The 72,089-nt window shown below is 26.0% G+C and overlaps 2 protein-coding genes across 7 annotated transcripts; one reads left to right on the top strand and one right to left on the bottom strand.

Annotated features, from left to right (window-relative positions):
* Positions 1–16,527: 16,527 nt before the first annotated feature.
* On the top strand, positions 16,528–39,023 carry LOC135929689 (hydroxysteroid dehydrogenase-like protein 2). 5 transcript variants are annotated; one of them, XM_065466386.1, is made up of 12 exons: positions 18,317–18,396; positions 18,444–18,865; positions 18,917–19,090; positions 19,145–19,348; positions 19,416–19,530; positions 19,582–19,688; positions 24,449–24,550; positions 25,494–25,697; positions 30,481–30,539; positions 35,528–35,676; positions 35,721–35,856; positions 38,238–39,022. In XM_065466386.1, the coding sequence occupies exons 4-9, from the start codon at positions 19,258–19,260 to the stop codon at positions 30,525–30,527; spliced, it is 666 nt and encodes a 221-aa protein (XP_065322458.1). In that variant the 5' UTR covers positions 18,317–18,396; positions 18,444–18,865; positions 18,917–19,090; positions 19,145–19,257; the 3' UTR covers positions 30,528–30,539; positions 35,528–35,676; positions 35,721–35,856; positions 38,238–39,022. The 5 variants fall into 5 exon arrangements, with proteins under 5 accessions (XP_065322457.1, XP_065322458.1, XP_065322461.1 ...); XM_065466387.1 differs by having other exon boundaries at positions 18,388–18,432; positions 18,819–18,865; XM_065466389.1 differs by having other exon boundaries at positions 18,336–18,865; positions 19,250–19,348.
* A 1,663-nt stretch (positions 39,024–40,686) lies between these two features.
* LOC135929503 (cullin-1-like) lies at positions 40,687–62,117 on the bottom strand. Of its 2 annotated transcripts, XM_065466111.1 has the most exons (19): positions 61,987–62,117; positions 61,735–61,942; positions 61,429–61,647; positions 61,278–61,368; positions 57,239–57,681; positions 56,841–57,003; positions 55,900–55,989; positions 55,040–55,170; positions 54,707–54,814; positions 53,887–53,990; positions 53,447–53,495; positions 52,182–52,313; positions 49,680–49,800; positions 49,520–49,596; positions 49,262–49,393; positions 48,278–48,370; positions 44,337–44,473; positions 43,778–43,997; positions 40,687–41,211 (listed from the first exon to the last, which is right to left on the bottom strand). In XM_065466111.1, the coding sequence occupies exons 1-19, from the start codon at positions 62,100–62,102 to the stop codon at positions 41,131–41,133; spliced, it is 2,715 nt and encodes a 904-aa protein (XP_065322183.1). In that variant the 5' UTR covers positions 62,103–62,117; the 3' UTR covers positions 40,687–41,130. The 2 variants fall into 2 exon arrangements, with proteins under 2 accessions (XP_065322183.1, XP_065322184.1); XM_065466112.1 differs by lacking the exon at positions 55,900–55,989 and having other exon boundaries at positions 40,689–41,211.
* Between the last annotated feature and the right edge of the window lie 9,972 nt (positions 62,118–72,089).

The following is a 72,089-nucleotide window of genomic DNA, read 5'->3' as shown; positions in this document are numbered from 1 at the left end:
AGGGGGGAGTCAGGGGCTCAAACCCCCTGAAAAATTTGAGAGTCCCGCAAAATTTTGGATTTTTTAAAATACATTTATAAAAAAAAGAAGGCAGTTTTAGATAATCTTAGCTGAAAAAAAAGGTAATTTTGAAAATAATTTTAACTTTTTTTTGAGCGCAACTATCATTATATCGTAATACATATAAAATTTTGATCAGAATTTCTATTTTATATAAAAAGTATAATAATGAACTTTGGATTTTACCATTTAAAACTTCAACTCTCTCAATCTTAAATATTGTTATCATCATTTTAAAAAATAAAAAGTTTTCAAAAAGCTTTATTTGGTGTAATAAATTTTGTAACCTCACTGGAAAATGTAATTAAAATTTCTAATAAAAATTTTATGATTATTTCATAATTCCTTTATATTAATTTCAGTCATATTCGCATTCACCAGCATGTAAGACATAATGGCCTTAAAGGAGTTGAACTATCATTTTCATCTTTCATTTTAAAAAATAAAAATTAAAGGAGTTGAACTATCATTTTCATCTTTCATTTTAAAAAATAAAAAGTTTTCAAATGGTGTAATAAATTTTGTAACCTCACTGGGAAATGTATTTAAAATTTATAATAAAAATTTTATGATTATTTCATAATTCTTTTATATTAATTTCAGTCATATTCTCATTCCAGCATGTAAGACATAATGGCCTTAAAGGTTAGTTGAACTATCATTTTCATCTTGAATAGAACGAAATATCTCTTGGATGATCTTGAAGAAAATATGATATATCTTTTATTAATTCTATAAAATCACGAAATTTTGCAATAATATTAAATAAATCTTGTACCATAATATTTATGTGTGATCAGCACAATGTACATAGATTTCTCTAGATTCCTCATGTGAAGATTCGTCGGTAAACTATAAATTTTTACACTAACGTGAGAGGCTTCATCATAATATTAATCTCAGAATTTTTTGATGTCTAGAGTATATTTATGTAATTTGATTAATTATTATTTTATAAGGGTGCACCTCAGCCCCTATATAAATTTGTCATTGGTGGGAGAGCTCCACTGCCCCCATTAGCGCCTATGCTATTGACTAGTTATCTTTAAACACCATGTTTGCACAATGCTTAGTAGCAGAAAAGAAATTACCCATTGTCTTTCTTTCTTTCATTCTTTCTATTTCAATAATTATCTGTGAGTTTATTTTTGGAATGAAATGCCTGGTTATTTGTGTAAAATGTGTATTAGGACTCTCTTCTGATAATGATCTTTTTCATATTTTTAGACATAATTGAACTGAAATTTAGAGATGAAGAGGTGATAATTAATATTTTACTTAGATTGCGATCTAGTATTAATGACGTTAGACAAGCGCGTAGCCAGCGCAGAAGAGGAAATTATCTCTCATTAGCAAAATTTTTTAAAAAATAAATAAGATTTTCAAGAATTGTGATTTGCAAAATATACTATTTAATAGGTTATATTCTAAAATTTTAGCAAATTATAAAATTAATTTAAATATTATCTTCTCTCTACTAAAATTTTAAGTATATTTTCCTACATTTTTTAAATATTAATCATTGATAGATACAAGATAATTTTATCAACCAAAATTTTCTACTTAATTTATCTCTACTAATAACTATGATTAGGCAACACTTCTAGAATGTATAAAATGTTCAAATATCCAAAGAGACAAAATTTGGTAATATTTTTGAGACTTCTTGTATTACAAGAAGAAAAAAACTGCAAAGGCATTGGCTTACGCAGCGGGGGGGGGGGCAGGGGGACAAATCCCCCCCCCCCCACCCAAGCCAAAAAATGCGGATGCCGGATTATATTTTTCAAATTACATTTGTTAATATTTATTCCTATCTCATATATATATATATTTAATTACATTTATTTATCACATTCATCTACTAAGTTATTTTATCAATTAATTTCGATTTCAAGTATTCCTTGGCGTAATTTACCTATTATTTTCAAATTTTAGTGGCATAATATTTATCTAAATTTCTAGTCAAATAATTATCTCTGAAACTCCTTGTCCAACAGGGAGAAAGAAATTGCAAGCTTGTCCAACGAGATCGAGTCTCCACCATCAAGCAGTAACAGCTATTATGGAGTTAGAAGAGCCGATTATTAATGCTATTACTGAAATATCACAATGGCTTGAAAGAAATATTTCCACAGAAGCAAGAAAATTATTGGATTCAATACTTATTCCAAATTTTTTTTCACATTGACTTGATTAAGACGATGAGAATAACGGAGAGCATTTTATTAGAACTCAAGAAAATTAGAGCTAATGTTGATGAAGAATTTCATATTTTATATGTTATTGTTGAGTCAAAAGCAGAGCTATACGTGTTTAATATTTGTCCCCCTCGACTTGCAGCAAGCAAGCTAATCGTCAAAACATTAATATAGGTTCAGTAGAAGAGTATTATAAAACAAATGTCCCCTCTCCCAACCTTTTTCATATGGTGATAGAAAAAAATATAAATATTTGTTAGATTTTTATCATGAAGATGTTAAAATATCTTATGATGCCTTATTAGCTGAATAACTATGATTAAAAGATTAACTATGGTTGATACAGTCCCAAAAAATGCTATAAATGCTTTGCATTATTTTGAACACATTTTAGATTATACTCCCAGTGTATTAAAATAATTATATATTAGCAGCTCTTTAGTAAACTAATGTGAGAACATTCTCTTTTTTAAGAAGAATAACAGAGCTTTGCAAAGGTTCCATTTGCAGGACACGGCTTTTTTTAAAAATTTTTCCGGCCCGGGTTTTTTTTTTAAAAAATTTTCAGGCCTGGCCCGGTTAGGCCTGGCCCGAATTTTTTTAAAATAAATTATATTTATTTTTGATTTTTATAGCTAATAATGGCGATTTCAAATATTTGGTTTTAAAATATACAGCTCGGCCCGGATATTTTTTCTAAAAAAATTTTCAGGCCCAGCCCGGGTATATTTAAAAAAATTAAAATACGGTCCGGCTCGGGGGCCGGGCCTGCTAGTCTGTGAAAAACATACCTATGAAATACCACATCTGAAAGTAGATTGAATGATTTGGATCTTTTGAATATTCAAAGGCATTTAACGCCAAGCAAGGATAGATAATTGAAAAATTAGCTCAAAACATACAAAATACAATTATTTCTAAGAAACTTTTTGTGTATTAATCTATATTTCCAACATTTAAATTTTTTATACTTTATATATTTTAAAAATTCAAATTTCAATTTTGGGTCATTTGATTCATATCGTGGGTTATATTCACTTTATATTTTATAATTCACATTTATTTTATAGTTTTTCAATGCCGGTTTATATATATAATTTTTTTAATTCACATTAGTTTAAAATTGTGTATTAGAAAAGTTATTAGTCCTAATAAATTTACTTAGTATTTTTAATTAACAATAATATTTCTTAAAAAATTTTATTATCCCCCCACCAGACCAAATTCCTGCGTACGCGCCTGTGCAAAGGCATGCCCGACAAGATGGGGCCTTCGACATCAAGCTTCCTGCATTTTCGGATCTATAAGTCCTTGGAAAAATATTAGAAAGTCCTTAATGAGGAAGTAGATGTTTTTTTTGCATTAGAATGGAATATTATATGACCCCTTATAAAACTAGGAGATAATATCTAACATTTCAGGAGATATGTGATTGTTGAGGCTAAAACGAAATTACATGATTTTGGGATTCGCAAACCTAGATTTGCACCTAGACAAACAAATAATAATAACGTGGACTCATTGCATATCACTATAACATAATCGTTGTTATTCCACTTTTGTCTATGAACTATTTGTGATCTATCAAATGGCTCTATCCTAATTACAAATACTATTATCTATATCCTTCTGAGGATATATAAACAAATTATTGAAAAATCAGCGTAATCGCAAAGAAGATTAAATTTTAATTTATTAATGATATTTTGATTAAAATTATCACATGTTTAATTTTATATTTTACTGTGATTTCTTGTAATTCTTATATTTTTTTACAATATTATATTCGTTCTTAAATATTTTGTATTTTGCAATATTTTATTATTTGTGTTCGAAATTGTCATTTTCAATATAATTGGTTATAATAAATTTTATATTGATTGTTCTAATAAATTTTTAATGTTCCAAAAGAATTTATTTCAATATAAAAAGACCCCCTTCTCTATAAAAATTTTAAATCTGGGGTCAGATTCTATAAAAAAGTAGCTCGCGTTAATAACTTTATAGCCTTTATTGTCATTATTTATAGTTTATTTAGTTGCTGGAGATTGGAAGATATGAATACAACTAATATCTTGATGTTCTATTTAAATTAAATCTGTTTTTAAGACTTCAAACAAAAATAATCAGTTGCCTATAGCAAGAAAATTAATAAAGCGAACATTTAATCTCTTACAATCGGTTAATGATATGCCCGAGAGGTTCCAAATCTTTTTTATAATTGCTAATTAACGTTTATTTAATATTTTAAAATGAGATGTATTCAAAAATGTCCCTAATATTTGAAGGAATTTCAAAATTGTGATAATGCACTTTAGTGTCTAATGTGTACACGCAGTTTTCATTTTATGAACATCATTATTGATTTAGATACAAGTCTTATGTTAAAACTAATGCTAGTCTAACGTTCTTATAAATGCACTATTGTAGTCTGCCATTTAATGACATTTAAACGAAAAGTAAAAGGCATTTAAACGAAATTTTAAATGAAATGTAAAAGGCATTTAAACGAAATGCCATCCATTACGTCCAAAAATTAATCAAGGAAACATTCGGTTCTTATTTAAAAAAATTAAGATTCGCTATGGTGAATATTATTATAGTCATTATTTTCTAGAATCTTTTGTTTATAATTAGTTTTGTATTATTATATTAATTATTTAAAATAAATAACGACCTGTGTCCATTATAATTTACTAATCCGATTTGTGTATAATATTATGATATACTACATTTTAAGTTTGAAAACATATTTCAAATAATATTTTAATAAGGTAATATGCTATATAATTATGAAATGCAGTGTTTAAATAATTTTTGCAAAAAGATATTGTCTCCATTCCTTGCCAATTTTAACCTGCTCTAGTCATAAATATCTAGATAAAGGCACTGATCATTATTCTAACAATAATACCTAAACCTAAGAATTATTCATTAATTAAAATGCATTAAAAAAAAATTTCATACATTGTAACCCACCATTGAAAGGCATTTAACCGCTATGAAAAAGACACTTAAACGATATGCAAAAAAATGAAATTATATGAAATAACTGTATTAAATTCATTTTACTCAAATAATCTTCTCTGTAGACATTTAAATATGGTTAACGATCTTAACATTTAACCATATTCTATTAACTAGACTAGAGATAGATAATATATTAAGTCGTGCTATAATTCAAAATTTTAAGAAAAAAATTAGCTTATATACTTAAGGGCTGTAATAAACGGACCAAGCTCCCCGGTAATTTATATGGTAAGCCATCTTTTTATCAAAATTCTTGCCACGCCTGTGAAAATTTGTTTAATTAGTCTACGTTTTAATTTAGTGCTTATATCTGTTCGGCAGGCTGTATTAAAAAATTTTATTAGCAAAATAAGAAAATTAAATGAAAAATATAGAAACATTAAAAGTAATTATGATTTAAAAAATGCTATGCTTTTTGACTTGAATTAAAAAATTTTATTTATTAAAATATATAATATATATTTCAATATAGTAATATAAGCTACCATTGTATTTATTATACAAGAATAAAATTTAATTTATAAAAAATTAACTTTTTAGCCCACCCATTTATTACAGGCGCGTGCCCAGGAATTTGAGGGGGAGGGGGGGGGGGGGAGGGTGGATAATTTTTATTGAAATTATTTTTTTTTGGAGAATCATATTTATTTATTAAATCATAATATGGAATTCATTATAACCAATCCTAAAAGAGTAACAATATTTAGGATACATAAAAACATATTGAAAAAAACATATAGTGTTTAAAAAAATTTATAGCTGAATTTAAATAAAGGTAGGTAGATGACAATAAATATTGGATTAAAATAATAAAATGTTAAATAAAATATGGTTTCTAAGTGAAAATTTAATCTTCTTTGTATTGAGCCAATTTTTGAATAATTTGTTCTTTGCTTGGGATTAAATCACGATGAATATTAAGTAAGGCTGAAACCTATTTTCTGATGTGGTACTCCTAAGATAGGTTTTTATTCTCCTTAATAACAAAAGGATTCTTTCATTTGTGCTTTTATTTATTGGAAATGTTGCCAAAATATATAGTAGTTTTAATATATTTTAAACTATGCAATGCTTCCATTGCATTTCTCGGATTATTATCTTGTAAAATGAATCTCTCGTACCAATATATAAATTCAGAAATTAATTGGCCTTTAGTTACTAAATTTTTTTTATATTGAAATAATTTTTTTTGGAGCATTAAAAATTTATTAGAACTAATCATCATATAAAATTTTTTAGAACCAAACAAATTTGAAAGTATGATTTTCGAACACAAATAATAAAATATTAGGATATATATTAAGAGCTAATATAATAACGGTTAAAAAATATTATAGCTATATAAACTGGTATGTAAATCACAATAAAATATAAAATTAAACATATTATAATGATTTAAAAAGTTAATCAAAATATCGCCCATAAATGAAAATTTAATCTTTGCGATTGCGCCAATTTTTATAATGATTTATGTTGAAGATATCGTTGAGTAAAGCTAGTCTATTCAATCAATTATAAGATGTAAGATTTTGATGTAGGTTTTTATTCTATGTAATAAAGAAGGTCTCATTGCCAAAAATATACAATAATTTTAATAATTTGGAAAGCCTATAAAATATATTTTAAGGTATGAAATGCTTCCATATACAATCATTTTAATAATTTGGAAAGCCTATATAATATATTTTAAGGTATGAAATGCTTCCACTGTATTTCTTGGAGAATTATCTACAAAAATGAATCTGTCGTAGTTCTGAAAATTGGTCTAATTTAGCTGCATATTTAATATTTAAACATCAAGATATGAATAATCCTCAACTGAGTCCACGTTAATATTGGAACGATTTGTTTGTCTTGCTTGGTAATTTTGAAGTTTAAAATAAATTTTAAATATTATCTTAAAATCAAAATGCCTTATCCGTTGGCAGAGCATATTAATTATGCTAGAAAGTATCTGTGGGGTCAACAAGACCCCTGCTAAACAAAATTGGAAAACAATTTTTAAAACTTTCATTACCGAGATCTAGTTGACGAATTATTCTCATATACTAAATTCATTCAAAGAGTCTGTGGGATTTATTTCCCAACAATTAATTTTATTTATTATTTCGCAGGGAAAATAAAACAAACATATAAATGAATGAATCTAATAGCTCAGATTTGGGGCCATCTTCCGAAGAATCATTTCCAAAATCATTTGTTGGCGATTAAATGCAAAACTTTGAAATATTTTACTTCCTCATCAATTAGGTTTTAGTATTCTTGCAGGGTGTGAGGCTGCTTCACACATCACACGCCATCTGCTCCACCAATCAAAAAAAAAATTTTTTTAATTAGATTTTAACAATGCATTCAACACCCTTAAGAAAGCATTTCATATCTTTCTGTAACACATTCCCAGAATATTCAATGTATATATCAGCTTGCTATGGTCACGTGTCTTTTTTGAAATTTCATGAAAGGACTATAGAATCCTGTCAAGGAATACAAAAATAGGGCCCCTTGGGCCTAGCTATCTTCTGTGAGGCTATTCGCACTATCACAATCAACATCAACAACAAATGCAATGTCTTAAACATATGGTATTTAGATAATTGTACAGTTGCAGTGCATACGATAAATTAATTAAAATTCCATCGCTCCCGGGCTTTCCCTCAATCTTAAAAAATGCGAATTTTATAGGCTCAACAATTTTTACCCCATTCCTGATAACTTTTCTATTATCGAGAAATAAATTTTACTCATTTAGGCTCACCTATTGGAAACAAAGTAGCAATATCTAAATTTCCTGAAGACTTCCTGTTTAAATTTGACTGACTTCAGAAAATCTTAGGATCTTTACCATCTCATCATTCATTCTTTCTTCTAAAGAATTTCCTTTATATTCCAAAATGCATACCTTTTGTTCTGCTCCTCTTTTCTAATTCCCAGACATGCTACTAGATTTGGAACTTAAAATTAAAATATCTCTTGAATCAATACTCAAAATCTAACTAACATCCAGTTGCTGGATGCAAACAGCTCTTCCAAGCAAATTTGGGGGTATAGGCTTTCGATCCCCTGCCTCACTAAGTTTTGCAGGGTTTCTCTCATCATACACCAAAATTCAAATAATTACTAAAATATTTAACCACTACATATCCCCATCTGGGGTTTGGCACTAGACCTATGGAATTCGAATGCTCCAAATGTTCCCTTTCCTTTATTCTCCAGGCAACAAGATTGGGACTTACCTTTAATTCAGCATTCCTTTGAATTCCTTTACTCGAACGCTGCTTTGAAGGACATTTCCTCGATCTTTAACCCAGATATCCCCACCCCAATAAATCAAAATATTAATTCCTACCCCCAATAAATCAAAGTAGTAATCCTCCATCATCTATTCAACATTTCAACACAGAATATGAATGGCTTGAGGCTATCCCTAGCTCTAACCTTGGTTTGCTTCTTTCCAACGAAGAACTTCGGATAGGAATAGGTCTTCGTTTAGGCTGCGATATCGTCACACCCTCATCTTGCAAACAGTGCCCGCTCCCTATCGACAGTCTAGGTCATCACCCTCTTCACTGCCATTTTTCTAAAGGCCGCCTCCACACCAGAAAGCAATTAATTTAATTATTGCTAGAATTCTCCGTTCAGCTAATATTCCATCAACTTTGAACCTGTAGGTCATAATCTCGGGGACAGTATCAGGCCTGACGGAATGACTCTTATCCCATGGAGCAGAGGAATCCCGCTAGCCTGTGAATATACATGTGTTGATCGCTTTGCACCATCTTTTGGCTCTAATTCCTTAGTTAGAGCGGAAATAAGAAAGATCAATAAATACATTACCATTCCCAAAATTAATCTAACCACGATTGTTTCTGATACAATCGGTGCTATAGGACATAGAGCATTGGATTTTTTAAAGGCACTCAGCCAAAAGATGCGCTTAATATCTGGTGACCCTCATGAATGTTTTTACATACGCCAACAAATTTCAATGGATTTGTAGGTCGCCTAGTATATCAATCCATGGTGCCATAACCTAGTTGCATCTCCTCATGTTCCTTCTTTTTTTCTTTTTTTAAAATAAATTACAGTATTTAAAATATTTTTATATAGCTTATTTTATTGTAAATGTATACGTTTTTAAATCGAAATTTGATTCAAATTATAAATTTGTATATTTGAAACATTTTAATAAAAAATGTTAAATAAAAATTTTTTATATTTCTTACTTTATATTTTGCAGAGACCTGCAGGCCCGGCCCTAAGCCCGACCCGGGTACCAGGGCAGGGTCGTATTTTAAAATATACCCGGGCCGGGCATGAAAATTTTTTTTTAAAAAACCCGGGTCGGGCCGGGCCATATTTTTTAAAAAAATTTATACAACATGAATTATTATATTCGTCAATTAGATATGGTTATAATGATTTTATATAGTTATGATTAATATAATGTTTGGTGAAAGTTAACACTAGCTAATACTCTTAGTATCTATTACATAATATTATTATAGTTTTCCTGCCATGGTTAAATACATTATTATATAATATATGCTAAATTTTTTATTAATTAAAATATCAGTTTATTTTTTTTTATAAATACAATTAATATAGTATATTCTCAAAATATTATTTACACAAATTTTTTATAGTATCAATTTGTAATATACTAATATAGTGTTGTTAAACGGCTCGTTTTGAGCCGTTAAAAAACGGCTAACTCAGTATTTTATCCAGAAAAATATTATGCAAGCCTGAAAATTTTGCTCATAGAAGAAGCAAAGGTCTTGACATATAGTATCGAAATTTCGAGGCTTAGTCAATATTTTTCTGGCGAAAATATTGAGTTAGCCATTTTTAAAAATCGGCTCAGAAGGAGGCGTTTAACAACATTAGCTTGCTTGCTTATTAAATGATAATACTCGCCGAAAAATATGATAAAATACCAAATAGGTGAATTTTTTGTATATACCAGGTCGAATATAATTTTAAAAAATTCCGAGCCTGGCTTAAAATAATTTTTTTTTAAAAAATCCGGGCTGGGCCCCCAAAATTTTTTTTTAAATATCCGGGCCGGGCCTAAAACTTTTAAACCCATGCCTGGCCGGGCCGTAAAAAATTTTTGAAAAAAAATCCGGGCCGGGCCGTGCAAATGGTATCTCTGCAGGTCTCTGATATTTTGTTTGCTTTGCAAATTTATATATAAATTTGTTTTAATGAAAATCTAAAAAATATTACATACCGATGTTATGTGGATTGACCGGTGAAATACGATTCGGTAAATTGACCCATATTTGTCCGGTCGAATTCAAATAAATGTTTCTTATGCCAAAATTAACTTTATTTTATATACATATAATATTATAATAAATCTATGTAATATTAAATTTCATAATATTTTTTTAATTCATTTCATAGTATGCTTTGCCCTCCGTGGCAAAGTTCTATTCCGATTCATATTCAATATCATTATTTTATTTAATATTTTAAATCAATCTTAAGTTATGATATACTCTTACCAATTTTTCTGTTGTAGAAGTCCTCATTCGATTTCTGTTTTTCGTATGAATATTGCCACAAACCTACCAATTTCTTTGTGAAGAAGAAGTCGAACTAGGAAATGTTAAAAATATTTGCTACTTCTCTTAATGGGCAAGGTGGGCAAAGTGCATTTCGCCAACTTGAGTCCGAAATCTGATTGTTTCTTAGAAGTTACCATTTTCCACATATTTTGGCTATTATACATGCCGCTTTTACTTCTGATATTTATTATATCACTTAAAATATTTTGATTATCACCACCTTGTAAAATACCTACTTGTTATTAAATCACATGCTTCATCAAATTCAGCACTTGTAAGATGCTCCCCTTGATATTGGGGGTCCAAAAAATAAGCAGCATTGTGAGCACATGTATTTAGATAATTTTTTCTCTTTTCAAACATAACTTTAATTTTTGTTTCTTGAGATGGAGAAAATATAGAATCATGGCATGATTGTATTATGTGTTTTTCTAAATTAAGCATCTCGGCCAAAGTTCATTTATTCCCTTGCACTTTCAACAATGAGGTAGCTAAAGGTTGGAGTATAGCTAAAATTTTTAGATTTTTCGTTCAAAATATTTCTTCATTTAATATATAATTGGTAATATCTATAGGAGAAATATAACATACAACTTTCAACAACTGATGCTTTCAGGGCTTTCTTACATATTTGTATTTACTCCATACATTTTATTGACTATGCTAATCTTGGTTGGCTAATTGTACTTAATGTAGATGACCATGTTGATTCTTATTACGGGAAAATATTGCAGCTGGTATGTGTTTATTCTTGAAAAATTAAATTAAATTATTGATATGGTAACTGAAGACGTTCAATCGTTCAAAATCGTGAAAGAATAACTGCAATGTATGCGCTGCAGAACCATAACAGTGTATAAGATTATAGATTCAGATTTTAAAATTCTCAAGGCTGCTTTCATGTAAGCGGCATTATCAATAACTAAAGAATATACTATTACCGAATACAATTCATGAAATACATTTTTAAATTCCTGGGCAATATAATCTACAGTATGGCGATTTTCCTCAGTATTTAAAAATTTGTAGAATACTGGAGCAAGCGTAACCACTATAAAATTAATGATTCTCTCGTTGCTGATGTTGCTCCAGCCATCTGATACAATTGATAAGTGAGGAGCTTTATCTATTATATATGCAACTCTCGCCTCCATATCTCCTGACGCTTTATCTAGAAAATATCCAGCCAGTTGCCTGCGCCTGGGTAAAGTGTAAATAGGACCTATTTTTTTAAAGAATTCTTGGGTGTAGGAATTTTCAGTGATGTAGAAAGGTAAATTGCTAGCATATACAGCCTTTGCAAACAATTGATCGAGCTCACTTTTTTCTTTGGGATTCATTCCATCTATTAAACCGGTTATACAAGAATGAGATTTACATTTAATCGCCTTGCTTGTTGATTGATCAGAGATAATGGAATCATTTTTTGAGTCACAAGACACAATATTGTCAATTTAATAATCATTCTCACTAATATCACCCAATTCTTTAGAGCTAGAAGTATTACAAATTTATGTAATTTTTTGTAGAAGTTGATATTTTGGAATTTGAAAATTTCTTTCCTTAATTATGACATGGAACATAGCACAGCTGCTTATAAATGCTTGATCATTCTATCAACGTGGGTAATATAGGACATCTTACAAAACCTGCACACCACTTTATTTGATTTACCATCGTGTACTTCTTGAAAATGTTTCCAAACTATGCTTTGGTTTGACCATAATTCCTAATATATTAAAATTTAACTATAAAAGATTTTGATTATTGTAAAGTTGATTATTTTTACGACCAATTATTTCAATAATTTGGCTTAATATTATATAAAATATAATATATAATTAGCAGAATTGAATAAATTATTTTGTAAATTTGACCAGAAAAGCTAAAAAGAAAATTAATTTATAAATTCAAATGTAGCAAGTGGAAGTAAAATAAATGAGAATTAATATAATTTGTATCCCGCTAAATATTAAATAAAATTTAAATTTATTAAAAAATAAACCATGACTTATCTAAATTATTATATTTAATTATTTTAATAATAAAAAAAATTCTTTTGATTTCTATTCCTTCATAATACAAAAAGATTGATAAACATGCTTTAATGCATATTAGTTAATTATATCAAAATATTTATTCGCCAATAATATTTTAGAGTATTTGACCGGTTAAATACTCCTCCTGTCAAATGACCGACATGCCAACCCTGGTTATGCGTGATCCTGAGTAAAAAAGCAATTCCTTAGCCTATTTCGGAAGTGAAAAATACATAAATTTATTTAGAAGTGAGATAGAAAATGATTTAAGAACTAAGCTATATTAACAATCTTAGAATTAGTGCCCAAATAAATTATAAAAACTTTAATACAATGAATTATAAAATGTCGATTCCATATATGGGCAGGAAGCATTCAAAGTATCCTGGAGCGCGTCTTCTCCAAATCATGGTGTCCACGAGAAACGGCTCGTTTTTTAACAAGGATTTATATAATATGTCTAAAATATGAAGTCTATAAAAAATTAAATATATCCAGACCTATGCGGCAACAGTTTTATCGGGGTTTATTATTTAAGTCAATTACTTTACGCCGCTATGAAAATCGGCATAGCCTAATATTTTTTCATTTTTTAAACTAAATTAATCAATAGAATCAATTTTCCTTTTTCTGAGGTCATTAATATCTTCCAAGATGGGCTTGAAACATATTTTTAAATTTTGTATATATTTTTCTCGTTTCTTTTTATTTTCACATGATATGTCATGTTAGTCTAATAAATGTCTCATTAAGTTAGATGTATTGATATTTTTAGAAAAAAATAATTTAAAAATCACAAATGTTTAAATGATAGTAAAAAATAAATTTACTCTTAAAAATCTAAATTTTGTTTCCCTCTTAAAACCTAAATTAGAAAGGACTTATCACTAATTGTCTAATTATTAGTTTCCACCTTATTATTTATTTTAAATGTTTCCATACGAAAGAGGACTTTGCTAGCAGGAATATAACATATTTTGTATCAGGGTATATATCCAGCACCCCTTATATATTATTATTATGTTATTTTATTTATGTTAAATAATAAAGTTAATTGGATAAAGGGAAATAATTATATTTATCTTTTACATTAAATAATAAATTTGAAATGATTTCATTAGCATCTGGGGACCCAGCAGTTTGAAGAAAATATTATATCTATTATTCTATGAAAATATTTATTTTGCGATTAAATGATCATGGAAATAATATTTATTGCTGATATGAATCTAGAAATCTGAAATGAAATAAATGGAAGAATTATTTTTTAAGCGCAGTCTTAATCAATAAGTTAATGACTAAGTGTTTTTAAAAAATTTTTTAATTATTAAAAAAATTTATAATCTTTTTTTTAATTAGTTGCTATAAAAAAACATTTGATTTGTACAAATTGAATTGTTTAACAGGAAAACATATTTAAAAGATTGAGTTATTAACATATTAAAATAGCTGTTATTGATTAAAAATTTACAAACAGCAGGTATATTTCTGAAATATATTGGTTTTAAGGCATCATTTATATTTCAGATTTCTAGATATCAAAAATATTTTTAGTGCCTTATTTTAAGTATATATTTGTATAAAATATTACATTAATCTTGATATAATAGCTGAAGTTCTATATAAATAAAATTACTTTGGAGCTGCATTTTTTTTGTCAAATAAATTTAATTATATATTATTTAATAATAATCCCTTTTCGTATAGAAATAAACAATTTTCTAGACATCGATAATATAAGAAGAGAAAAAAATTATTTTAAATCGAGATATTTAGGTTTTATACATAGTTTTTAATATAAAAGTAATAATTTATATTAAAGCTATATTATTCACAGAGTTAAACCCTACCGCAAGTGCTTGTATCTATGATACAAGAACTTATATTTGTCTAAATAAATTCAATCACTTTTTCATTCATTTGGTTTTCTTTCTTATCTTTATATTTTGGAAATCATTATTTATTTTGATATGCCAACTTTATTATTTTTGCAAATTATATAATTTGATATTCGATTCCTTTTACATATTAATATCAATCATTATTATATTAATATGAATCATTATTATATTAATATTATAATGTTTATGTTAATTTGAGAGTGTAATTTAGATTTTGTATAAATATCGATAATTTAAATTTCTCAACATTCATCAATTATCATTGTTAAATCATTATTCTATTTTATAAAGTGGCAATAAAATATATTTATTTATCATTGTCTCACATTTGGTATTATCATTTAACAGTGATGAAGCGTCAAGTTTAATATTAGGAAGGCAATCAAAATTTTTTTTATTTAGTCAAACCATAAAAAATTAAAATGTATAAATAAGTAGAATTCGTCTTTGTTTTTGAGTTAAATGATCCATCAAATACTAAATTATAAAAGTTATTGCTAGATTTTAAATTTTTTAGTAAGTTTTTTTTCAATTGAAATCAAAAATAAAATTTTTTACATTAAACTTATAATTTATTCATTAAAATTTAGGGGAATATCTATAAAATTATTTTATAAAATTCTAAATAAATTATTTTGTGCATCAATAGTATGGTTAATTAATGGGGGTCATGGCTAAGCAAGTGTTTATAAATTTCTTTGCATGATAAAAATATCCTTCAAAATGAACTGATATCTATAGATATAAATGGAAAAGAATAATATATATATCTTTATTTAATTTTAAGCTTCTGGAATATTTACTAAACCAACTTTCACCAATACCTTTTAATATTATATATTTATTTATTATATTATTCTTAATATTTTTATAATTATATTTATTTAAATTTTATGCTCATACATATGAGATAAAATTTGCACTTAAATATTTTTATTTTTTAGATAAAAAATCGTTAAATAAAAATATATCAAAATGTATCTTAAAAAGTATCTATACACAGATACAGATACCTATGAAATAGTATATAGATATAGATACTTTTTACACAACTCTGATAATCTTAATAAATTTTCAATAATATAATTACAATTATTAAACATTGATATTGCTTTTAAAAAAGAAAAAAAAAATTTATTTAAAAAAAGTAAGGAAAAAATATAATATAAAAGATTTTTTTCCAAGTAATAAATAAAATATTGTTTTATTTAATTTATTGATAATTATATGTCGAAATAATTATTTTTACATATAGAAACGAAATATTCTAATAAATATAAGTAAAAATAAGAGTAAAATTCCAAAAAAATATATTTATATAAAATATTGAATGATAAAATAAAATTATAAAATTGAGTTACTCTGTTGTAAATTATATTTCTTACCTTTAAAAATTAGAATGATCAAGAAAATGAGAAAAATAATAAAAACGAGAGTTTAAAATAATAAGAATATGACAAATCCTCAGACAAAACTTAAAGTTCAAAATTGGAACAATTAAGGTAGGTCATTTTTTTTAAAGAAAATATCAAGCTATGAATGCTTAATTATTTAAATTATACATTCCACCCTTTGAGAATGCGTAGCAAAGTTTTATTGATAACCCTTAGGTACATTTTCCTTAAAGAATCTATATCTAATTTTATTTATATAGGTTGCCTACATCTGATTATTTTATTCTGTAACATATAATTTATTGTTGCAATCGTTGATGCTAATTAATGCGAAAAGTGTTTTTATTTGCATCTATCTTAAAATCATATGGTTTTGACTGCAATTGTTACTGGGGCAAATAAGGGAATTGGTAAAGCGATATGTATTAAATTAGCCAAAAATGGTTATAATATATCGGTGATTGGTAGAACAATTGATAGAAAACAAAACAATGATAACTCTATATATGCTATAAGTGAAACAAGTGAGTTTAAAACCTTTTTATTTATTAAAATTTGGAAATATTCGATTTTAAAAACTTTTAATCTATAAATTTTCTAAATTAGCCACTTTTTAAGATCCTTATTTACTTGAATAATATAATATACACTAAGAAATGTCTTTATTTATTTCATTTTGATTTAATTCTGAAATAGTCTTTACACCCATTCTAATTTTTAGACTTAAAATATTTACATACCTTATCCTTTATAACATTCAGAATCTCTCAATTTTATCCCTTGAGAGGAATTTTAAATTTAAAAACTCTAATTTATCTAGAAATGTATTCCAGCATATGTAAAATACCTATATCCTATAAATTTCTCACAATTTTAGCCATATATTGCTGTTTAAAAAAAAGAAATTATATGTTAAAATTCATACAAATTGAGAATAGTTCAAAATTTAAAATTTATGGTATGGGTGCTCTATACTCATTTCCAAACAAATGAGAATTTTCAAATTAAAAATTGTCCTTTATGATTTAAAATTATGATATTCTGAAATTCATTTGACTTCATATGACATATATGTTATTTTTAATAGTACATGTATTTTTAATTCCTTTTTAAATAACAAATAAATTATTGTTATTTTATATTAAAAGCTTATAAATATATTATTTATATATTAGCTTACTTAAAAACTTTATTATTGATATTTAAAATGTTTTATTTTAGATATAAGGTAGTTTATAAATATAATGATGACATAAATAACAGGCCCAATTCTACTTCACCCATTGGGGGGGGGGCAGATAAAAATTTTGGAGGGACAGTTTTAAAAAAATGAATATTTAAGTTATTTGAACACAAAATTGAAATATACAATTTTATTTGAAAAATACCACAAAAAAAATATACAAAGATCAAATATGTTTATAGAATTAGGAAGGTAAGAATTGACTTTGGATGATTTTAATATTATATAATAATATTGATATAGTTTAATTGTGCTTGTACAATATGTTAGGGATTTTATTATAAAATAATGTTGATATTGTTTAATGTGCTTGTACAATATGTTAGGTATTCAATTAAATATATGTAATTTAAAATATTTATTACTTATTATAATTGGTATTATGTCAATGTTTGAGCCTAGTGAAAACAACAGAAATAAACCATTAACAATATAATTTTGGTTGAGATATATTTTTAAATACCTTGAAAACATTTCTAAAATTAATAGTTTTGGTTATGGTTTTTCCATGTCTTAATAAAACCTTCTTATATTACAATTGAATGTTTACCTGATTTAATAATTCTCTTTAATGGTGAAAAAATTGACTCACAACTTGATATGGATGATCTAAACTGATACAGAATATGTGAAAAACATTTGGAAATGCATATTTATATGGGTATAGAAATTTGACAAAATCTCATATAACACAATCTTTATCATTTTCTAAACTTTTAACAAATAATTTTCATTTACTAACCACTCTTCAGTAATATTGGTTGCCAATAAAGGTTTTAATTTTTTATGTCTAGAAAATTAAAATGGCTATCTTAATTTAAATTTTATTTAAATTTGCTAATTTATATACAAAAAAAAATCGAAAAATCTTATAGCCTTATGATCCTCTTCTTCTATGGATTCTGCAATTATAATGTTTCTCAAAGCGCCTGTATACAAGAACTTAATCCAGTTGGTAAACCCCGTTTTGGTATAGATTTAATTCACCATTGTAAGTTATAGATCTTGGAATGCAAAGAACTGCATCAGCTTCAGATAATTATTCAACTTATACTTTTTATAAAACTTTAAAGAAAATCTTCCATTATTAGTAATATAGTCATTTTGAGTGATTTTGGTAATGTTGTCAACAAGCCCTATTTGGATCGATTTAATTAGCAGTTGTAGCTAGTATTTCCAATACTCCTCTTTATTAATAGGGTGAAAATATTGTATATCACTAATGAGGTCTTTATTTTTAAGAAATCTCTCATTAAAACTTGAATATTTGGTCAATTATAAACCAAATTCCTTCATTTCTATAAATATCCATTAAATTATTAGGTCTTTCATCTATCTCTACATCTACATTTATTATAATATATATTCTTTTCATAGGACTAATTATATGACATGTAATTCTCATACCATGACAATATTTTCAGGTAAAATTTGCGTTTAATTTTAATACCATATCTTTTTCTTTTATTTCATAGTCAATCTGGAATCAACCATCTTCCAATAATAAAAATATCAATATTAATTGGCTCAATTAAAAAAATTTTAAAAATAGATGTTTTAAAGATTTAAATTTTAATAAATTATCAATAAATTATTGAGTCTCAGAAGTAGTTTTAGCTTCAAATGATTCTGTCTAGGATATATATATAGTAAGACACATATTGTAATGCTAACATATTTTTCTTCATATATCTATGTGGCAGATTTTTCCAGAGTATTACAGAAATCATATCAGATAAATTAATGATATATCGATAACAAATTATTATAATAATTTAATACATGTCTAAATTATATTTGTCATAAAGTTGAAAAAATGGGTTGTCAAAGCATTGCTTGCCATACAGACGTGACTAAATTAGATCAGATGGAACTAGCTGTTGAAAAAACCTTGAAAAAATTTGGAAGTAAGTTTTTAAACAATTTTTTCATATTTAATTCTGCAATATATTTTAATGTTAAATTTTTAAAAAGCTATTGATGTATTGATCAATAATGCCGGTTTTATAAAGTTTCAAAAAGCTATTGATTTCTCCATCGATGATTTAAACAAAATGCACAGCATAAACACTAGGGCAGTTGCTATTATGTACAGACATTTTTCAAAATTATATACTATAAACAATTATTCGTTTTAAAGGAGTAAATTTTGCATACCATATCTTAGAAAGAGTGAAAATGGAGGTCATATCGTTAATATTAGTCCACCTATAAATTTGGACCCTTCCAATTTTCCTAATAAAATAGGTTATTTGTTTATTGAAATATAAATACTTTATATCATATATTTTTTATTGTAAATATTAGCCATTTACCTTTTAGATTATATCCGGAGTTTGGAACTGGAACCCTTGGTACCAGGACAAATTTAGGAACCAGAAACTATAACCCTCTTTTAAACCGGAATTCGAATCTATTTTAAATTTACGGGAACGTGTTTCGATTTGATGAATTTCACTATAAATCAACAAGAGTAACACGATTTTAGGCCTGACCCTTTCAATTTTTAAAATAACTTTTAGAAAAGTCTAAAATTTGCATTCAAATATAATCAGGGACGATGATATGAAAGCTCAAAGTACAATATCATATTTTTGAATTTTAAAATGCAGATACATCTGAAAATTTTTGAGTTTGATACGTTCAAATATATTTTAGTAACTTAATAATAACCCTTTATCTTATAAAAATTTAATTCATGAAAAAAATATTAAGGACAAATACCAAAAACCGGAAATGAGTATAAAATATAATGAAATCGGTACTTTTTTTCCTTTTGTTTTTTTTATATATGTCGATCTAAGATACAGGTACGTATATATAAAAAGTTAAGATGGAGATTCTCCAAGTTTTAAAGTTATGAACATTTAAACAGACAGAAATGGTCCAATTTCACTATCTAGAGCATTTTTCCAAATTTTAAATTAAAAAATTCAAAGCCCTCAAATTTGGCATGATTTTTTATCACGCTGCTTTGAAAGATAATTATTAAATTTAACTTATTTTCATCATAAAATGAAAAATTATAATGATAAATAATAATTGTTAAATTTTATAGATATACAAAATATATAATTAATTGATAAATTATAATTGTTCCATTTTAACAATTATAGTAATTATTTTTTTATGATTAAGATACCTATCTGTAAAGATATTTTTATACACTAATCGTTCTACCAGGGGCTTGACAGCAGAGTGTCTTTAAATTCCTCGATTTTTAAGAACGAACTTAAGATTTTAGCCAAAATATATTATGCGAGCCTGGAGATTCTACTCATAAATGGCAGAAAGGTTTGGACTATTATCGAAATCTCGAGGCTTACTAAATATTTTTGCTAAAATCTTAATGATAAGACGTTTAACAACAGTAGTGTTATATTTTATGAATAAACTTATTTTACTGAAATCCATACACTAATTTTTTAAAAAATTACAAAATTTGATGAGTATCAAAATTTTTATCTTCTAAGGGGTGCAAAAAAAATCTGATATTAAATTATTTGATTATTTTTCACAGGTTAACTGTTCATAATCAATTGGAAACCTTAATAGACTATTTAAAATTTACCATGTTATCGTTATCTGCGTAAAATAAAATTTTGCATGATTTATTTTTGTAAAGAAATAAACTCCGACATAATGTTTAATGAATTTAGTTCAAATATTATTATTTTAATAAAAACGTAAAATAAATTTATATCAAAATATATCTAAAAATAGCTGCCGATATATTTAAAATAGTATCTATAATATACGGATACCACATTTATATATCTGGATAATTTAACAACTTAAAATTAATTTTTAAATATATTCCCCTTCTCTTATCTATTATAATATCATACATTGAATTTAAATTTTCAGCCATTTTATATTGATTTTCGGATTTTAACTTTCGGTATTTTCCCTTAATTTTTTTCGTCAATTAAATTTTTATATAATATTAAAGAGCTATATTTAAAAATTTAATAGATTTTTCACTTTGAGCGCTCATATCTCGGCCTCTGGATTAAATTTTTCCTTAATTATGGTAGGTACTATTAGAGGTTCATCTAAGTGGGCGGGTTATAAAAATTTAAAAAACGGGCAGGCTGGCAGGTTAAATTAATTTTTAACTATGGGTGGTAAAGAAATTTTATTGTTCTTATGAACTTTTTAGGATATTAAAAATTAAAATTTCCTTTTATAATATAAAACTCATTTCTTAAAATAAATAAACTTTTTGGATATTGAAAATTAAAATTCCCTTTTTGAGCATAATGAATATTTCTGTATTGTATTATTTTATTTTAGTAATGATTGTTTATCTTTATATTTGTCCTTTTCATTTTTATTTCCTTATATAATATAAAATTTTTATTTTTTATAACATAATTTTTAACAAAAAAATATTTTTTAATTAAATTTTTAATCTTTAAATTATATTATGAATAAAGTATATATCTAAAGTAGTGTTGTAACGGCTCATTTTGAGCCGATTTTTTAAAATGCTAACTCAATATTTTAGCCAGAGAAATATTACCTTAGCCTGGATACTTCGATAATATATGTCTAGACCTTTGTTCCTTCTATGAGCAAAATCTTCAGGCTTGCTTAATATCTTTCTGGATGAAATATTAAGTTAGCCGTTTTTAAAAATCAGCTAAAAACGAGCCGTTTAACATCACTAATCTAAAGAATAAAATATATTTTACAAGTTAAAAGAAAATGATTCAGATAATAAAAAACTCAAATCTTCATTGTGGAAACAATTTAAAATCATTTTCGATGAAAATGACAAAAAGCTAGATTGGATTCGCTGTAATGATTGCGAATCCACCTATAAATATAATACAAAAGTGGCGCATCCTTCATTCTCCGGCATCAATATTCATAAACAAATTATAAAGATTTGATAGGATAATAAAAAAAAGTAACCGGATATTTCAAAAAAGACAATTCTCAATTAAACAAAACGATAAAATCGGGTCTAATTGCCAATTTTGTAGAATATTGTGCTAGAGATATTAGGTATTTTAATTTATTAAATTATTCTTTAATTTTAGGCCATTTTAAGCCATTCAAGGACCTGGATTTGTAAATCTTTTACAAAGATTTATTGATTTAAGGGCCACACATGGAAAATTGGATGTCGAAAAAATTATTTCATACAACAGTTAGTAGTAGGCACTTTGCCAAAGTTATTGAGGATCTTTAAGAAATATTATTTCCCTAAAATTAGAGAAATGATAAAAAAAATTTCATTTGCTCATGTGTGCTACTGATATATGATGTCATGATTTTACTAAAACCGATTACATATCTAATCCATTTTATACAAAATTAGAAGAAAAGGATCTTTTTATTTCACAGTTTCAAAAGGAAAAAAAACGGGAGAGATAATTAAATAATTATTAAAAAAAATTTAGAACCTTTCCTCGAAAATATTTTTCCGAGCTCATCTTTGTAACGAACCAAGGAGTTGATATTAAAAATTATCTGAAAGGAAGGTTTAAAAACACTGATAGATTATTTGGAGTCATATAAAGATGCAACTACTGCTCTTGAGGGCGACTACAGACCTACACAACAGAACGTTCTTATATGGTATTAAAATTAATATTTTGGGATTTATGCACATTTTTTCTTTATTTATAAAATTGAAAAATTTGAAATCCATAATCTCCAGAAAAATTTTAACATTTTTAATACCAAGCTTCCAATAACTGAGGATGTTGTCGTAGGAAGAAATTATTAAAGTAAAAAAACATCGAAAACATGTTGGATTTGATATGTAGAAGAATATAATATCGACATGGATGAAAATTTGATTTTACCTATTTTATTCGCTTAGCTACTTATTAAATGCAATGTTTGAAATAAATAGCATCCGCGTCAAATTTAAACCACAACAAATTTGAGGATGAGATTGTTACAGAGGAGAGCACCGTACTTAATGACATAACAAAATATTTAAATCTTAAAGTAACCAGTTTGATATGTATAATTTAGCAAAATTTTAAGCTGCTTATTATAATTAATTTAAATTTTGTATTACTTTTTTAAATTTATTATTATTGGTTTCACTTTTATTTAAAGATCTCATTTGAGGAAGAGGATATACTTCAAAAGGATATCCTACTTTGTTGGAAATGACAAGAAAAAGATTTGCCTTAGCTATCAAGATTAGCAAGAAAAATATGGCAATTTCAACTTTTGCTTCTTCTGAACGAGGATTTAGCATTGGAAGGTTTTTGGAACAAAGAAGAACGTGTTTGAATCCTTAAAATGTCGATTCATTATTATTTTTGCACTATAATTAAATAATATCAATTTTATATATATTTTTTTTTCATAAATATTTTATTTGATCAAATAAATTATCCATATAATAAATAGAATATTTCTTTTTATGCTTAATATAGTAATTTCCTAAATTATAGAAATTTTTTGTAGAGGTGTAATGCTGAAACTGAATTATTTTTTTTATTAAATGTCTAAAAAAATTGTAAGAATGTCCATAATTAAATTTTAATGGCTGGCTTGGGTTAAAAAATTTTTATAAATGGGGAGGGGTGGGGTATAAAAATTTAGACTAATAGGCGGGCGGATGGCTATTTTTTTTGAAAACTTTGACGGGCGGGTTAAATTTTTTTAAAACATTGTGAACAAGCTTATGGGCTAAAAACCCACCCAATGCAGACCTCTGGACTATTATTACACAAATTTTTTAAAAACATCAGAGGTGGTTAGGCCTAATCTAAACTCTTGTTGATCTATCGTGGAATTTTTTATATAGTATATTGAAATGTTGTCTGATTCAATTTGAAGGGTTTATTTTATTGTTTACCAGAACTTGGAACCGCGTCAAATCGAAGAACCAGAAAACGAACCCACTTTTTTTTAAATGTTCAGAACCGGAACTAGAACTTTTTTAGTCAGGGTTTTAACCTTGATTATATTTAAAACAAAAAATATATTTTATGAGATTCAAATGAAAATAATATCAAAAAACATTTATTTAGCATATACTACCACTAAATATATGACATCGATGTTGGTACTAGGTTTATCCGAAGAATTGCGAAAATACAACATATCCGTTAATGCTTTGTGGCCAAAATATGGTACGGTAACAATAAATAAATCCGATACATATCTTTTCAAACGATTTCCACTCATCATTTTATACTAGAGACCTGTATTGAACCCATTTTTTCAAGTTTGGCTCAAATTTTGCCCAGCTACAACTTTTATTTTTAGAAATTCTGATTCAAAAATAAAGAATTTATAAAAAAAATTATTGGTTTCCGGGAAATTATAAGCGCTCGATTAAAATATAAATTATATAAAAAAGACGCTATAAAAGCATAACTTGATTTTTTTGCCTAAGTCCGATTAAAGGTCCAGACGGGTTTTTATCACTTCCAATCTACGGGCGGGTTGATAAATTTTAAACATTAGGCTGGTGAGTAGGCAGATTATAAAGTATTTTTATGACAAGCATTTAGGTCCGTTGTATTAATATATGACTGACTTAAACTAAAGAATAACTTGAATTTAGTCATTGAACTCTTTTAATGCTTATGGGATTGACAAATATTTCTTTAAAAAAATGACTATCCTTGAAGCTTTTAAAAATGTCTGAGATTATTAAAAATGGAATTAATTTTTTAGTCGAAATATCAAAAACGACATATATATGCCTTCGAAGTTCAAAGTAATTTTATAGCGGTGTTCCTTTTTAATAATAAACCCACCTTGCCAAAGTAAATTATTGCCCGAGCCAAATCCGGAAATGAAAATTTAAAAATCAAAATCCGGCATACCCGATTCTTCCGAAAAGAATGTTGGTCCAGATTCAATTGAATTCGGTCGAGTTGGACAGGTAGTATATGCATATACTTAATTTATAATCTTTCTAAGAGAGTTATTTTTTATGGCAAACAATTTTTGTCTCTCATAAATTTAATTTCCTATTGAATTTTTGGCCCTAGCTTATCCTATATTATAAATTTTTTTACAGTTAAATATCATCTAAAATCAAAAAATAAAACACTCACTATAAAGCCATTTTCACTGAATCAATGTTGCAAATAGCAGGCCTCAAAAGTAAATTATTATGTCGAAAACCTGAAATTATGGCTGATGCTTGTTATTCCATAATATCACACAAGACCGATCCCTTGTTTACCGGAAATTTTTGCGTAGATGAAGACATACTACGTACATTTAAAGGCCTGACTACCTTCGACGAATATGCCTATGATAAAAGTAATTTTACTATAAAAAAAATTGTTATTGTTATTTTGGAAAAATTAATTTTATAAAGTTTTAAAACATTTTTTTAATGACTTAAAAGAGAAGTTATACTATTTATGAACAGATTATTTAAAAAATTAACACAGTTCAAAATATCTTATTTTTTTAACCATGTACACCTGCAACAAATTTCTAGGAGAGGACCATTAATATTTTAATTGATGAGGTTTTAAAAAAAATCACAAATAATAAAACATTACTGCTATTTTCAATCTCATCCGAGATAATCTGTTTAATTTTGTCGGGCTGTAATATAATAATGAAAATCCTTGTTTCGAACGATAAGACTTAAGATGGATCTTTTATTATATTTCACTTTTAGTGAATATCGATTATTCGGCATATTTTGCTCCTTTAATACTAGGTCCGAAATTTTTTAATGCTGTTTCTATTTTGTTTTTTTGGGGAGGGGGGGGGGATTGAGTTTCTAGAAATACCTTCAGAAGATTTGAATTTTCAAATAGTTTGTGAATATTCATTTTGTTTTTGGTCATTCTTTGAATTTTTAATTTTATTATCAAGTAGATTAATTAATGAGATTTAAAAAAAAATAATTTTCAGGGTAAAGGAAGATAATTCCATGTTACCTGTATATATATATCGTAGTGTATGCTGAAATTTAATGTAATCCAGGATTGCTGTAGTATTTAATAGAATTCCATTTAACACTGGTGTTTATAATGGAATCTTAATGAAATAAAATATATTTTTTAAATGATACTCCATTTCATACTAGCAAATCATGATCAGAGCTGTTAAAAAATTCTTTTTAAATGGATCTAGATACAGATACATCGTTTAAAATAGACCTAGATACAGATACATCGTTTAAAATAGACCTAGATACATATCCTACTCATTGTTTGGTAATGTATCAAGATACAATTATTTTTTTTATTAATGTACCTATATACAGATACAAATTCTATTATACTTATGTATGGTGTACATAATGTTTAATTTAGGATTCTATTGTAAAATATTCAAATTTGGAAGTGAGATAAAAAATTTATTGATCTGATATCACATTTATATACAAATATTATAATAAAAAGAATTATTTTAAGGACATTTTTAGCCATACTCTTTCTACAAGGGCATTTGACGGTAGAGTGTGTTAATTTTTTATATCATGCTAATCTCAAAAAGTTGGCGGGCTCGGCTTTGGGCCATATCAACCACAATTTTCTTAATCAAAATGTCCTTGCGGATAAAGTAAAATTATGAATTGAATTAAACATTTTTTGTTCATGATGATTAGTTTCAACTAGGGGTGTACCGATACCACTTTTTGGAGGGCGATCCGATCCGATATTCCTGATATTAAATCGATATCGGCCGATTACCGATCCGATATCATATCTAATTTTGTATTTTGTAAAGATACCAATGGTTTTAATTTTTAATATACTTTTTATTAGTATAACATCTATAATTTAACTATACCATAACATATGTCATTAAAATATATTATAATGATCAATTATAGTTTATATTCAATTCAATTAAAAGTATATAAAATATTTTTATTGATAAATCACTTATTTATATAATAAGTAATAACATTAATCTATTTACATAATAAGTAATAAACAAATATATTTAAAATTAATATATCGAAGATTTCTTTTTAGAAATACCAAAATTTCCAATTTATCAGAGGTCAGTCTGCGGCTATGGGGACTGTCAATTTCACTAAAAACAGATTCTGAAGAGATTATCGCACACTTTTATAAACAGAATGCGCAAAAAACAATATGGCAGAATGTTTATTAATTAATTATTATTTAATATTAAAAAATTAAACACAAAAATGAATTTCGATTTTATTTATAAAAATAAATGGGTTTTAGATATTAACTTTTTTTAAAAATTTTATAATATTTTATATGTGTTAAACCTTATTTTTTATAGGATCGGAAAATTTTATAATATTTGCCGATAACCGATATTTTAAAATGGGTGAAATATCGGCCCGATCCGATAAAGATATCGGTACATCCCTAGTATCAACATATAGAGCTGGACCAAAATCTGCACATGCTCTTAGGATATATATCAAAAATTTATCTAATGATTCAGTGATGTATAAAATAGATTGCCTTTTGTTCTCATAAAAAAAATCTATGACAGATTTTCCAACATTTTAAATTTATAGGATCATCTTATGTTTTTCAAACACCTTTGCCATTTAGGTCCATTTAAATTCCAACACATGTGGGGATCCAGAAAAAAGATTCACTGAGACACCTTTTGTTTTGCCTCGGAATTCACAGTATTGCAGCCAACTTCAAGCATTAATTTAATCTAGATATTTAAATTTGTAATACCTAAATAATAAAACTATCCAGGTTTCTCGGCAAATTTACTCTAGCTCTGAACTACCTGGAAAATAAATCCCTCGATTTGCGCCTCACACAAAGCATAAATAAGACCAAAATTATGTTTTTTAAAGGGAAAACCCTCAACTTTCGCGTTATAAAATAGTGCTTAAGTAAATATTAAAACCTATTAAGTTCTCCTCTAGGCAACAAAATCCCGTCAGAATAATCCCTAAATCGTGTTTTAAAAAAATTTTCTTCAACATGGAAACTAGAAAGAATTTTATCCATAATTTCAGTTCACAACACTATAAAAATTTGGTAAAATTTGACATCATATTTAATTTATTTAGTTCTCAAATTTTATTTATAGCTAGTCAGTTAAAAGAAAGGACTGAATATAGTGAACGCACAAAAAAAAGTAAAGATCCCTATAATTACTATAATTAGCGAAACACACTGCCGGCCAGTCGGTCAATATCTATAAACAGATACGAATAAAATATACAGATACTTTTTATAATTTAGGTAAGATTTGATTAAAGATAAATATTAAGAAATGATGGGTAATTTAGTAGACGAAATTTTAACTTTTAAAATTAAAATTTTTTTTAAAAAATATATTTTTGGAAAAAATGATTTATTATTTAAAATAAAATTCCTTAATTCACCAGTGTAAAATGATTTTCCATTATAATCTAGTGCAATCTGGAATTACACTAATTTAATAAACTACGACATATCTGTCAGTGTTGTTAAAGTAGCGCGCTATATATCTATTTATAAATTTTATCAAAACTTGCTAAATTTTTATTTCAATCCTTTCACATGACCAATTTTGAGAGAAATTAGTTCAATAGATAAAAAATCAAAGGGTGGTGGTCTGGCCAGCTAGCAATAATAGCTATTTATGCCACTTATCCCTAATTTTTATTTTAACTCTTATCATTTTGGACTGACCCTAGTCAGATCAGAAACACCACCTACTATGAATATCTGGATGCATTTTAATATACTTAATTATCATTTTTTTAAATATAAATCCAATTGACCATTTGATAATAAATATTTTAAATATGCTGAAAATATTGGATGAGTCAAATAGTGATGAAAAGATTTTGTACTAGAAAGGATCTTCTATTTGATAAATGGTTAAGTAAGGGGCGTTTCCAAAATTTTAATATTATGTACTAAATAAATATTAAATATATTTTATCTACGATTTTTTAGGATATGGTTTCAAATGTGTTGAATGTGAAAGGAATATTTGTAATTAGTTAATAGATATATACTTTTTAAAAGTTTGAGTTAAAAATATGAATTTTTTATTAAATAATATTTTAAAAAATAGAAAGCTACTTTTTGAAAATAGTAGCTATTCTCACGCTACTTTTTGAAAATAGTAGCTATTCTCACGCTACTTTTTGAAAATAGTAGCTATTCTCACGCTACTTTTTTCAGTAGCTTTACGGTAGCGCTCTACTTTTGAAGTAACACTTAACAACACTATACACCCCCCCCTCCCCCATAAATATATGTACAGATATCAGTTACTTTTAAAAGTACTTCGCCATCGCTACAGCTATTTTACAAAAAAATTAGCATGCTGTGCTACTCTTTAAAAAAAGTAGAGAAAGCTACTTTTTACGATTTAGAGTATTTTTTAAAATATTTTTAACGTATCTATTTCCACAAATAAAAATATAGGTATAAAAATATAAAATTTAAATATATATAATTGTTTTTTTAATGCATTTAATAATAATATATCTATAGTGACCTCCCTAAATCTAGAGATACGATCAGGAAGTATAAGTTTTGACCAAATAATCCTTCACCATTAGCACTTTAGGGCATAGCAGTATTAAATTTGACATACTTTTTATATAAGATAAATCATCAAAAATATTTGAGTATTTAAATTATGTACTTCAAAAAAAGTAGGAGGCTAAACAGCGCTTTAATAACACTGGGGGTTATTGCTTCCGCTGCTAGAAAGATCTTTTCCCTCAAAATAGAATAATTTGTAAGATAAAGCAATAACGAATAATTTTTTAATAAAATTAAATAAGACTCATCCTGAGTCTTATAAATTATACAATCAAAGTCAAATACTTGCGCCGTTGTTATATGACCAAATTATTACGCGTAAAAATACTATAATAAAGATTAATATTATATACAACAAAATAAAGAAAAATAACACCAATTATAACAGGGGTAATCCTCTATTCCCCCCCCCCTTTCGGACTTCCATGAAGCTTACAATTATATTTAAAAAATGTACATTGGGATAAAGATTCTAAGTATATTATATATATTCTTTATAAAACCATGATTTATGAAATATATCATAAAATTATTTCATTTTTATCAAAAAGAACTTATCTTGATTTTTTTTATTTGCTTAATAGATAATTCTTCAAATGGAAAATTGATCAAAGTACCATACAATCAATGATTTTACCTAACAGTTTATTTGCTTTATTGCTACCATATCACTTTCGCTAAATTACTATCACACCATTTGTATTTAAATTTTGCTCAAGTTTATATGTTTATTAAAATTCAAACATAAATAAATCCTCAGTTTATTTCATATTTAAATAAAATAGTCTTAATTAGTTTAAAAAAATATATGCCATCCGGTAATTTAGTTAATGGCCTTTTATTATCTTGTTCGTAATTTTAAATAACGGTTTTTAATAGTTTTACTCTCATTTCTACGAGTTCGTTACACCTGAATAATCGTGGGTCTTTTTTATATACCGATTGTTTAAGTTTACAAAAGAAATAGAAATTGTTTGAGGAAAATTGCGATCCATTCTCCATTAATATTGATCTGGGATTTCATACCTTGCAGATAAACGTTCTAATTTTTATAAGAGTTTATATGGTTATCTCTTTTAATAGGTCTTTCAATCCATTTACATTACACATCTATTCCCACACGCCAATAAAGGTAGTCGGTTGGGCCTGAAAAATCGAAATTTATTTGCAACGCATGTGGCGGAGTGTTTTAGAGTAGTTGTTACATGTAAAATCGACAGCGTTTTATGGATATTCCAAATCAAATATAATTTTATATAGTTATTAAATATATTGTGAGGAATAGTGCAATTAATTTTTTTAAACTATTAGTTCCGGAGTATATAGAGGACATCTCCAAAACACATCACCCTGTTTATATCATGAAATATTCCGTGGTCCTCTAAACGAGATCGCAAAGGCATTTTCTATCTTAAAAGCTTCCCAAACAATAGGCCTTTCGCTCATACTAGCTGAAAACTGAAGTCTGTCACACTTATATTTTATCCAATTCAGTCATAATGTATATATAACCGAACTCTCATCTCTAACCGTCGGTACCTCAATTAGCGGTCTGGATTCTATCAATAAATATTTAATCTTCTTTTTAAAAACATCTCCATCCTCATTACCTCCTTTTTCAATTTCTTGACTCTTTAAGATCATTTGAAATTTCCATCTAGGTTAAAAATAATTCCTAATCCTTTCTATTCACGGATTTATCGCCCCCCTCCGTCACTCAACCGGACCTCATATTTGCCACCCTTTTCGCTGACCACTTGTTAGATGAAGCCCAAACCATATAAGGAAATTTAGTTGTCCCAAACCGAACGGCGTATAAAGGCTTTGTCGTATACCTAAAATCGAGTCTTCATGGCGGCAATCTCACATATCATTTATCCTAAGGATCGGTTCAAATTTTTGAAAGCAATATCCTTTAAAAATTTGAATCTGCTCCTCACAGCAGACGAGTTAAAATTTGCTATTTGATTACTGCTTAATTGCGAAATTGTTTTTTCTTACCACTGTTAAACACTGTATAAAGCAATCTTTACTGCTAGGATTACATACCAAATAAAATTATCTATTTTACCTGACTTAATCGTCGGGCGTTTCTTCTAGACTCGGACCAACCGACATCTCTAGAACCGTCGGGAAATATCCAAACACCTTCAATGATCAAAAATGCCCAACCGAAACAAAGTTGATGTATCATATAATCTTAGAAAATCATCTTACACATTCATACCCATCATCAAAAATGCCCAACCCAAACAAAATTTATGTATCATATAATCTTAGAAAATCATCTTACACATTCATACCCATCGCTTCCTCTACTCTAAGTTGCAAAACTCAATTTGATAAATTAGGTTGACGGATCCACGAAAGGACATTCCAAGGAATCCAATTTTTTTACTGCAAAGGCTTTCTACCAATTATTCCTCTAAACTACGTTCGCTTTATCTCTTACAGTGAATCTCTCATTCTTTCTCCAACATTTCTTCCTCTCCCTATCAGCAAAAATTTGTATTTTTGGCGAAAATGTCATTTGTCAATTATCTGCATGACACCCATTTTTCTTTTTCTTTATTTATTGCATCGCGGTTTAACAAAATTTTGGAATTCAGTTATTTTTAAAAAATAAACCCATCTCGTTAGGAAAACCCCATATTTATTTGAAGGCTTAGGCGAAATTATTTTTCTAGATTTTATGAACAATATCAAGAAATATTTGAATATTTCGTCCTAAGATTCAAGAATCTTTGCCAGTTATGGACTATTAACGAATTTGAATATTACTAAAATTTACTTTTTCGATTAAGTAATAATTTGAAATTATTCGTTAAACTTTTTATTATTGTATTCAAATCGAATAGTTATTCATGATTAAAATATTTTTTAATTTTGTTTATATAAGTAAATTTATATTCCTATAAAAATCGTTTATTTATTTAAACCAAAATAGTGATAAGGTAGATTTTTTATTTTAATCTATATAACTAATTTAATTTTATATTTGCCAAATTACAACTGCTTGCAAGTTCAAAAATGTATAGCTGATAATAAAATGTTGCATATCTTTTCATACTGAATTTTATTATAAGCATGTCTGGTTACTGCTCTTGAAATTATATATAATAGGCGTTAGCAAAAAGAAACCAAAATTACATTATGGAAATAAATATCAAAATGTCATTTTTTACAAGGTCAGGCAAATCTTTTATTTGTTAAAATATGATTTATTTTTTCAAATATGTCGATATAAATTCGAAACAGCTAGCACGATTAATTTTATTAGGTTTCAAGAAATAGTCTTGAAATTTTATCTGTAAACAATAAAATATATAATTTATTCATATTTAAAAAAAGATTAGGCTTTTTATTTGCAAATTTTTTGTTTACTTTTCAATAAATGAGTTTACGATGCGATTTTTTACTAAAAAAACGATAAACTATTTTGCCTTTACCAATTACAATATGTAATTGGCTTTTACACGACGGTCTGAGACGTTTGGACGGCCCCTTAAAAAGACGATTTACCTTAACTTATTTCAGAGACCTGCAGAGGTTCCATTTGCAGGGCCCGGCCCGGATTTTTTTTCAAAAATTTTTTGCGGCCTGGCCCGGCCCGGATTTTTTTTCAAAAATTTTTTGCGGCCTGGCCCGGCCCGGATTTTTTAAAAAAAATGGAATTAAAAATTATATTCGACCTGGTATATACAAAAAATTCATCTATTCCGTATTTTATCATATTTTTCGGCGAGTATTATCAATAATACACAAGCATATTAGCTAATGTTCGAAGCCTCGAAATTTCGATACTATATGTCTAGACTGTGTTAGCCTTTTTTAAAAATCGGCTCAAAACGAGCCGTTTAACACTATATTTTTTATATTCTAAACAGATATTTATTATATTAAAAATTGATACTATAAAAAATTTGTGTAAATAATATAACATATATTATTTAATAATGTATTTATTACCTATTATCCTTTGCGTATTTATTCCATGGCAGGAAAACTATAATTATATTATGTAATAGATACGATGAGTGCTAGCTACTGTTAACTTTCACCTAACATTATATTAATCATAACTATATAATCATTATAACTATATCTAATTGACGAATATAATAATTCATGTATAAAAATTTTACGGCCCGGCCCGGGTATTTTTAAAAAAAAGTTTTCAGGCCCGGCCCGGGTATTTTAAAAAAAACGGGCTGGGCCTGCAGGTTTCTGGCTTATTTACATAGTGAGAATTAAAAGCATAATTTTATTAAATTTTAATCATAAATAGTGCACATTATAAAAATGAATATAATCAAAGACTAAAATATTGCGATTTTATTTATACTCCTCCCCTTTTTATTTGCAAAACGGTATTATGTCGGTAAAATCTACTGATCAGGCAATATCATTTTACATTGAAATTAAAGAGAGATTAGCATATCGGTATTGTGAAATACAGCCTCGTAGATAAGTTTTAATTAATTTGAGCTTTGAGAAGCTGCATTCTGCGGATGCCACGGTAATTATGATTAAGATAATCTTTAATACAATTGATATATTTGGGAATGTCTTATTTAACCAATTGGTGTTAATATATAAAACCAGATGGCAAGAGTTACCAAAAATGGAAATTATTATTTTGGCCAATGAAATATCTCTGTATTGCATTTAGGATCAAAGGTCTGAAACTTGCATTTTATATAATATACATCAAATTAAACCCTTAATAGTCGATTCTAAATCTTAATTAAAAAAACAACTTGATCAAGTTTTAAAATGATTAAAAGTTTACCCCAATTAAAGATATATGTATTAAACTAAGACTATAGAGCAAACTTTTTTATTTTATAATAGATTAATCAGAATATCTAAAAAGTGACTCATAGCTATTACAGCTACTACCAAAATAGGCAGTTAATAGAAATCGGTTTAAAAAAATAAATTATTAATCTTTACTTACCAATTATCTACAGTTTCTTCGCAAGATTATTTATAAATACAAAAAAAAGAAAATTTCAATAAAAAATAAATGAAGTTTTTTTACTAAAAATTGAATTAAATATTTTGTTATAATACATATGGCTAGAAATGCCAAAACCTTTCCCAAAATTCATACTTGGATTTTTTACAAAAAAAGAAAAATGTCTTAAAATATTCCTTTGTTTTCAAGAGACATAAAATAATTGAGCAAAATTATAAAATTTAGTGGCCCCTAAAATTGTCTATTCCTGAAACCCACGCCCCCTCTCCTTTTGCACGTGGTAGGTTTTTAATGAAAGGCATCTTTTATCTTGATACTGAGTACTGACAACCCAAAAAAATAACTTCACTTTTACCACCCTAAAAATAGAAATTTTTTGCTGCTACAAGTGTTTTTTTGAACATATATATCCGATTAATTATCACATATATGGGCTAGGGTTATGTGTTATTTTAAATGAGTAATTATCATGTCATACCTAAAAAAAAATTCTCAATAGTGCTATTTACTAACCGAGGTAATGTAGAGTATACGAGCCAATATATTTTCTATCCAATTTGTTTTACACAAATGTTTGAACTTTTATATAATGCCACAGTCGAAGATTATCTATGTTTATTCATTACTTTACTCATTATTCTATTATTAAGGTTTGCATGGAAATCTACTTTTGTAGCTGTTAGAATTCCTCAATCCTATGTGCCTCACGAGATTAGTGGAGAAATCCCTTCAACTTCTTCACTAAACAGTGAAAATATATATGAATATTCATGCCACAATAAAAATGATTACTACATAAGTAAAATATTAATGAGCTTATTTAACTTACTTTTTCTTTTTTAGCTCAGAATAATAAAGATACAAATATCAATAGGAAGGATATACCAAAATATTCAATACCGCTGTTTTTAAAATTCTATGATGATTCTTCTGAAAAAGTGTATGTTGATTCAGATGAAACAGTATCTCATTTTCAAAAGTATATTTTATAAATATAACAAATATACTAGTTTAATTAAAATTATATATCTTAATGATTACAACTTTTAAATTAAATTAGATATTTTGAATCTTTTAGAGGTTTCAAGTTGAATTACCAATAATTTTTTAAATTGATATCAAGTCATTGGCATATTTAAGATTATATCAATCAGGCATTTAAACTCCTGCCCCTTTCCGGCAGTATTATTTTAAAATTTATAAATGAATCCGAACTATAGATCTGTAATAACCTAATCGTTAAAATTTTTTTACAAATTTTCCAGCCATTATGTTTTTATATTCTATATCTAATTTTTATATACAGGGAGGCAAATTTTAAATATAAAAGAAATACAAAATAAAAATGCATTTAAATATAAATAGCAGTTATTAAAAGATGTTTTTTAAATAAATTTAAATACAGATACATAGTCTATAATGGATCTATACACTGTTAGATTTGTAAAAAAAAATATCTGTATAAAGATACATTTTTTAATTATTATATACAAGATTTGCCTTTTTCAATCAGAAACTCATATTATTAAAATGTTGTTTTTATATTTTGTTCTCATTTATTTTGAACTTCATATCAAAAATAATGTCAATATCCCTATTCTTATTGTTCTTTCTAGCAAATTCTCATTAAATTGTTTTTAAAAATTCTAAATAAAATTATTTTCTTTAAATAATTTTGTGTGGCATTGTTGCATAAAAGTATATTATAAAATAATCTTAAAAAATTAATTTATAGCAAATTTATATTTATATTGTTTTAATAATTAATGGGTGTCATGGCTAAACAAGGATTTATATATTTCTTTGCATGAGATAAATATCTTCCACAATCTTGAACTAATATCTAGCTTTAAGGGGGAAATAAATATTGCAATAATTTCATCAAAATGTTAAATTATTATTGTCTGCCTTTATAGTTAGTTTCCCTTTTTCATAATTCATTTTAATAAAATTAAAGCCCTCTTTTGGGGATATATTTATTAAATTTTAAAATTGAAAAATAAAATTTGAGTTGTAATAATCTAGTAAATATATTTTTCCCTATTAATATTAAATAAAAATAGATTTATATAAAATATTTAATCTATATTTTTTTAAAAAATTGTGTAAAATATCAAAAAAAATGTTTCTGAAAAAATTGTCTTAGATAATTCTAAATTTTAATTAGATTTACATATAACATTGTTTTGTTTAATATTATATTAAATTAAACTATAACTAAAGAATTAATATAAAATATATATTCTTATAAAAATAAAATATATATATTTAGAGATCAAATCCTAATTAATAATCAAAAATTGAGTAAACCATAAATAATGAAAAAAATTCAGCCATATCAAATAAATGAAAACAAGCCAAAATTAACTTTGGTGGAAAATCAAATTTTGCAGGTATCAGCAAAGATAAATTAGATTCATAGATTATTAAATATGTAATAAATTAAAATCATCCATTTTCAACTGCAATCCTTAAAGAATATTAAATTTAAAAGTATCTAAATTAATTTGTCAGATAATAAGAGAAAAATTGTTAGAGCCCAATTTTGATTGCACAACAGCTGACTGCCAGACTGCATTTTAAAATTTTTATATCCTAATTTTTTATATTAAATAAATGATTCGTTATATAAATGTTGTATTAAGTAACTTATAATTTAACTAGTTACTTTCGAAATTTAATTGTAACTAGATAATTTTTACGTATGTATTTAGTAACACCAGTTATGTTTCAAAAGTAATTTTTAACAACAAAAATTTCGAATATATTTTCCTTATTCGATTACAATTTTCAAATTGAATAATTTTGTTATTCCTATTCGTAAAATACGAATCAGATTAATAAAATTGAATAATGAATTATTCGTTTTAGGTATACCCTACCCTTCCCTAAAAATGAGTTCAATATGTCATTATTAACCCTATATGGCCTAATGTTAAAATTATAATTAACATACCTAAAACGTAAATTTGTTGATAAAATATTTTAAACTATATTTCTAAGTGGATATTATAAAAAAAAAACTATTTTAGATTATAAAATGTATACTTCAAAGTATGATGAAAAAGACTAGCTAATAGTATCTCGAAATAAAATTCCCTGATAATTTTTAAAATAATTATCAAAGATAACCCTCCCTTCTCATCAGAAAAAAATGATGTCACCTAAACATATGCTTATGCTAGATACCAACCAAACTGTCTATAAATAAGAATCATTAACTTTATGCTTCATATTTCTTTTTATGATAGAATAATAATTTGATAACTTTATTAACCATCATTCCATGCATTTAAAATATACGAATACATACTTATTTCATTTACCTAAACTTACAATAATATTTTATATACCAAATAGCCATTATTTCTCGCATCAACTTAATCAATGTTATACCGTAAAACTCATTTTCCATGGCCAAATCTTGAACCCCTCTATTCGTTTTGCTGAAATTAATAAACTCGATTCCGAATCCGTTCTTCAGTGCCATTTGTTGCCAAAAGAAGCAAGTAACGATCTATTATCTAACGAAGAAATATCGGACATAGAAAATGGAGCGGATGAAACCGTCAAGGATATCGTGTTGCCTTATTTATCATCTCAAAAATCATCATTTTTCCATGGCTACCATCACCCAATATTTTCTTCCTTGGCGCAAAGACACAAGAATCTTGTAGCCCTTATTTACGATACGGGCAAGAAAAATGTTTGGTTTATAATAGTTCTGTGGGTGCTCATTTTGGCCTGGTTCCTTAACTTTCTCTACCTTAGATACGTTAGTTCTATTTTTACCCTTTCACTTGTTTCGGTCACAGTTATAACCCTGTTTTTACTTATCATAACGGTTTTGGAACCTTCGACTTGAAAAAACAAAAGGCATTATACGTATTACATAAATTAAATATAAATATTTTACTTAAAGGCTCAATTATTACCATAAAATAATACATTAATCTTTGTCACTAGGTTATTATTATTATTCGACATTTATTAAATAGTTTTTTAATAATTTAATATTATAAAAAATTTGTCGTCCTAGAAATCTTCCATAATATATTAATAATATTACTAAATTAATTTATTTTTAATATATAAATATATAGTACATTAATAATTTGATTATTTTCACGGATATTCATCAATTATATAATTATATCGATAATAAAATAGCATAACATAGTCTTATACAAAATGTTTTCTATCTTTTATAATTTTGTCATTTAAAATAAGAATAAGGAATGAAAGGTATGTATTTATAATTTTTTAATATTTTGGTGCTTCTCTTTACGTAAAAATAAGTCTATCCTACGACTCCCTGTATAAATGCCACAAATTGCCCACCTGCATTATGCTACATTTAAAACGGTAGGTGAGACTATGGAGCATTCGAGCCCTAAAAAACAAGCATCAATAAAATTAATACCTGATGAATTGGTTGTTTAAACATATTTTTTGTTCAAATAAAGAATAATTTTATGTAAAATAGGGTTTAATCTTTTATATAAGAAAGATTGGATAATTAAAGCCTTTATTATTTTTAATTTTTGAAAATTGCAGCATTTAAAAGTTACTTCTGAGCGTATAGACCACATATTATAAAATTTATGTGATCCGATATTAAAAAAAATTATAGCCGCATATTTAGTTATAGATATTTTGTTAAAAAAATTAACCATTGAGTACTTAACAAAACCCTAAGACTCGCAAAAACCTAAGCTAATAAGATCCCCAGTCTCCCCTACACAAAAATCTAGGATCATAGCAAAATCGCTAAAAAATATATAATGTATTATTTTAGGATAGAAACATTTTTGATTTTTCAGACTCAGATTAAGTAGATGAGGTTTAAAAAATTTTTTAACTAAATTACTTTGAATATTTAAAATATACTATTAAAAGTGCATCTGTCTAATTCCTTTTGTTGCCATCTTTAGAGATTTCAAAATTTTTACCATCGGTTTCATTTCATTTATAAAAATTTTCATCTTAATTAGCTAAATATTGACAAAGGTGGGAAACATACCTTTACAGCAGTGGTTTAAGATTTATCTTAAAAAAATTATAACTAAAAAAAAATTAGTCTGATCTTTGCTATAAGAGGAATTGTCATTACATCAAGTTGGAGTATAATTTAAAGGGATAAAGCACTAATGCAAGCGACATTCAATTTTCATATGAAAAATAACTTGTGATTGATGTTTTCAATTTTAAAAAAAAAGAATTTTAATTTAAATACAATATTTTGTCTTAAATTTTAAATAAATTAAACCTGGACTAAAAAAAATGCTGAATATCTTTAAAAAATAATTCTCTCGTCAAGGCCTCTCAATGAGTAATTTAAGAGCACTGAAATTCAATTTTTTGGCTTGAGTTCAGTCCTATTAGTTTTTAAGCCCGAGCTGAATTTATTTAGGCTGGAGCCTGGCCCAGCTTAAAATCTTAATTTAAAAAAACGAAAACTCATTTTCGGCCACAAAATGAAATATAAATACTGTTAATATCCATTTTAATTTAATCCTGCTTCCACAATTGAAAATTTCGATAAAAAAGTCCTTTATTTATAAATTATAATAATCAAGATTTAACTTTATTATAAGACCATAAATAATTTTTACCTAAAAAATGATTAGAACCTCATTGTTGATACAGAATTCTAAATCTTTATAATACATATTTTATTAAAATCTTTAAAAATATACATATATATATATATATCAAGATGATAAAAACGTTTAATGACAATTAGTAAAGTGGGTAAAAATGAAAGAAATACTTAATAAATTTTATGTAAGCGCATGTACGAATAAATAATATAATGATATCACACAAATTTCGCACTTATAGCAAAATATTTTAAGAGAAGTGCACTTAATTAAAAAAAACTTTATTTTATAATGGATGCTCTCTCTTTGCAAGTAAAAAATGATTAAGAGTTATCAAATTTAAACATTTTAATAGGTATCAATAAAAAATATTATAAATACTCGTTTGTATAAAATAGCAGGGTGCAATAATTTTATATTTCTTGGAAGTTTTTTCAATTGCATATTATGTATTATTTTAATGGAGCGGATGAAATGCACAAGGTAATTAAATTTATTATAATTATTTATATGATATAATTATATATGTCATATAAGCTTATAAAATATATAACAATTATTCATATATATAATAAACATATAGGATCTTGATGTTCTATGCATTATCCACTTTAAATCAATATTAATTTTATAAATTAGACGAACTTTGTCTAAACGACATATTGGTATGTATTATTGTCACCTTCCATTCTAGCAATGTAATCTTTTTCTATAAGGATACTTATACAATTCTAAATAATTAAAAATCAGAGTAAAAAACATTTTAATATATAATTAGGATTTTATTAAAAGTTAAAAAAGATTATAGTCTCCTATATAAAATAGATCTGATTCATTTAGAATGTTATATCCGATAATAGAGGGCTGTAAGTTGGTCGAGGTTGGACTATATTCTACCTTATTCTACTTTTAAAAAATCATCTAACAATTCTCGTACATAATTATTGAGATAAATTATATTAAAATGAGCTAGAATATTATAATCAATGTGAGAAAGTGATCGTTTTATTGAAAAAAAGAATCTCAAAATTAAGAGGCTAATTCTTATGATTTCCAGATTTGTTAGTGCGCTACTCGGTATCTTTTTTGGTAACTAATAGCGCACTACTTTTTTCCCAATAATTTATTTTTTTAGCATGCTCCTTTTAAAAATATAATGAATGTAACAATAAACATTAAAATTTAAATATAATATAATAATTAATTATGATTTTTATTATTTAATATTGAAATTTATATTTTCAATTTCTATTCTAAACCTAAATCATCCGGTGTAAATTATTTAAAATGTCATAGCAAAAAGATATCCAAATCGATGTAAGTGAGTCAGACAATTAGGATATTAATTAAATGGAAGGTTCCCTGGAAGAAAATGTTCTTGATAACAATAATACAAATTTTCCATTTCCAAAATTTGAATAATATTTTCAAATTAATGTAAAAACAAAAGGTGGCTACAATTTGTTCCAACTTTAAAAAAAATATATCCTCAAATAAATATAGCAGCTATAACCTCAAATCACCTGAACGTAATTGTCATTTTAAATTCTAGTAGTATTTTATTTTGTAATACATGTCAACAGTTTTAAAGAGATAGAAAAACATCTTAATAATTTTGGTATAGGGGAGACTATATCCACACCAATTCAATTAAAGCCAAATTGATTAATATTTTTCAGAAACTGGCTAATAAAGCTATTGTCAATTTTATATTCGATAGAGAGTCCAGTATACAAGGGAAAGGTGCTCCATTTTGCGGGTCTTATAGAGCTATTATACTCTTGGAACATGATATGAAAGTATTTGAGAGGGTGTGAGAGAAGCGGATAATGGAACAAATTAAAATTGATGAAATGCAGTTTGGTTTTACATCGGGGAAGGGCACGTCAGATGCAATTTTTGTGGTGAGAAAAATATAGAAGTATCTTGCGAAGGAAAAGAAAGTGTATTATGCGTTTGTTGATTTGGAGAAAGCATTTGACAGAGTGCCCTACTAGATGAGCCATGAGAAAATCAGGTGTGGAAGAATGGTTGGTTATGGCAGTGATGTGGGAGCACAAATTCCGGTTCCGACGGATGATGGAGATAGTGAAAGCTTTGAAGTGAAGGTAGGACTTCATCAAGGATTCGTGCTAAGTCCATCATTATTTATCTTAGTAATGGATGTGATGGCTAGAGAAATGCGTGAAGACTTCCCTGGAAGCTATTATATGCAAATGATCTTGTATTAATGGCAAACAGTGAGGAAGGTTGAGGGATAAAATTAGTAGATGGAAGATGAATGGAAGCAAAGGGCTTGAAAATGAATGCAGCAAAGACAAGGTGATGATTGGTTGAGATAATGGAAATGGAAGAATCCGACAAATGGCCTTGTGGTATATGCGGGAAAGGAGATGCTAGAAATTCAATCCAATGCACAGATGCCAGAAATAGGTGCATAATAGGTGTAGCAGGAAAAAGGGAAATCTGATGCCAGCAAGAATGTTCTATATTTGTAGAACGTGCATAAAAGGGATACATAATACTGATAACGTCGAAAATGGTGTGGTTTGGATATTAGCAATGGGTTAACCCTCGGGAAAGTGGAAGTTTTGTTATTTGGGTGATATGCTAAACGCAGATGGTGGTGTAGATTCTACTGTTGCAAAGGTCAGACGACCAAGGAAGAAGTTCAGAGAGATGTTGTCTATTCTAACAAATAAAAAAATTTCTCTGAAGTTAAAGGGGGGAATTTTACGTAAGCTATGTAAGGAGTTGTTTAGTTTATGGCGGCGAAACATGGGCAATGAAAGCGACCCACGAAGCCAATTGGAAAGAAGAGAGATGAGGATGATTAGATGGATGTGTGGGATATCGAGAGAAAAACTAGCAAGGAATTGCGAGCAAGATTGGGTATAAAGGAGTAGTAATGCGAAGAAATAGACTAAAACGGTTTGGGCAAGTGGAACGTAAGAGAAAAGATGACTGGGAAAAGAGATGCACCTTAATGTAAAAGGATCAAGACCTAGAGGAAGGCCCAAGATGACGTGGATAAATTGGGTTTAACAACTCTGATGATTTCCCAATAAAATTATATATTATATAGATATAATTTATTATATTTGGAAAAAACCATAAATAATTGAAATTGACCAAAAATCACCATATCAACTCAAGAATAAAAATTTAATCTTATTGTTTCATGATATTTTTATTTCATACTGTGCTCCTAAAAAATACAAAATGAGGAGATGAAACAAAATTATTGTGGTAAGAGACCAAGTTTAACAAAAATTTTATATATCATTTATATTTGACCTTGATAGTGGTGACACTGGGCTTGAACCGGGCTGATAGCTGATTAAAGAGTTCAGCCATCAACTGTTGATGTTTTAGGACTCGTCTCATCTTCATAATTCTAACGATAGCCGCTTGAACCACCATTTTGCGGTCCTCCTCTATGTCCTTGTGAGTGCTCTCTTGTTCGAGTTTAAGTTCCGTGCGCATGGGAAGGTTGAGGTTGACGCGTAACTTTTTGCTAAATTTAAAAAAAATACTCCTTTAATAAATGTATTTCAGTACTATTTATTTATATCAAAGTAACATTAATTAATCAAGTTTTTTCCTCTAAAATAAAAAATTAATTATTATTTTAACAATAATATTAATTTTATATTAGAAAATGATGTTTCGGAAAGTTCAACTTCCTACTTTGTAGGGCCCTAATGATTCGATATTAGCTAATAATCTTGGGCCAAAAGTTGAATTGGACCTTTCAAACGATGATATTCCACCATGATTATTTAAGGTAGATTTATTAAAATAATGGTTAATACAAAATCTATCATTTAATTCGTGTTAGTCTTCATAATTATACTATTTATATCCTTTGTATAACGAGATTTGTGTTTCGGAGTTTAATTTAGATTCGATAAAATTTTCGGTGCTTTCGATACCTTCTGCTAAGAGAAGTTTTGATTTCAAAAGAATGGCCAAAATTTGAAGCAAAATTTCCTGGATTTAATACAAAAAAAAAAGAATGAGAAATTATATATATAGTTGTGATCGGAATGTCGAACCAAAATTCTAAAACCAAATGAACTATATAAACCGGTTTAACCGGGTTCATATAGGTTATTATTTATGAATATTGATTAATATAATTTGAAAAATTATATAATTTATTTCCATCTTTTCTCTTAGTCTTTAGTATATTTATCTCTAGGCGTTATTTTTTTAAACTATTCTGGATTATATTATGTAAATGTTATAATTTACCATTATAAAAATAAAAAGTATAAATCATTTTTAGGAAAATGGCATATAAGGTGCTTTCTATTTATCTCTCTTAAAATGCACGATTGAAATAAAAGAAACTGAATACTACATTTGCCAATTTTTTCCAATAAAGGGCGAGAAAGCTAAAAAAAAATCATGCATTCCGTGTATGTCTATAACTTGATCCTAGATATTATATATTATCGTTATATAACAAAATAACAGGACTAGACAAAATTTTATAGAAAGTTGACATGTAATTGAGACATGTGATGGTGAAATGATATATAATCCACTTCCTTCCATTATTTCAAGTCAAATATTTATCCCGACCACGAAGATGACTTTCAATTTTTATTACTAATGAAAGAAAATAGCAAATGTCAAAATATGCCAAACAAAATAAAAAAATCTTATAAACGGCATTGAAAAGGAATAACATCGATATTTTTGCATATTGGGAAGGAAAAAAATTAGAGCAACCCGAAGTCTATCTATTAGCAATAATAACCATATCTGTCCCAGCTATACAGGTTAATTGAAAGAACATTTTTAAGATTTAAATATATTCCATCATCTAGGAGAAAAGATTGGACAGGACAATTTTATATACAAATGGAAATTGAAAATAAAATTTCGGATTAGCCTTAAAGGGTTTTATTTTTATTATTCCTTATATCTATCAAAGTAAGATTTAAATTATTTATTAAGCTATATATATGGGTATCTAATATAAAATATAAAAATTATTCAACCTCTATAAACTTTTATTTTAGGGTTTTTGAACCTGAACCGACCTATATAATATTTAATAATTTAATCTAAACAGAAACTAAACCACAATTAAAAAAAAATTCTGGAACCTGAATTGAATCGAACCCATATATCAAAAGGTTCGACACTGGTTGTGATCCCTTAATAAGAAAACACGATACAAGAAACGATCGTATAAGAGAAGTAAATTTGGTTCTAATCAGCATAACGGGTACTAAAATATACAAACATACAAAAAAATGCAAAAGCTACTTACAATGCTTTTTTTTGTAATGGAACTTAAAAAATTCATTAAGTGTTTATTTTTCATCTTCAACATCCATAAGACTAATAAAAAAAACAACCTCAAATAAAGTGTGGGTAATAATTAATAGAATGGGCTTTTCATTTAAATAGATAAAAAAAAATTAAAATATACCCGGGCTGGGCTTAAAAATTTTTTTATATATCCAAGCTGGGTCTGAAATATTTTTTTTAAATATACCCGGGCCGGGCCTAACCGAGCTAAAAAAAAATTAGAACCAGGGTAAGGAACTTTAAGTCGTGGATGCCTCTAGGTAGGATGACCGAAGGAGTATTTGACCTGGTCAAATACGGCAAAATACTCTAAAATGTTATTGGTGAATAAATATATTGATTTAATTAACTAATATGTATTTAAAGCATGTTTATCAATCTAATTAGGTTAAAATTTATTTTAAAACATATTTGTTATCAAAGCATCGATTTAATTATAATTTTATATTCAAATATAAGATTTTCATATTAAAATATTAGAATTTTATTTTGAAAAATAAAAATAAAAGAATTTTTTTCATTATAAATTTGATTGAATCTCAATATATAAATAAATATAATAATTTTGCTAAAGCATGGTTTGAGAAAATTACTAATTGCCAATTTATATTACATACAATTATCCAAACAAGATAGGCATCGTCAATAAAATGTAAGGAGCAAATATAAATCTGCAAGAAAGCTCTGAAAGCAGCTGTTGAAGAAGTTGAATATTTGTCCAAAAGAAGTTACCAAATAAATTAAATGAAGAAATATTATGGAAACCTTTCAATTAATGAAGGGGAAATGCAGTAATGTAGGAATATATTGTAATATACTATTTATACATTATGAATTATTATATTCGTCAATTAGATATGGTTAAAATGATTATTATTAATATAATATTGAGTGAAAGTTGGCACACCCATAGCATGTAATAAATGCCAGCATTTAAAAGCCCTTTATCAAGATATAGAAATCCGCTGGAACTCTAAATACAATATGCTCAATAGTGTTTATTCACAAAATGAAGAAATTATAAAAGTTCTTCAATGGATCGGAAAAGTATTATATTATAATTGAATCTTGTCAATATTCTTGAAAATTTCCACAGAGCTATTGTTGAGTTACAGTAGGACTCTTGCACTCTTTTTAAAGTGGTAACTTGGTATTATAAAATTCTTGAAGTTTTTTATACCAATCAAAGCGATAAAATTGATTCTAATTGATATAGCATTTTTTAATTGAAAAATTTGTTTTACATAAGTATCATTTTATCCCTCTTTTTCTTTGTCCCAAATTCATTACATTATGTATGTAATCAGGGACAGATCGCAAGAAGATGGAAAACTGAAGTTAATGAATTAACATTGACAAGTCGAATTACGGCTGTTGTTAAACAAACTCAATCGTTTTAAGAAAAATGGGGCAATGGTAATTCTGATAATATGTCAATACCCGATGTTGAATTTAATAATTACCTAAATATAAAAATAGATGAAACATTTAAGGTAGATAATTTATTAGTGGTAGGCGGCTCATCGAAGCCAATTTCCAATTTTGGCAAAATGGGTATTGGCAATTCCTGCTTAAACTGTGAGCGGAATTTTTCTACTACTGGGAGAATTCTTGAGGAAAGAAGTAATCTTCAATCTGTTCTTCATGATAATTTGTAAATTTTTTATATCTTTCTTGAGTATAGGGTTTCGTCATTCATGCTAGTTATGCAAACTGTCAAATATTTATTGCATTTGTTATATTTTATCTTGAGTCCTGAAAGTTTTTTTAATCCTACATTTTTCATTATTTTTTTTACAATATTATAATACAATTATTTTCTTTTGTTAAATTATATTATAAAATAATTTATATTATATTGTGCTAAAATATTATATTCTCAAAATACTATTTACATACATGCATTTTTTTAAATAGCGATTTATTTTTATTTTATAAATAGTAAATACAATATATTATATTCTCAAAATATTATTTACTTCCATTTTTATAATTAGCTTTACCATGCATTTTTTAAATACCAATTAAAATGATCACAAATACAATCTATTATATACTCAAAATATTATTCACAAAATTTTTTTACAGTATCAATTTGTAATATACTAAATATCTATTTTGATTAAAAAAAATAAAATGTGTAATATGTTTATTAAATGATAATACTCGCTGAAAAATAACATAAAATACCGAATAGGTAAATTTTTGTATATACCAGGTAGAATATAGTTTAAAAAGATTCCGGAACGGGGCCGTACAAATTATACCTCTGCAGGTCTCTGGAGAAAATGATTCTCAAATTATAATATAGTTTATATAAAGTTAATCAAGCTCTTTGGTTTTATATAGAATCCACCTTTAGGACGTGATAGGTCAGAATAGACCGGAGGTGATATTTTATAGATCACTAGCAATATATATAGGTGAAAAAAACAAGAAATAATTCATTTTAAGGTTAAAAAATTATACCATTTTGATTTGAGTGTTTTCTTGTATTTGACGAATAGATAATTTTTCGGAATTATTATATTGCAATATAACCGCCATTTGGTATGTGGATACCTTGAAAAAAGAATAAAAAATTAAGTGATTATTAACTGTAGCTTAAGGTATTTTCATTTTCGTGGGTAAAATATTATAAAATTCTGCAAGAAAATTTTGTAAATCAATTGGCTGGTTTAAAAAAAATCTTTAGAATTTTTGTTAGATTTAAAAAGTTTCTATTACATCCCGGATAAAAAGTTAAATAAACAATTTTATTATAATGATGAAACCTAGATGAGTCTAATTAGCTAGATCTAACATAGATGAATACCAACTCAGGTATTTTATTAATTTATAATTATAGGCATATATCGAAAAAGAGTAATAATGGCTCGCATATATAAAAAAAAATCTATTGTCTGGCATAGTCATGAATGACAAATCGGAAATGTGAGTTTAATAAGTTATCTGGGTTTTTCAAAAGGCATATCTAATTTAATATCGATCAAAAAAGCATGTTTGGACGACTCTTTCCGATTTTTATTAAATTTAGTATATAAACTAGGGTTCATGGTATGTATAACTATGCATAATTTTGACCTAACTTTTATACTTTTGGAGATAACCTATTTACTAGAATCGGTTTTTTATTTAATTAATGAATGATTAAAATTATAAATATTACAAAATTGTAGAAATAAATATAGCATCCAAAACAATATTTCAAAATCTCAAATAGAAAAAAGGTTGCTCCGATTTTAATAAAAATTTTAACAAATATTTCTATTCTATATAAATATATTTAGAAAGAATATAAATATATCCATTTGTATATTAAACGGACTGTAACCCGTTTGTTCATATTTTTTTTTTGGGGGGGGGGGGGGGGTTATATCTATCTAGCCCATACTAACGTGTTGATCAGTATTAGTGTTGTTATTATACTTATGAATAAAAATAAATTATTACCTGGAAAGTGTATTTGTTCTTGAAACAATTACTGACAATTTCACCTTTGGATAAGTGATAAAGCCAGGTCAATTTTCTACCAGTGTGTTGACTTGCGTAAAATGACGAAAATTTTTCGTAACTTTTTTCCAACTTTCAAATTAAAAAAGATTTATCAAACTAATAAGAGTTCAAGTTTCAAATTTTTAAATTTAATCTTTTATTTAAAAAAATCAGCATGAATAAATTTTGATTTTAAAATGAATATAAATAACTTACTTCGGGAGGAAGAACGTATGTAAACGAGTTTTGAAAAGGCCAAGAGCCCGAGCTTACCACTTGAATGCTAAAATCGACTGATATAAAATTTTTAATTAGAATAAATTTTTTAAAAAGTTGTCCTATGATTTATTTTATACAATATAAAAATATATATTACGCCCAAGTGTCGTCCCAGACTTTTCCATTTCTCTTTTAAACCGTTCGTTTAGACCTTTGCTTACGCCTATGTCTTGAAACATCCTCTGTAGCTTGGACGTATATTCAAAACCACAGGTTTGCTATAAAAAAATTGTAAATAATTAGGGGTGTGCCGATATTAAATATAGGATCGGTGCCGATATTTGGCGTTTCCCAAAAATATCGGATCGAGCCGATACCTGTAAAAATTTTTAAAACTTTTGAGTAATGAAACTTTGAATTATTATTACATTTAAAAAAAATAAATAAAAAAAAGATTAAAAAAAATATTTTTTCTGAGTTTCTATTTTACATTAATAATATTTTCTAAATAATTTTTTTAAAAATAATGCAAATGTTATTTATTTTTTTAAATAGATTTTAAAAGTTTTTTTTAAAAATAGAAATAACACCTAAAGTTTTATTTATTTTTAATTTTTTTAAAAAATAATACCAATTTTATTATTTATACTTTAAATAAAAGAATTATTTTAAATATGGTTTCTGAATTATGGAAATATTCTGATAAAGTTAAATAGAATTTTGCAAAATGCGTTATCTGCGGAATTCTAATTTCACGAGGAATAATGAAAAATTCATTTAATACAACATATAATCGGAAACATTTAAAGAGATTCCATCAAACGGAATTCGAAGAGCTAATATAAAAAGAAAGAGAAATATTAGAAAAAACAAATCAAATTTTTTAAAAAAGAGCCCTGAAAGTCAGCCAACAATATCAGCCATTCTTAATAAAACTAATATTTGGAAATATTCTGATCCTTTGCCTGAAAATCTAGAGGCTCTTATATTTATAAAAAATAAAAAAATCTAATATATTATAATTTTATATGTTAAATATTACAATTTTATAAACCAACATAAAATGATAAATTATTATATTTATTTTATCTATTATAATATAATTTTTTTAAATTATTGTTGAAATAAAAAAATTAAATTAAATGCCTAATTCTTTTGCATAAAAATATTGATTTCTTAATTACAGAGGGTGGTGAAAAATCAATATAAATATCGGTATCGGATCTGTTTTGAACCAATACCGGATCGGATAAGTGAAAAATATATAAATAGGCACAGCCCTATAATTAATCAATAATTAATAACCATCAGATTTATATTGAATGGTAAAAATATTGATATATCTATATCCTTCAAGGCGTCGCTAGCCTTTACAATCTCAGGGGGCTTTAACTAAAAAAAAATTTACGGGAGAAACGACTCCAAATCATAAAACAATATGGTGGTTAGAGCTTCCGCTTAGATGACATGATGGAAGCTAGATAAGTAATCGAGAAAATTATTGTGAGATATTAAATTTCAAAAAGATTATCTTCCATTTTTAATGATATATACACAGTTGACCATTATTGTTTATCTAAAATATGCAATCATATGCTCTCAACAGTTGTAGTAATAATATTAAATTATATAGCAACACAAATAATATATGCTGGTTAATTTGCAGTCATAGCGATGACACTCGCGATGTAAACTAATATCAGAATTTATTATGTTGGATAAATTGATAAAATAAAAACACTAAAAATCTTTGGAAGAAATAATTATGTAAATATATTTAAGCCTTAGGAGCTATGATTCATGTGATAAATGATAAAGAAGTTTGTTTGAAATATTTCAAAATCACAGGTTTCATTAATTTAAGTAGGTTTCCCATATTAGAAATTCGAACTAGCATATGGATAATTTTCACGATTCAGAATTATCCGATATACAATGAATTTCCATCATTGTTGATATTATAATATAATCATCATTGTTCATTTGATTCGTAACATTGACTTATCTGAATTTAAATTCATTAAATTATAAGCAATCAATTTATCTAAAAAATATTAATGGTTGATGCCTGTGCCAAAATTAGGAAAAAATTATACATGTATATAAAAAAAATTCTTAGGATGTCTTATATTTTGGAGAATGTTTTTTTTCATCAAAAAATATAGTCTCCTTAAATTGTAATATATTTTAGATAGGTATAAAATGAAAATTGAGATTAAACGGTATAAGATTTCCTAAAGTTGATGATTAAGTTTATATCAAAATAAAATTAAAACAAGAAGTTGCTATGAAAATAATATATAAAGTATCTAGATTATGTATGGAGATTATATATACAAATTTATTGATTTTAAACAAAAGAAAATTATAATGGAAAATATTTTTAAAAGAAAATAACATTAAAATATCTATTAATTAATGGTAAAAAAAATATACAGGAAGCAGCCATTTTAATAGGACTGACTTACCGCTCGATCCTTAAAATACTATACATCTATAATAAATATTTCATTATATAGAGAAGGTGATAAAAAAAAGTAAAGGGGAAAAGGGTTGTTAGGCATAGGATTTTAACCTAACCAATTGGGATAAATGGAGGAGTTATAAGATAACTCTATATTTTAAGAGAACGTTCACTAAAATATTAAAAGGTGTGAACCTTAAGTTTGGATATCATACTAGCTTCCGCATCGTCACTAGTCGATATTTGAAATATCAAACGTTTGGCAAGCATTCGTCCATAATAATTTTGAAACACGTCCTTGTCCTCTATGTATTTGAACACTATCATCTGGATTTATATTATATTTTAAGAATAGTTATACATCACTCTTTAATATTATTTCAATTTAAATATTCTTTAAAAAGATAATGATGTGAAAAATAACCAATAATTAAATGGAATAGAGATTATAACACATTTTCAAAAATATAGATCCATGAATAATAACAATTAAAAGGGGATATGTGTCATAAATGGCCATGTTTGAAAACTGGCCACCACCCTTTAACTTTTTATCTATTGGACCGATTTCTCTCAAAATTGGTCAAAATGTGTATATTTATGATATGTACCTTACCTAAGGTCATTTATTAAATAGAGTATCCAATAAAAAAATATTTTAAATAAACTGTTTTTAGTATACCACTTCCTGGAAAAATCACATTATATATTTTTTGTTTGGTAAAAAAATTACTAATTTAGATTACTTATATTTTATATATAAATATTATCCTTAAGCATTAAGCATTATTCACACCTTTAAAATTTTTATTTAATAGACATATAAAGGCGCTTAATAATAATAGAGAGGTTAGTATTGTCTGGCCATGTATTGATTGGCCACAATTCGCACATTCATTTTGAAATGAAAAGCTAGCGCAAAACACCATTTGGTGAAATTTCAAATGATGAACAAACTTAAGAATGTTTAACAAAAAGATAATTAAGATATTAAATTATAATATTATAATTAAATAGATGATGATAAATTGAGATATTAATACTAATTAAATTAGTGTATAATTAATTTTTTATATAACTAAAAAATGTAAAAATATTAGCCTAGGTCTTTAACAAGTATTTTATATTGTATTATGTCATATTTATAATAAAATTCTTAAATAATATATTATGGTCAGTTAACACATAGTATATGGCCGCCAGTCAATACATAAGAAAAACAACTTTCACATAACCCCATCTAGCTCATAAACTATTATAGACAGCTTTGATTCAAATTTTATTTTAAGGATTAATAATTAGGCTACACATTGATATAAAATTTGTTTGGTGAAACCCAAATCTTAATACCTTTTTTTCAAAAAAACAAAAACATGGCCATTCATGGCACATTTCCCCTATTTAATATTTTTGTTTAAAAAAGTAATAAAAAGAATATGAATTTAAAATTTATTTGTTACTATTTGATTTAGTATTTCTTCGAGTTCAGATTCTTCTGGATTCTTAGAGCTTTACAAATAATAGATCAAATAATTACATTACATTTAAGTGACGGTATTAAAATTTTAAAAATGCCCAAAAACCAGATAATTTTAAATAAAAAGACAAATGGGACAATACTTGGCCAGGCTAATACTAATGGAACTGATCAGTATTGGTATCAGCTAATTTTAATTTTATATGATACCCGAAAAATGATTAACCATTTTTTAAAATGTTTTTAAGCCTATATCGTGCCATGAATCGAGGGAGGGGGGTTGTTATCTCTAAACGATAAATAAACAATAAAGAATAGTATGATATAATGAAACTTTTTTCAATAAATATTATGTATAATATATTTTTATGTTGGTATGGCTAAAAAAAATCGTATTGGTGGATCTCTGTTTAGAGAATAAACCTTTTTTTGAGTTGTAAATCGCAGTATTTGGCTAATAATTCAGGACTTTTGCTAGAATTCGACATAGATGTAACGGCGTTTTTATTAATAAATGTTCCACACGCCTAAAATAATAAATTATATAATAGTGTCTCTAAATTAAGTATAAATATATTCTAAATTTTTCTTTTTATAAATATAGATATTTTATTTTAAATATTTTAATCAGATCATAAATATTATTATATCTAAAATTAATATATAAACGATAACATAAAGTTAACACTATATAAAAAAAATAAAATATTTATTACTTGTATAAAAATTGTAAAATAAGTTATAATGAAATGTACGTCAAAATTGGACCGAGTATGACAATTTTTTTTATATTTCATGCTGGGCTTAAAAAATTAAGCCAAATGAGGATCACCGATTTATAATTTTACGATTTTCACAACTATTAAGATATTTCATATATGTTAAAATACATTTGATTTTATCATTAAATTATCAAAGTTGCTAAATATTTAAATTTAATGCATAACAATAAAAAATAGAGAATAAAATAGATATTTAGAATTCTAACAAGAAGTCTGCAACAGTAGGGTACGCTCGTACTTAAATGAGTTTTATTTTTCAAACAATTGGCAAGAGAGGAGCGTGGGCAGAAAAATTCCGATTTTAAAATTTAAAGCCCCTATCTATAAATTACACACATTTCGCCATGAAACCTTGTATATTTAACCCAACCCTAACTAATAAAAACTGTAATATTTAAGCATATATTTAACATTATGAATTGATCAAGATGAATGACTAAATCAAAAATAATATCTCTTACTTTATCTAGGGCAGCGACGAACCCTGAATCATTGTTAAATGCAGAAATGACTAAAGAGTTATATTTGTTGTGCACCTCTAAAATTATGTTGACGTAAGTTTTAGAATCCTATTTTTTTATAAAATTAAAAGGTCAAAAATTATTTTCATTTTCTAATTTAAATCATTCACTTCTCAGAAATTATCCTATATTTTCTTTGTATTAAGCAATTTAAAAATTTAATCATCTTGATTTTATGCAATCACCAAAAAAATATGGATGTTTAAATATTTTAACATTTTTCTAACTTAAATATTATTATAAAACAAGTTACAATGTTAACATGTATTGTACTGTAATAGCAGTTTCACAACTGTTAGCAATAGAAGTTAGGCCCTGGTTGATTATATGTTGTTGCAAAAGAGTTTTCAATTCGTTCAAAGCATCAGGAATTCTTGATACTAGGCAATACATTCTGCCTATGTCTAAATTTAAAAAAATAGAGGATAAAATAACCATTTTTCATAATTATTTAAGAATATTTATTAAGAAATGAAAGCAATTAACTATCGATAGCTAAACCATTACCTACTTCATTTTCGTTTATTTAAAGGGACGACTACCAAGAGAATATGGCATGAACTCAATAATAGCCAGATCCCCAAGTACATAGAATTTGAACCTTCAGGTCTCAGTCCCGATAATCTAATGAGATACAATGGCATGATCCTCGCCTCAGTCAAGGCTTACCTATAGCTTGGGACTACACCTGCATAGATCGGCATTTCCTCACTCCCTTCGTAGAAAAATAGCAAAACCAACAAATACAAGCATTTAAACAACCTCAAATCCATTCCAATCGCATAACTCTCAGGTCATTCGAAAAACATTTAAATCTATAGGGCAAAAAGTTTAAAAGGATTGTATCTGCGACAAACTCAACAAATACAAGCATTTAAACAACCTCAAATCCATTCCAATCGCATAACTCTCAGGTCATTCGAAAAACATTTAAATCTATAGGGCAAAAAGTTTAAAAGGATTGTATCTGCGACAAACTCAAATTGCATTTCCATCCATAGAACATTGAACCTTATTACTTCAACTTAAATTTTGTTAAACCATTTTATAAGATAATAATGTTTTTATTTTTAACAGTTTTTTCAAATATTATTATAATAGCATATTATGTTAATTTTGTAACATTCAAGGACCTGAAGCAAATATATTTTTACGTCCCAGGTTCCGTTCCAGCTTAAAAAATATGTTCCATCCCATATTTTGGAAAGTTCCAGAACGCGTTCCTATAAATATGAAATTTTATTTCTATTTTATTATATATAACACCAATTTCTATGTAATAGTAATTAAGATAATTTGTAAAAGATTATCATTTATATATGTGCGATGGTGTTAATTTAGATTTGAGTGTCGAAAACATCTCACAACAACTTTATAAATATTAAAATTTAAAAGTATTTTTATACAATATTAATTTTATAATAAAACAGGTAAAATCATTTCAAATGCGATTAAAATATTTTATTCAATCTTAATTCTTAAAATCACATAATAGTAAATAATGTATATATTGTTATGCGAGGCAAACTTGAATTAAGAAAATAAAAAACGAATTAATAAACCATTACATTCATGTAATAAATTTAACTTTTATAATTTTTAGCTATATAATATAGTTTCAAAAATATTATTTTAATAAAATAATCACATTGTTTAAAAAAATATATATCACATAAATTGAAAAAAGAAAATATAAAGGAAGAAAATTTTAATATTTAAAATTGCATTCATATATTAAATTATAAGTTAATTAATAAAAATAACTTATATAAATCTATATTAAAATGAGATATATTAGATATGTTAAAAAAATTTTAAATAACAAATATCAAAAACGGTATAAAAAGCGGGGATGTTATATAGCTAATGAAATTTTTAACATTCTTTTTGGAAAACTGGAACTTTCCTGGGATCACCATTCCCCTTACTTTCGCATCTTTCCCCAAGCTTCATTCTTAATGTCCATGGTACACATATATTTATTTTTCTAAATTAGATATTACTTTTTAAACATTAAAATTATTTTTAACCAAAAAGATAAAAAGGATAAATTATCCATTATCAAAAATGTTACCTTCGTTTTTATTAGTATTGAGTAGATTTTGAAATTCAGAATAAAACGTATCTAGGTGTTGTTGAATAAGAACTTGTTCGCATTTTTTGAGCAATATTTCCATGGTAGAAGGATGCAAATATAAATTTACCCGCTTTTGTTCTTCCATAAGCCGCATTTCGGCCTGATTAAAGTAAAATCAATATAAGTTAAATAAAGACATGAAATGCTGACTAAGTGTTTTTAAAAAATTTTCAAGAAGAATATAGGTATTACGGTAAGTATACAAAAAGATATATATATATAGCATTAGCTTGATTTCAAAATTTTATATTTCACCACTGATTATAAAAATATATTTGTGATTATTACCTGCAGCTTAAAACTAATTGGAATTCTTTTTAAATATCTTTTAAAACTTTTTTCATATATTCGGTTATTGGGTTTTTCCCCAGGAATTCGCTGCTCTCTCTCTTGTAATATCGTTCTGTATCCTGTAGAAACACTCGTTCGAAAAAATATTTATAAACGGAAAGAAACCCTGTACAAGTGACGGATGGGTAGGATGGATGGCCGGTTCCCTTATCGAGGAAAACACCATTGATAGGGTCTTTGTCGTTTCTATCCTCGAGGTTAGCATGAATTTGAAAATCTTCTTCGTTTGAATTATGTGTGGGGTCATCGTTTAACGGAGTATTATTATTTTTATTGGTGAAAGAATTGCCGATTTTAGGGGAGACTTCTTTGTTAAGGCCATTTTTGGAAAGTTGGTTGAGAGATATATTTGAGGATGGATAATAATTTAAAATTTCGGTCGGGGTGGAGTCATCTTCTGGTGAAATTTCATTGCCCCCGATCTCGACTTTAATAAAATAGTATAATTTTTTTAAATGTTTGCAGTACATTATAGATCTGTGTTTTTTTTGAAATTACCGTGTAGTAGCTTCGTAATGAAGATCAACCTTATCAGTTCCGACCGCTCCTCAATCCGCAGATCGAGTTTATAAACAAAATGGAATCAAGTTTAACGTTCAAAAATATTCCGAATTTGGTAATATCACTTTCAAAAAATGATTTTAAAATTAGTTGGGGATTTTAAGGAAACAAAATTATTTTAAAGTTCTATAAATTATCTGAAAACTATTTTAAATAAAAAGAATCCCGAGAGATAATTCTCCAGATTAATTTAACTCCCCATTCAGAAGAAAAAAATTTTCCCAAATTTTTTTTTCGGGGAATTATCTTCCGCTTACCCAATATAAAGCCACCTCATTGAAACAGTTTATAGCTTTGTTAGTCACATTTCGAGGTCTGCAAAGCATTTTTTTGAAACCCGAGCAGGAATTAAAAAACGTTTTTGTCCGAGCCCGACCCGAGCACACATTTTTTAATTTAACCCCCGAGTTAGACTAAAATTTTACAATATGAGTTTGAATATTATAATAACCAAAAAAAATTTATGTGTATTTGTTCAACGCCACCTTAAAAAAGTTTATTTGATGGCCATAATCTCATCAAGATATATATTAAGTTGCATTTTATTTAATTTTTAAAAAATATTATAAAAAAATTAAAATACAATCGAATTTAAAAATTATAAATAATTTAACCATATTTTTATATATCTGTTACCAGCACATCGACTCCTTTTCATATGAGTTTTATTTCGAAAATAATTTATTGCGTATACCATAAGCAGTATCTATTAAATTTCTAGAAATTATCGTGGGTTATGGGAATGATGCTTTTAACATCAATATTTCCATATATTGAGCAATTATGGCAAAATATTAGCAACAATCAACAAAGCCTTCCAAATGAATAGTATCAAATGATCTCAAATCACGTCCAGAAAACATGATAAGCACCTTTGTACACTCTTTCTTTAATTTGGTATAACTTTTGAGTTTTTTGGGATCAGTACCAGAAAGGCTATCAATTGTTAATTAAGTCTTTTAACTCTCTATTGTAAATACATATTTATTTCTTTTTAGTGCGCCTAAAATAATATAATAATATCATATATTTTATGAATAAATATACTAACCTGTTGTTATAGAATTATAAACATATATATATTTGCAAAAATTGCAACTTATATAATTAAGTTTTTCTTTGTTTTCATCATATATAAATGAAAACTTTTTCCAGACCTCCGATTATTGGTATTTTTCCTTACTTCATATTCACTGCTCTTAAACTTTCACCAATTTTTTTAATTTGGCATCCACTAAAATATTATTTTTAATATGAAAATATGAAGCTATTTAATTAAATAGATATTAGTAAAATATTTTAACTTGATAGAATATGATGAAAGTAAAGTATGTAATAATATCGTAAACTATGCAATGCAATGTACTAAAATATAAACACATAAAATAGTTTGGTAATGGTTGTTATGTAAATTTTATAATAATAATTGTATATGACATGTTATTCTGATCGACATTTTAAAGATAAAATGTGATAAATAAAAAATGATATGGTTTTATAATTGACATTATGAATTATAATTATTTAGGATATTTTTATTAATATTTATTTTTCAGGTCGGAGTGCGGGTAGAACAGCTCTTAAAACCCGACCCGAGTCCAAAATTTTTTTAATGTCCGAACCCGTCTGGGCCGAGTCGGGCTATGGACAGCCCGTGCAGTTTCTAGTCAGTGTTATTTTTCAATCTGGTTAGTCTGGGTATGAGGTTATTATCCCCTCCTCTTCCAACATTTTTCCCCAGAATTAATTAGATACATCCATTACACTAAATGTTTTGCAGTTTTTCGTGATGGGACAAATGCCAGTTATAATTAGAACATACAATAATTAAATAGTCAAAATAGATAAAATTAGTTAATTTGAAAAATAATACTTAATTATTTAAAAGTATTCAATATATTCCTTCTGGAACATTTATATTTATTTCAAAATATATATATCATTTTTACAAAATTTAATAAAACATTTTTCGTTTAAAAAAATCTTAAATAATGATATTAGTTATAAATAATGCAAATTTTATTTATGAAAATATATTTAATGAAAATAATAACGTTGAATTTATAAATATCATGTTTAAAAAGTATTTCCATAAAAAAAGGACTGGGTAGATGTTAAATATTGATTGTAAACTTATAATTTGTCATAAATATTTTTATCACCATTTATTTGATGAAATAATTGTAATAATTATTTTATAATTAATTTTATAATAAATTAATGAAAGGAACTATAGTTAAAAAAGTTACACTATATTTTGTTATATTATCTGCAACAAAAATGATTTTAAAATATCTAACAACTCACATTCAGCTAGAGTTTTTAAATGGCCTTATTTAGCCAATTTTTAAAAACGGTTCTCAAGATTTTGGCCAAAAATAAATTATTAAAGCATTGATTTTGTCCACAGGTGATAGAAAGGTTTTGACTTTTATGGCTGAAAGATAATAAAATATTGGCTAATATCTTGATTTAACCTGTTTTTAATCGGCAAAATAGAAATGCATAACAAAACTAGATTCACCTATAAATTGCAAATACTTTAAATGAGATTAACTTTAGGGGAATAAAAAAATAAACTTAAATCATTCATGAAAGTTAGTTGGTTATTTTTTTAAATAAATTTTTTTTATAACATTGGTTCATAGATAGATGGTAAATAAAAATCGGATTGGTATTAGTAATATCATAAAATATTGGATAGGTAAAAAAAGTTGGGGACCAGCACAGCCTTACATAAAATGTATTTAATCAAATGTAGAAATGACTTGTCAAAATAAGTTTTATTTTTACAATACAGGATTTTTAATGGAATACATTACAATAGTAGTAATGATATTAATTGTAAATTGTTTTGATTTTTATAAAACATTTTTAAATAATTTCAGGTTTACAACATTCATCATATTTATTTGAATCTACAATTATAAATGGAGATCAGAGGTTAGCGCATTAGGATTTTTTCAAAAAGGTTTTTTTTAGCCTAGCTCATAACAATTCAAAAAAATATTTTATACAAGTTTCCCACCAAAAATTATTTATCCCAGCCCAACCCTTAATTATTTTTTGTAAAGGAAAAATAAATTTTGATAATTTATGGTTTAAAAATCTGTTGGCCTAATAAAAAAATACTTCACACAAATATTTTAACCTAACCCACATGGCGATCAGATTGTTTATATATATTTTCTTCCTTCATTATATTGTAAGATATAAAATATAGAATGTTTACTTAAATAAATAATTACACTGATAAAAAAATAATAATGAAATAGACTAAGGTGTTAAATTTATTTAATCTTTATCCTCTTACTAAATGAAAATTTAAATAACCTATAGAGATGGTAGCTGATTCTATAAAAAAAAAAATTTAAATCATAATTAATCATTTGAATGTTTTATCTCTTTAAAATATATTAACTTAAAATACCTTCTAAAATAAATTTTTTTTATTATTTTTACCATAACTTTTAAGGACACCACTAATAAGTGAAGTGTTTATAGTCTCACCATTTCTTTCCCTGTCTATAAGCTTGAGTACTGCATTGGTAACCTATAATTCAAATATGAGAAAAAATTATATTCATTTGAAACTAAATTTAGCATAAATTACTTGATTGTGCAATGGTTTGAATAAGCATTCTCTCCACATGACCAATGCTAAATAATAGACTTCATATATACCTTTTCTACCTTCATCACATTCCCTCTTTACCCAATGTCTATTTATATATGCACATATTCCATTTAGCACATCACTTGAAAAATAGTAATCTTCCCATTGCTTCACATAAAATGACAAAAAACTTTCATCCATAGCATTTTGAGTTTTCTTAATATTGTATTGTTTAAAAAATATTTAGGAATAAATTACAAAAGTTTTGCAATATAGATTCTAAATAAATGAAAAACTGTTTACTTCTAGAAGATTCAAGAGATGGGTCTTAAGAAAATCATTTAATCTTCGATAGAGTTCTAGACCAACAAATTGAGCACCAGTAGGTGTGGCTATGAGGTTTTTTTTAGTTTTTGAATTTTTGCTATATCCAGTGGAATAAGGGTGTGCAAGATTATTGATATTAGTATTCACATTATGTTGAACACTTGTACAATAATTATATACATGTCTATTATAAAATTAGATATTATTTATATATGTAAATAAGCCTACGTATATAACTCGATATAGCGCTGTTTACTCATAGTTTTCTGAGAATATATATGTTTTAAACCTTCTTTTAAATCTCCCCATATATAGTCTAAATCTGTGTGCTTTATATTTGACATCTCTCAATTTATGAAAAAAAATAACATTTTTTAACAACAATAGTAATTATAATAAATATATATCTTATATTTATATTGTATAATATATTAAAAAATGTTATATTAATTGTAAGCAGAATTATTTTTTTGTCTTTTAAAATTAATATTAAAGGACTGCAAATTATTCCACTATTAAATTTAGAACCCAAAAGTTTTTTTTATAAATAATTATAGTGTTGTGATGATTTAATGACACATATTGAAGATTAAATTAAAACCAATTCATGTATAATAAAATTATTTCTTTTGTTGTACATTTCTAAAGATTATAATTATATATGCATGAGTTTAAATTAAGTCGTTAATATGTTAAATTAAATACTCATAACAGTGTATAATGGAATATTTAAATATGTTAATATTTCTTATATATAAAATAAAAAATTGAGCTGTTTTATAATACTCAGTGCTGTTGGAAATACATTTCTTTTATTTTAGAAGAGTGAATAGGATATGTCAAATAATGAAACGTTAGAACTAAAATATGATACTAAATCTTTATTAAATACTTAAATATAAAGTGAAAACATAATCAAAATAAAAGATAAATAAAATTAATATAAATTAAATAAGTTCGCAAAAATAATAATTATAATCCTCTTACAAGTAAAATATTCCCGATTATATATACTTTTCTTTACTATTCATTTACATAGTGTTTAAACAACAAACTTAAAATCTTGAACTTTATTTAATCTGAATAATAAATCTTTTTTATTCATTTTTCTTATTTGAATATTACAACAGGATAATATATTAAGCAGGGGCGTCGCTAGCCTTTACAATCTCAGGGGGCTCAACTAAAAAAATTTTATGGGGTCACCCCCCATATCCCCTATTTTCGGGCCTTCGGTACGCTTTTGCCCGGTCTTCGGCCGGGTTTTATATTAATATATTATACTTTTTCAAAATTTGCTAACTCTGATTAATTATTCTGAATTTCATATTTTGTCATTTATTATATTATGCATAAAAATAAACTAGCATATAAATAATAAAAACAATATAAGATATTTCTAAAAATATTATTTTTTAATATAAAATCTATTTATTACAGTATAAAATATTTTCGATTGCTGATATAAAAAAAATTTGCCTCTAAAGAACTACAAGTGATAAAAAGTTAATTAATTCATATATATGCCTCAATTGATAATGGTTTTTTAAAACCACATATTATAAAATTAGAAACTTACATTAACAAAAGGTCAAGAAATAATATAACACTCTGTTACCATTTTTAGACAATGTCTTATAGAATAGACTAATAAATAGGCCCAACCAAATCAACAATTCTTGGAGAAGAGAATATAAAAGACCAATCCAAATCATAAAACTATATGGTGGTTAGAGCTTCCAATTAAATGACATGATGGAAGCTAGATAAGTAATTGAGAAAAAAATTCTGAGATATTAAATTTCTAAAAGATTATCTTTCATTTTTAATGATATATAAACCAGAGTTGTACATTTGCTCAAAATAAAAAGATCTTCAAAGATCTAGATCTTGTAAAATTTGAAGATCTTTTATTTTTTAAAAATTTTGTGTAGATCTTTGAAGATCGCTGCGATCAACGATCTTCAAAATTTATTTTTTTACCCCTTTAACCAGATGTTTTTCAATTTTATTAATATAATATTTCTTTTATGTTTTATACCTCTCCTCCTGCCTTGATGAAAGAAAAAAATAAATTTTTTTTTAAAAAAAAATATTGACACAGCATGTTTCTAAAATTTTTGATGGCTTTATTATTAGATTGCAAAATATTAAAAAAAGAGTGCCTACAAGAATATTTTTTTGATTGATATAATATTATCATTGAAAAGTGAAATAATTTTTATTTATTTGAATTGTAAAAAAAATATTTAAAAATTTATTGAAAAGCTTCCTTTTCTTCCGAAATTTTTTTAAAAAAATAAAATTATAACTGTTTCCAATGAGAGTGTAGGTAGTGTTGCATATTATATAATAGTAAAGATGTGCTAAACCCATATTTTAAAAAAATTGGGTTTGGGCTTTGTCGGTTCTAAAAAAAAAAATTTTAAATTCCGGCCAGGTCGGGTAGTGCCTTGGAAATTTTTTAAAATAAATATAAATATATGAATAATTATAAAAAATTAATTTTTGCTGGCTGTGCTGGTAAAATTTTTTTTAATCGGGTTCGAGCCGGAAAACATTTTTTAAAAATTTTGGGTTGGGCTTGAAAAATTAGGCCCTATGCAGATCACTATAATACATTATTATAATATATTTTCCTCTCGCTAATTAATAAGTAATTACTATGTTTAAGATAACACATTTGCATTTTATATATCCAGTAATAAATTTTTATTTCATTTTTTTTAAAATTTTTAAATCAAAATATAAATCTTTTTTTTTGTGAGTTTTAAAAATAATTTCCGGTATTTAAAAAAAGGAATCAAAAAAACAGACCGGTCTATGGGTCTTGGAAACTTTCTTAGAAAGTGTATCAGCATACCCTGGCTTAATAAATTAGTATCGCTATGCCAATTCCCCTTACTACTAGTTCAGAATGAGGTGCTAACTTTCTTTTAATTTCATCGCTATTTTTTAATATTGATTTTTTAAATAATTTTAGAAATGTATCTATTGGACATATATATTCGATAACATTAGTTCCTAAATTTGATAGATAATTAGAATACTTTTGGATATTCGTATTATTTAATGGGGGGGGGGCCTATTCTAAAGTCAAAATATAGTATAATTTATAATATCAATTTATACTTTTTATCTTTTATTAATTAATAAAGTTTAATAATTATTATTAAGGATAATTTATCTTAATGAGGGTCTGAACCCCGGGTCTGAACCCCGGGTCTGGACTCCGGGTCTGAACCTCGGGTCTGGTTTTATACAATCAACCAATTAACAACACTTTAATATTAAGTAAAAGTCATGCTTTTACTATTTACAACGATATAAAATAGCAAGTTGCGATTTTAAAAATAAAAGTAAAACAAAATTAACACTTTCCCAAGATGTCTAGGAAATGTCATAAAAACCACCAATAAAATCAGAATGATATGATATATTTGTCATATTATATATCCTTAAAATAAGCTAAATTTGAATAAAAAAATTAAGCCCAAGCCCAGCCCAAGTTAGTTGGATCTAGAATTTAACAACCCATAATTATATCAGAAACATGGATATGGTATAGACCTAAATATATTTTTTCTAGCGGGCCTAGGCCGGATTTGGGTTCTTTGGAAATTTTATGCAATATGACTTGGGCTGGGCTTGGGCTTAATTTTTTTATTTAAATTTAGCTTATTTTAAGAATATATAATATGACAAATATATCATATCATTCTGATTTTATTGGTGGTTTTTAAGACATTTCCTAGACATCTTGGGAAAGTGTTAATTTTGTTTTACTTTTATTTTTAAAATCGCAACTTGCTATTTTATATCGTTGTAAATAGTAAAAGCATGACTTTTACTTAATATTAAAGTGTTGTTAATTGGTTGGTTGTATAAAACCAGACCCGAGGTTCAGAGCCGAAGTCCAGACCCGGGGTTCAGACCCTCATTAAGATAAATTATCCTTAATAATAATTATTAAACTTTATTAATTAATAAAAGATAAAAAGTATAAATTGATATTATAAATTATACTATATTTTGACTTTCGAATAGGCACACCCCCCCCCCCCATTAAATAATACGAATATCCAAAAGTATTCTAATTATCTCAATCAAATTTAGGAACTAATGTTATCAAATATATATGTCCAATAGATACATTTCTAAAATTATTTAAAAAATCAATATTAAAAAATAGCGATGAAATTAAAAGAAAGTTAGCACCTCATTCTGAACTAGTAGTAAGGGGAGTTGGCATAGCGATACTAATTTATTAAGCCAGGGTATGCTGATACACTTTCTAAGAAAGTTTCCAAGACCCATAGACCGGTCTGTTTTTTTTATTCCTTTTTTTCAATACCGGAAATTATTTTTAAAACTCACAAAAAAAAAGATTTATATTTTGATTTAAAAATTTTTAAAAAAATAAAATAAAAATTTATTACTGGATATATAAAATGCAAATGTGTTATCTTAAACATAGTAATTACTTATTAATTAGCGAGAGGAAAATATATTATAATAATGTATTATAGTGATCTGCATAGGGCCTAATTTTTCAAGCCCAACCCAAAATTTTTAAAAAATGTTTTCCGGCTCGAACCCGATTAAAAAAATTTACCAGCACAGCCAGCAAAAATTAATTTTTTATAATTATTCATATATTTATATTTATTTTAAAAAATTTCCAAGGCACTACCCGACCTGGCCGGAATTTAAAATTTTTTTTTTTAGAACCGACAAAGCCCAAACCCAATTTTTTTAAAATATGGGTTTAGCACATCTTTACTATTATATAATATGCAACACTACCTACACTCTCATTGGAAGCAGTTATAATTTTATTTTTTTTAAAAAATTTCGGAAGAAAAGGAAGCTTTTCAATAAATTTTTAAATATTTTTTTTACAATTCAAATAAATAAAAATTATTTCACTTTTCAATGATAATATTAAAAACTCTTATATCAATCAAAAAAAATATTCTTGTAGGCACTCTTTTTTTAATATTTTGCAATCTAATAATAAAGCCATCAAAAATTTTAGAAACATGCTGTGTCAATATTTTTTTTTTAAAAAAAATTAATTTTTTTCTTTCATCAAGGCAGGAGGAGAGGTATAAAACATAAAAGAAATATTATATTAATAAAATTGAAAAACATCTGGATAAAGGGGTAAAAAAATAAATATCATGAAGATCTTTGAAGATCGTTACACAAAATTTTTAAAAAATAAAAGATCTTCAATTACGATCTTCAAAGATCGTTGCTCAAATTTTTTTATAAATAAAAGATCTTCAAATTTTACGATCTTCAAAGATCTTGCTCAAATTTTTGAGCTAGATCTCGCTCAAAAATCTTCAAAGAAGATCTTTTGTACAACTCTGATATAAACAACTACACAGTTGAACATTTTGCTTATAAAATATGCAATCATATGCTCTCAGCAGCTGTAATAATAATCTTAAATTACATAGCCACACAAATAATAGATGCTGGTTAATTTGCAGTCATAGCCATGACACTCACTATATTAACTTATATCAGAATTTATTATGCTAAATAAATTGATAAAACAAAAACACTAAAAATAGAAATTATGCAAATGTATTGAAGCCATAAGTTATTTACAAGACAGGATGCTATACTATAAATGAAACATTTTGTAACTATAAAATAAGAACCAGAGTGATATGATAAAAGAAAAATTAAGATTTTATATATTATTGTCGCACCATCTCTAGTTGGTATATTATATCTTAAAATAGTAGTAGTTTGTAATAATATCAAAAATATACTAGTATTAAAAATTTAACTCAAAACTGTTTTTCAAATAAGAAAAAAATAGCTTTCCTAAAAACAAGTAAAAAAGAGAAGAAAAGTTATCTAATTGGATACATCCATTCTGGGATAAATAATAAGATGTTAAATTTTTTAAAATTATTTCTAAATAAATAGATGGCGTTAAATATTTGCAAGCAATTTATTACTTATAGTTATAGTATTTCAAAAGCATTTATTAGTAATATTTATTAAAATATTAACTGTAATATATTATATAACTGTCAAATATGTATGTAAAAGTGGTATTTAACCTAATATTTTATAACCAATTATATCTAATGGAGCAGGGTTAGGCAGTATCGCGGATATTTGTATCTTTTTTAAAATTTTGGAAAGTATCTTGTATCCAGTATCTAAGATACATATTATTTAAAAGTATTTGTATCTTAACCAACTTTGTATTCAAAAAGATAGATACTTTAAAAAAATTTATATTGGTTAATTTAAATAGTATTAAAATTTAAAATGATATTGTTTTAAGATTTAAATGAAAAATTTTATCAAAATTTAGAAATTTTAAGATAATTTTTGATATATGACGTTGGTCTTCATATAGCAATTTGCTAACAATTAGAACTACCATATTTGAATCGTTTTATATCTGTCTATTTTTAAATTATGGAAGAAGAAAATAGAATAATATGTTTATCTTCGTCTTCAGGTGATTCTTCAACTGAAAATTATAACAATAAATTTAAACTAAGCATACTTAATGGCAAATTTTTTGAAGTATTTCAAGATGATCATAATAAAGAAATTCATCGTGACTTTGGTATTGACGAAAAAGTTATAGCAACTGTTACAGATAACGGCTCTAACTTTAAGAATGCTTTCAAGGAGTTTGGATATTCTATGGAAGCTGTAGAGAATGACTTTGACATCAATGATGATGAATGTATAGAATTCGAAGTCAATTATTTAATAAAAGATTTTATTCTAAAATTATTTATTTGTTTATATTTAAGGGTCTAAAAAAGAATCAATATAATTGCCTCAGCACATTCGTTGTCTATGCCATACGATATGCCTTATTGCTAGAACAGATGCTGAGAAAACTATAAGGATTTTTCTGCCATATCTAGAATTCATCATCCCACACTAGCCAAATGTACTAAGCTATGGAATGCAAATAATAGGCCTAAAACTACAGAACTTATCAAAGCAGTTTTAGGAAAACAATTAGTTACACCTTGTTGCACTAGATGGAATAGTTTGTTTGATAGTCTTCATAGTTTATTAAAATTTAAAGGCGAGCTTCCTAAATTATGTCAAAAATTAGAATTTCCTAAATTAAGAGATATTGAAATTCAATATTTAGAAGAATATTGCAATATAATGGCCCCATTGGCTATAGCGATTGATACAGAGTGAAATCAACTGCTATTATGGAGAATCAGCTCCAATTTTAAATGTCGTTAAAAAAAATTACAAATTTAATTCAAACCAATCTACAATTTTGCAAACCATTAGCTATTGCATAGAAAATTATTTAAATAAAAGATTTAAAAATATATATGATTTTGATAACAATTTTATAAGTGCATTTTTGGCAACTATTTCTCATCCAAAAATCGTTGAATTGATGGTGAAAAAGGTTATTACATGAAGTTTTAATTGTTTTTAAAAATAATATTGAAATTAATACTTCAACAAAATCTTCAATTGATGAAGATGATGATTACTTGCCTTAAAAGTACCACATCCAATTCTAATAATTCAATAAATGATATTGAAATAGAGGTCCTAAATTATAGGAAAGATGACAGGCGGAGTATAAATATGTTAAATAGTTATAAATATATAAAAGATATTTATTAAATATAACACAATATTACCCTCCTCAGCCCCCGTTGAAAGATTATTTAGCTTTGCTAATATGGTTAATAGACCAAATCGTCAAAGATTGAACGATAAATCATTTGAAAAATTAATAATATTAAAAAATAATGCTGATTTATTATTATTTACTAAATATATAATTATTAAATGGAATATCGCATTATCTTTTATAATAAATTTGTTATTTTCTACAATTTATTTTAAATATTTTTTTATAAATTTATATTATAGATAAGAAAATAAAGCTTTATACATTTTGATTTTGACTATTTAAAGTTTTTTAAAAAAGTATCTTGTATCTTAGATACTCTTTTTTTTAAAAATACAAGTATCTTGTATCTTATATCTTATTGAAATTTTTCTAAAGTATCTTGTATCTTAAATACAAAATTTTATAAAGTATCTGTATCTGAATACAATTTTCTGAAAATTTGCCCAACCCTGTAATGGAGGATTATAAACTATATGTTTTCTTACTTTTTATAAATAAATCTCTTATACTTATTTGGATTTGGACCTTGAAAATAATTTTAAGAAGAGGCATGGTATTTAAATATAATTTAAAATATAATTGATTAGTGATTTTGAACTCAGCTAATTACAATATTAAATTTGTTAATTTTCAATTAATATTTATTTAATTATGGTTATATAATAACTTAAATAATAAAAGTCAATAAAGCTTCAACTGTTAATACTAAATTAATATTTAGTGAGTGATATTAATATTCTAATTTTAACACAGAATTTGATTGCAAGCTGACATAGTGAAAATAAAATTTATAAGTATTAATCTAATCTAATAATTAAAATAGTATTCACTAAAGAATAACTTAGGTAGACTTATTAATGTTTAAATTATAAAATTAAATCTATATGTTAATCAATAGAATTATAAAAGAAATCATTCAGTGGGCAATCAAAATTTATTTTTAGTTCAAGTGGATATTAAGGAGCCAATAAAAAAAAATCTTGCTTCAGGGGGCTATTCAAATTTTTCAGGGGGCTCGAGCCCCTGCGCGTCCTTCCTAGCGGCGCCACTGGTATTAATAATAGTGCTGTAAAGTAATGTCAGTACTAACTGCGTTGCCTTTATTGAAGAATAGGAATACTTCAACTTTTTCTTAAATAATATGAAAAAAAAACATATTTTATTGTATTATAAAATTATTTTTATGAATTCATTAAATTCTAAAAATAATTTAAGCTGAGTTTGTAATTCACATCAACCACCAAATTCCTTCAGTTTTTTATTAATTTTCGTTGTCAAATTTTCAGTCAAGATTTTTAATCTAATTAATATTCAATTTATGTTAATTTATATTCTTATTTTCTACTTATTTAATTTATTTTATAAAGAATATTATGTCAATTGTATATTTTCTTGAGATGAAAATAGGTATGCTTTGACTCCAATTGAAACATTTTTTGCACCAACAAAGAAATCTAAAGGTACATAGTATACACTTTATAAGTGTAAATTGTGTTCCAACTCAAATATTTTAACCTTATTTGAAAAATTAAATTTTAGACTTAATTTAGTGAGACCTAATGAGGAATTTTAATAAAAATTGTATGCAGAAATAAAAGTAAATAATTTAATGATTTTTTAGATATCTAGTCAGTGGCGTCGCTAGGGGGGTTTGGCGCAGGGGCTCGAGCCCCCTGAAAAATTTGAATAGCCCCCTTGAAGCAAAAATTTTTTTTTTAATTACTCCTTAATTTTTCCTTGAACTAAAAATAAATTTTTTTGATAGCCCCCCGAATGATTTCTTTTATAATTCCATTAAGTAATATATAGATTTAATTTTATTATTTAGAAATTAATAAGACTAATTATATTTTTATTAAATGAATACCATTCGATTTTTTTTTAAAATGGTTATGCCGACCCGGTGTAACGTTTTAAATGAACTCCCGATTTAAATAGATTCTAATTTAGTGATATTGGCATTTATGACTTATTTTTTTAGTGATATTGACATATTTGATTGAAGTGGGAGTTCGTTTAAATCAGAATTATGAAGAATCTATCAAGATCAATTGTAAATATTGCTGGCCTACAAATTTTGCAAAGTAGTAAATAATATATCCTTCTCTTAATTTAATTAATATGAAAGTAAATTATTTATATAAATTTGATAGCATTATAACAACGATTAACTTATAAACTTGCATAAAAACCGATTATTCTACCAATACTCAACTTTGCAAAGTAAATGATTGTAAATTTTTCTAATAATAAATTTTAGCAATTTTAATAGAATATTTATTTATTTTGATACCTACTAATTTTTTATTTCAATTAAGCTATTTAAATCTTTGCTAACTTAAAAAATATTGCAAATTTACAATAAATTAAATTTTTGGACATGATCTTGGGCCTGATAATTTTTCATTCCAATTAAGTTTATTTAAATCTTTGCTAACTTAAAAAATATTGCAAATTTTTTCTATATGATAAATTTCAGTATTGCAAACAAAATGATTCTAAATACATTGAAATATTATTTATTTACATTGATTATTTATTTACATTGAATAATATATTTATTGTATTTAAGTTTATTTAAATCTTTGCTAACTTAAAAAAATATTGCAAATTTTTTTATAAGATAAACTTCAGTTTGCAAACAAAATGATTGCCTAAATACACT

Source organism: Gordionus sp. m RMFG-2023, chromosome 5 (genome assembly GCF_954871325.1).
Source record: "Gordionus sp. m RMFG-2023 chromosome 5, tfGorSpeb1-WG-v2, whole genome shotgun sequence".
NCBI classification, from domain to species: Eukaryota; Metazoa; Nematomorpha; class Gordioida; order Chordodea; family Parachordodidae; genus Gordionus; species Gordionus sp. m RMFG-2023.
The sequence above is the reverse complement of the archived record's forward strand: the minus strand, read 5'-3'. Positions and strand labels throughout refer to the sequence as shown.

What these genes read in the sequence shown, in the direction of transcription:
- LOC135929503 (XM_065466111.1), bottom strand. Translation starts at nt 62,102, where the DNA reads ATGTCAAATATAAAGCACACAGATTTAGACTATATATGGGGAGATTTA. An exon ending in TAAAAATATATTTGCTTCAG is followed by an intron (nt 55,171 to 55,899) that starts GTCCTTGAATGT and finishes TTTTAAATTTAG; the next exon opens with ACATAGGCAGAATGTATTGC. An exon ending in CCAGTGTCACCACTATCAAG is followed by an intron (nt 41,212 to 43,777) that starts GTCAAATATAAA and finishes TTAATTATTTAG; the next exon opens with AATTGTATAAGTATCCTTAT.
- LOC135929689 (XM_065466384.1), top strand. Translation starts at nt 35,448, where the DNA reads ATGTTTGAACTTTTATATAATGCCACAGTCGAAGATTATCTATGTTTA. An exon ending in TAAAAATGATTACTACATAA is followed by an intron (nt 35,677 to 35,720) that starts GTAAAATATTAA and finishes TTTCTTTTTTAG; the next exon opens with CTCAGAATAATAAAGATACA. An exon ending in ACAGTATCTCATTTTCAAAA is followed by an intron (nt 35,857 to 38,237) that starts GTATATTTTATA and finishes TATACCAAATAG; the next exon opens with CCATTATTTCTCGCATCAAC.